The sequence below is a fragment of the Durio zibethinus genome, chromosome 12 (genome assembly GCF_047325235.1).
Source record: "Durio zibethinus cultivar Kanyao isolate XHJ-2024 chromosome 12, ASM4732523v1, whole genome shotgun sequence".
In the NCBI taxonomy this organism is placed as follows: domain Eukaryota; kingdom Viridiplantae; phylum Streptophyta; class Magnoliopsida; order Malvales; family Malvaceae; genus Durio; species Durio zibethinus.
Window position 1 is genome coordinate 18,958,118 of NC_143173.1, and position 72,089 is coordinate 19,030,206.

Sequence of the window (72,089 nt, forward strand, 5' to 3'; positions counted from 1 at the left end):
ATATTAGAGTTTACAAAATGAATTTCGTAAAATTCAAATTTCTCAAAAATGAATTTTTAAAAAACCTTAAAGGATTTTGAAAATACATTTTTGAGAAGCTTTTAAAGTTTTTAAAAATTTATTTTCATGAAACTTCGGTTTTTAAAATATAACATAAATCTCAAAAATTCAACCGTAAAAATATATCATAACTTTTGAAAATAAATTTTCAAAAATTATGTTGTATTCTCGTAAATGGATTTTTTAAAACATAAAAAATTCATATTTGATTGGGTATAAGAGAAAGAAAAATGATAGAGGAAGACGAAAGTAAGAGAAAGAAGAATGAAAAAGGAAGAAGCGGGAAGAAAAGGGAAAGAAGAAGAAGAGGGTAAGATAGTAATTTAGTAAAGAATAAATTTGATATTTATTATGTGGGCATTTTTTTTTTAAATTAATAGGGTGTGAAGAGAAATTTGGGTAGTGTTTTTAAAAATACTAAAAAAAAAAAGGTTCTTAGCTGCAATCTTTAGCAACAATTAGAGCTGGAAAAGCTCTTCCGAACTTGAAAAAGATGCAATAATCCATGTAAACTTGATTTTGATAAAATAAAAATCGATATGAATTGAAATGGTTAACTATCAAATAATTCAAAAAGTTGATTTAGAAATTATTACAATTTTTATTTAGTATAATTTTATTTTTTACAATATTAATTTGATTAAAATTAATGAATACAATACAAATTATTACTTTATTAGTAATTTTAAAATATAATAAAATCATAAATAAAATTGTCTTACTCTATTTTTTTTTTAATTATATAATTTTAGTTTATTACAGCAAATGGCAATAGATAAAAAAAGTGTAAAGAGTTTCTTTGCAGTATTGAAAGTCTTATGTTTTCTATGCATGAGCTGCAGAGTTTATCAACATCAAGCATTCAAGACTAACTAATAGTATATTTCTTTGCTGGATCTTTTCTTGATACAATTCACACACCGATGGAGTAACGAAGCAAATCTGGAGAACAACCAAAAATAACAATATGACCATCTAAGGCATTCAGATTCAAGTATTCAATTGTATATTATGAATCATAAAAAATATTTTTAGATATACTTATAACCATGCTCCTAATTCATTCAGCAAATTTTGCAATCAACATAAATTAAAATCAAGATAGAAAGATTTAAAATAATGGGCACTTATTTTTTTTCCACAAATTGATGCAGCAAGTTGCTATTGAAAGCATTGACAATCACTTCCAAGGCCTTTTTTCGCATAAAACTCCTTTATCAACAGAATAAAAAAAATACCATAAAATTTAATTACATTCAACTCTGAAATTTAATTATTTTTAAAATTTTGCAAATCTCAAAAGCCTAACAAAGTAATTAATTTCAACTAATTTAAATGTTGTTTCCTTCACAACAAATAATGTAACAATTCAAATGCATTATATTTTCATGGAAAAAAATCATTAAATAAACAAACAAATAATTAATTTTAACTTTTTTTTCAAATAAAATGTCAACATCAACAATTTCATAAAATAAACTACCGTTATTGAACTCAACTTTTTCATTATAAAAAAAATCAATATAAATAATAAAAAATTTTATATGTAGAGTTGCTACGATAATATAATTAAAATTTAAAAATTAATTTTTTTATTTAAAATCATGCAAAAAATATCCAAAATAAAAAATAAAACTTAAAATAATAAAAAAAAACACCAAACAATCAACCTTGGTTATCTAATTAAATTCATCAATTAAACTTGATTTAATGAAATTTATATCAAATTTCATGTAATTGGAAAATGTTTAATCTAACATTGCACGGAAGGAAAAGTTTGGTTCACGCTTTACTTCCACGATTATATTTGGTTTCTGACAAGAGCTAGTTTTTCATCATAGGCAATTTTTAATGAGCTTTGTAAGATGTTGTGTTCAACATAAAAGTCTGGAAAATTTTGATGATTAAATACAAAAATATAGTCATTCATAATTTTTTTTATTTAAATATGATTAATTATTTAATTAAATTTAATCTTTTTAAAGTCTTTTTAAACTTAATTAAAAGTTTCTTCAAAGAATAATTTTTAATTTACAAAATAAAATTAGATTCAAGAATCAATCACTCATAAAAAAATTTTTCAATACTATTATAATGTCTAAAAATTGATATCAATTAATTTTATATTATCAGGTATATCCTTAATTAAAATGGTCTCTTATTCCTTGATTTTTTGTATGATTGTTTTTTAAAAAATTTATATATCTTTCAAAATAATAATATTGATATAATTAATAAAATATTTATTGTTAGTGATATTTTAATAATAGTTTTTATTATTAAAATGTTAAAAATATTATACTAGCATTAAAAAATTTTAAAACCACTATTCATTATTAAAATATTATTTATATTAGTATTTAAAATAATATTTATAATTAAAATATTATTTCTATTAATATAAAATATTAAAAATAATAAATAATTAACTCACAAATTACTCTTATTTTATTTTATTTTTATTAAAAAATTATCAATCTACTTTATTATATTCCTCATTTTATAATTAAAATAATCAAAATTTAAATCCTATTTATTAAAATTAAAAATCCAACATCTTCTTATATTTCCTATTTTCTTTTCTTACAAGCAAAATCATACTTTTTTCCATTTACCTTTCCATTTTCTCACTTTTTAATCCCACGTAACAAAGCTTAAAAGTCAATCCAATTTTACCTTTTCCTTTGTTTTGGATCAAACCCATTGTGTTCTTAAACCTCTGATAGCTGATGAAAGGGGAGAAGTAAAAACCATTGAAAGAAAAAGAAGAGAGAAAATAACAAATAAAGAAATGCATTACTGGGTTCGAGCTTCTGCTTCTGATTTATCGGGAACTCTTCCCCAGCCTCGGAGGTAAAACTAAATCTATTTATTATTATTTTTTAAATTATTTTTCTCATAGAAGATTTGTCTGACTGATTCTTTCATGGTTCTCAGTGGTCACACCGCTGTTCCTATCGGAAAATCCAAAGTTGTCGTGTTTGGTGGCCTTCTCGACAAGAAATTCCTTAGTGACATAGCTGTTTATGACATTGGTACTTTGGGTTTTTTTTCTTTTCATCGTTAGTTTTTGTTGGGATTGTTCTTTGGTATTTGATGAAAGATTTTTCAATTTTGCTTCATGGTCGTCCTGGTTTTTCACTGTTTCATTTAATTGGATTGCAACTTTACTTTTGATTGTGGCATTGGAAAATGCTATGGTTAGCTCATATTAAAAATCTATAATCTAATTTGTGTGATTTCATGGTTTTTTTTTTTAACTGTGTGAAAGCAAAAGTACCTTTTTGCATTCAAGAACGTGTTGAAATAATTGATTTATGTCTAGTTTTTGGATTGCATAAAACTCCACATCAGCTGATGCAACTGTTCAGTGAATCGTGTAGATAGAAATTTACGTTGCCGTTTATAAAGCATGAAGTGATTGCCAAAGAGGGTGATTTTGGATGTTGTGAAGAAATTCAATGCCTACCTTTGTAAAGGTACAAGTGATAAAGCAACCTGAGCTAGGGTAAGATGGGTGGCTTGTGTGTGTTTAGATAAGGAGGTTTGGGTTTTAGAATGATTGAGGATTGGAGTAAAGTCTTTATTCTGAAGCACAGGCGGATTTTGTTCACTCAAGCTGGGTGTTTATGGTGGCTTGGGTCTAACCAATTAAAGCTAATTTAAATCTCTTTATGTTGAGGTCTTCAATCTATTAGGATGGGGGAGATGATAATGTGAGTTAGATTCCTTCAAGATTAGTGTATTCACTGTTGCTGCTACTGGGGAACTTTTGAGGGTAAAATGACACTGTGGATTGGTATAGCCCGCTTTTATCTTCCTATTCTATTCCTAACAGTCGTTTCTTTGGTGGCCTTTGGAGATTGGCAGGCTACCATGAGAGATTGCTTAAATGGGGGTTAATTGCCTTTGTATTTTTTACCATGTAGTTTGTAAGAGCAGGTATCATCGCTTTTGGGAATGTTGGTTCTCTAGACATTAATGGAAAAAGGTTTCTTGATCCCTGTAACAATGATTGGGCAATTGGTAATTTTGGAGTTTTAACTTAGATGAATGCTTACTCATGCCAGAGGAAATTGTTTGAGAGATTTATTTTTCAGATCAACTTGGATTGTATCATTTCACATGTCTGGATTGAGAGGAACAAGAGACACTATGCTTGTACAATAAGGACTGAGGGTGTTTGTAAGTTTTTGTCTAATGTAGCAAGTCTAGAGAGTATTCTGAGATTTTTAATAAGGGTTTGTGCTTTAATATGCTTGGCACTCTTTAAGAAATAATTATTGTATTGTTTTGACAGTTTTCAGTGTTGTTGTACTATGCTGTTTTGAATGACATAATAAATAAAACTTGTACATGTGGCCATTGTTTCCATAGATCTTAAAAGACTGTGTGCAAGTTCTGACTTCTACCTTCCTTTTTCTCCCATATATTGCTTTAGAGAACAAACTATGGTTTCAGCCAGAGTGTACCGGAAATGGATCAGATGGACAAGCTGGCCCCAGCCCACGAGCATTTCATGTTGCTGTTGCAATTGATTGTCATATGTTCATCTTTGGTGGGCGTTCTGGTACCAGAAGGTATTTAGGAATCACATGCCCATACAAATCTATTTATTTTATTACTTAAATCATATTTAGTCACATGCTATTGACTATCACAATAATATCCAGGTTAGGTGACTTTTGGGTCCTAGACACCGGTAAACTTCTGTTTCTGTTATCTTATGATGTAAGCTTCTATAACCTTGTTTTTCACCTGTTGGAATAATCGAATTTATATTCATTCCAGATATATGGCAATGGTCAGAGTTAACAAGTTTTGGTGACCTGCCTTCTCCACGGGATTTCTCTGCTGCTTCAGCTATTGGAAATCGAAAAATTGTTATGTGAGTATGGTATCTTGGATTCTCAATCATGCAGATGGTTTTAATTTGTGTAACATATTTTTCAAGCAGGAGTGAATTGAGTGCAGGTATGGTGGTTGGGATGGTAAAAAGTGGTTGTCAGATGTCTATGTCTTGGACACAAGTAACTTCTTTGCTCTGGGCTGCTTGTATCTTCTTCCCCTTCATTAAGTTTCTATGTCATACTTAATAAGATGACATTCTAAGTAACAAGAGGATGTCCTTGAACAGTATCACTTGAGTGGACGGAGCTGTCAGTTATTGGATCACTGCCACCACCTAGATGTGGCCACACAGCTACTATGGTTGAGAAACGGTTGCTTGTCTTCGGTGGCAGAGGTGAAGTGTTATAGAGTAGCTCCATTATAATTGGGTTTCCATCATTCCTCTAGTCGTTAATATTTTGACCATCTAGAGGATTACCATTATTTATAGAGTAATAATTGGAAATTTATTTTTTATGTTAGCATAAAGATGGCATTTTATGTCTTCCTGATTATATATATCTTTGATACTGATACTGTTTTACTAGGAGCATGCTTGTTTCAACAAACTGAATTGTTATCATATATGAAAAACAAAAAATAGCTGCATATGTTGCTGAAATTCATGTGGTGTGGTTGGCTGTCAAATTTCCACAAACCTCCTCCGTCTGGGGTGGCACTTGTGATGTACAAGTTCTTACCCCTATGTGGGGGAGCTATAAATATGCACGGTCATGATTTGCATGTTCATGGTCTTGATTTTGCCCTTGTTTAGTGCAGTGTCACATAATATTCATGTACCAATGGTACATGACTTTCAGGTTTAGCCTTATAAAGTTACAATTCTGAGATATTGTGGATATATTGTTAACAGTACATCAATCACATTTTGTATATTCATCTTGCTATTAACATGACATTTGGTGATTACTGAATTGAAATGATTTTACTTCTAAATTCCAATGAAACAAATTAAGTTCTTCCAATTTCGATATTATCGTTTTTATTTATTCTAACTAATCTAATTTGTTTGGATGGTGAATCATTTGTATCATGGTGCTTATGCCGTCAATCTTGTCTATCTTAAAATTCTAATTAAGTTCATACTTAAGTACATAGTAGTTGTTTTTCTTGAAATGCTTAGTGGTTTAATTGATAATTATAGAGTTCCATAACTGGCCTTCATTATAGTACATGAAAATTGTCTTGTTCAATTAATTAAGCTAACATGAGTCCTTTCTAAACTTTGACAGGTGGTGGTGGGCCAATCATGAGTGATTTATGGGCTTTGAAGGGCCTGATTGAAGAAGGTCTGTATTTGAATTTTCTTTTCCATCTTAGGTATGCAGATACACCTTAATTCTTTAACCAAGTAATCGGATTTAATCATTCCCTTACTGGTGCTTACCCCATTCTTGACTATTGTTTTCTAAAATGTAAAAATGTTTCCTACTTAATGGTATCTATATAGTTGCTGTCTCTATCCTTTGATAAGTTTTGTCTTTGAGTCCAACTTGAAAGATTTTTGCTTCACTATGAAAATGATTTTGTTAATTGTATAATATTTAATGGCGCAAATTACATGAATCTGAAATTGTTCTAAGCATACTTGCAGCTTTCCCTTCCATGTTGACGATAGCATGGATGATAGATTTTTCATATAATTGTTTTTTCCCTAAATAATTTTATGCTGGCAATCATACTTCATTTTTGCTTAATTTTACACAGACAAAGCAGGCAATGTATAGATTAAATTATTATCGCCAATGACAACCTATTTGTTAATTGTTAATTAGAAATTTTAATTTTGTTGCTTTTTTTTATTTGAGATATCCCACCCTCCTTTTATTATATTTTACTTTGACATTTATCTATCTTTGGTATATGCAAATATTGTGCCACTGTGGCTTCAGTTTGTCGCATTTAGAATAAATATTGTTTTTGCTTTTACATTGCCTTACTGAATTACTAAGTTGATTTATGTTACCTTTGTTGTGGAAGGAAGAGAATGAAACACCTGGATGGACCCAATTGAAGCTTCCAGGTCAAGCGCCTTCTCCACGTTGTGGACATACTGTCACATCTGGAGGGCACTATGTAATGTCATCTCTAAATCCCTCACTGATTTAGCTGTGTATCTTAACACTGCATAACTAAAAAGTGCAGAATATGCAAACTAGCTTTCTCATAAAAATTGTGGTGTTGCTAACTGTTGGATTAAGTCTTTTTGTTGGATTGAATAACATTATTAATAATATACCCCTCTGCCACTCTTATATAGTAATAAAATATATGAGAATAAATATTTACTAATTTTTTCCATAATTTATGACAAAATTATGTGCGTAAATATGACTACTTTAACTTTATATTTCTTGATGAGCATCAACCTGAAATATCTATCTTAATGTCCATATCTTGCATCAGAATTTAAATTATTTCTTAATTTTGCCGCAGGGAGGCCTTTTTAAAAGGTTGCTGAATCTTTATAACTGGCTGTAGATGATATCATTGGACCTCTACGTTGAGCAGTGTCTTATTAGATTGAATGTTGAGCATCAAAGTATCAACACACTAAAAATGGGTGGTTGAGATGAGAATGTCATGGTGGATGCGTGGGCCTACAAGTAAAAGTTTAATTAGAAATAAATACATAGGGAAAAGGTGTGAGTTGCACCATTGAGGACAAACTGAGAGAAATACGTTTATACGTTCAAGGTGATTTGGGTAGGTGAAGAAAAGATCTAGAAATGCTCCCATGAGAATATGTGATTTAATGGAGGATACCTATTTAAGAGAGGAATAGAAAGACCAAAGAGGAAATGAATGGAAACTATAAACTGACCTTTTACTGTGCTTACTGAGGGCGTAATATGTGATCCTTATGGTTGACCCAACATAGTGGGAAAAGATTTAGTTTGTTCTTATATATAATTTTGAGAATTCCTTTCTTAATATGAGCATTTTAACAAACGACTGTTTTGGAATCTTAATGCTCCACCAATGCCATCTTAGTGAATTTCCCTTTTAAAAAAGATTTTATAATTAAAATTGATTGTATCTGCGTGTCTCTTCAAAGTTTTTGGTGGACTGAGGCTTAAGAATTCAGTATCTTTGTTATTATTATTATTATTATTATTATTATTATTATTATTATTATTATTATTCAAGTTCCCTCTGTTTACATTGTGAATTATTTTTTCCCATTCATTGCAGCTCTTGTTATTTGGAGGACATGGAACTGGTGGTTGGTTGAGTCGTTATGATATTTATTATAATGACTGTATTGTTTTGGACAGATGTGAGTACTTTTTTGGTTTCCTGGAACTTGTTGCATGCATCTTAATCTTTTGTAGTTTTCCTCATTACTTCTAGCTTCTTCTAATCCATGTGCTTTGACAAATTGATGGCTAGAGTTAAGTACTTCATGGATTTTTGTTATCATGGTTTTAGGTGGTTTTGTTTCTTGCACCTCTAAACATATACCAAACTCTTCCAGCAGGGAAGACAGAAAGAAGGAACTCTATAGGTATATGCATTAAAATGAAGAATAGTTCTTGATGTATCTAGATAGAACATTGTCGAAGCTCATTGCCTCTCAAGTCTCCACAATGATGCAAGCTACTGTTGAAATTCCAGATGATAGTTAGATACAAAGTTTGACCAAATAACAATGGACTTGAATCAGTGAATGGTTAAAGATTTTGGGTTTGATGTATTGAATTTGGATTCCAGAATGTTTATGCTTCATATCTATGCTTCCCATAACTTAAGTGTACAGAACATGACTTATAGCCTTGCATCCTTCATTAGAACAATGTGTATCTAATCTTATTTTAGTGTATTATTTACCACTGCATCAGTTGCTTCAGTTTCATCTTTTTTTGATTTTTTGCTGTACAATTGCCTCTACTGTTTAACTCGTTTTTGTTTTACAAAATTTTAAGCCCCATCCTTCCTCATGCCTAGTTATTTCTGTACTTTATTTGAATCTCACTATTGGTTTAATTGCCCTAAAACTAGTGTCTGCACAGTGGAAGCGCCTACCCGTTGGAAATGAATCCCCTGCTGCTCGAGCATACCATTCACTGACTCATATAGGTTCTCGATATCTGTTATTTGGTGGCTTTGATGGCAAATTAACTTATGGGGATATATGGTGGCTGGTTCCTGAAGGTACTAAATTCCCTCTCAACTAGCATAATTGTGTATCTTTGGCTATTCTAAAGTGATGGGAAGTGTTTATAACCTGATTCCTCTGAGTGGAACTGACTGGGAGGAAAGCAATGAGATATTTAGAACATGGGCTTCCATATACTGCAAGAAATTGCCCTTAATTTCTTCAGCACATGCATTTTGTTTTCTCTTTAAATCACATCTTGAATTTCATACGTAATTTTAAATGTTTAAAATGCTTTTAGTTTTGTCTCCTTATAGAGGACCCAATTGCAAAGCGGTTTATCCAGTCCCCTCCAAAAAATCTTCCTGATAATAAGAGAATGGCAGCCGAAAATGTTAACGTCCAGTCAGTTTTCAAGGTATTGATGCATATTCATCTGGCAATGCTCCACTCATTTTTTTTTTTTATAACTTTTTTGTTTAAATTTACCCAGTTGGACTTGATCTCTTGGCCTTTTCCTCAACTTGTTGAAGATTCAGTTGTAAAAATCTTATCTTTGAAGGTCATGCTAAACTTTTATCTTGTTCCACATATATAATAGCATGAGTGGGATGCACAATTAAGCCATCTTTTGTAAAATTTAAATATTCATTGTTAAATAAAATTGATCTTGTAGAATGATGTAGTTGCTTTTGGGAGAAACCATTGTAGGAATCTCCATGGAGTATTGCTGGTACATTTTTTTAGGTTTGAAACTTTTATAGAAATTTATTGGTGATATAATGGATTAATGAAAGTTCAGAGCTTGATATTTCATTTTAAAATTGAGTTGACATTTTCAAAGTACATGGATTTGTTCATTGTCCATTGTAAACGTAGTTTGATTTGAAGCTGATGTTTCCGATACCTTTAGGGTAATTTCCCATTGATGTTGCTCCAACCACCTCTAGTTTGGCACTATCTGATGATTTCCACATCTTCCACAGGAAAGCGAAAGAGAAAACAGTGCCATCACAGAATTGCAAAGAAGGCTAGGAATTTCAGTTTTACTCTCTGGTCCTGGGCTTCAGATTATAGATGAGTCTGAAGACAAAGAATTCATTGAACTAGGATCAAGGTTGATTGGTGAAAGAGTTTCTAATAATGAACAGGATTTGCTCATTCAGGTATCTTTGAATATTTGATTGTTTTCTCATTGGGTATTTTCTGTCAGTAATATTTCTTATGGTGGAATAACAGACTATTGAGATGCTCCGTGATCATTGGCGGAAATCTGCACCAAGCTCAATACCGCTGAAGGAGCTTGGACCTTTGCTTCGTGATTATCAACGGCTGATTACACGTCACCATCTGTAAGACTTTAAGTTAGCATAATTATATGTTCAGGGGGTCTTAAATAAGAGATTGCTATAGTTTCTAAAGAAAAGCAATTCCTTTTCTTATTTTTCCAAGTCCTGGTTTAATTTTCAACTCAGTTTGTTTGAAGATTTTGGCTTTTTTTTTGTTTTTTTTTCTTACTACTATTTTTTTAATTTTTAATGTTTGGCATTCTCGAGTTTTATATAAAAATTATCAGCCTATTACACCACAGATATTCTGCATCTCATCTTGGGGATATTATCAAGTAATAGGTGTTCATGCAGAATATGATTTCAAATCATAGACAATAACACAAAGGTTAGGTATTGTTTTTCAGTTAGTGGAGAATAAAATGAAAATTTGATGATAATTATGAAACTGAAAAACTGATAGAAAGGTAATAAAAACCTATTATTCTCTAATGATATGTCAAATGAGAAAGAAGAGTAGATGGATTAGGGGTTGGGAGGCTAAAGACGGGTAGAGTGATGAAGATTTGTTTGGAGAAGATGTTAAACTAGGCTGGAATGGTGAAACGAGTGGAATTTTGAAGTTGTGAAGAGAATAGAGTAAATAGCCGAGATTAAGGTTCTTGTCACCGTGATGATTCCATGATGTAGATGACTTTGGTGTTCTTTTTCTTGGAATTTATATGTTATAAATATCCAATTTAAATAAATCAACATCAGTAGAGATTGAATCTCTATAACAAGTAGAGGCTTGGTCTAGATCGAATTTAAGTCAATCAACATTATTATAGGGTTAAACTGAATAAAGATCTAGAATAAACTCCTTCCCAAACCTATATTAGATGGTGGTAGTGTAGATACGAAGATTTTTCGTAATATTTCTTTGGTTTTATGTCATAAATGACCCTTAAACTATAGTGAAATGTTTAATTTGGTATATGAACTTTAAAAATCTATAATGTGATACTTGAACTATGAATTGTTAACTAATGTGGTACTCACCCCTAACTTAGCTAACTTAAAATGATGACATGTAGTAGACAAACAACCCTCCAAGTATCATATTAATTAACAGATTCATAGCTCAGGTATTACATTATAGATTTTTAAACCACATTATAGGTTTTTAAAGTTTAAGTACCATATTAAACATTTCACTAGAGTTTAAGATCCACTCATGACATTAACCCTATGTCTTTACTTCTTCTATGGTCATTCTCTAGATAAAAGATTATTTTTATTTCTCTGCATTGCTATTATGGGGGACTTTTGTTACATGAATAAAGACAATTGTTAAAACTCCTCAAAGGTATATGTAGTGGATCCAACCAAGCCTATATCAGGAAAAAAAAAGGGTGATATGGAATTGAATTTGCTTGTATTTGCAACTGCATTTAGGAAGAGATAATGTCAATGAAAACAAAAAATGTTGTACATTTATTCAACTGAAAATTATTTCCCCAAGGGGAGACCCCTGTGGTTAAGAATTTGAAACTCCAATCTAGAGGTCTCAGGTGCAATTCATGGGATGAGTGCAGGATATCTCCCATTATGTAGCCCAAGAACCATGTGTACCAAAAAACTTAGTCTGAAAATTACCATCTTATGCTAGTAATAAGCCTTGTCTACAATAAACATTGATATGAAGTAATAGTTATCATATTTTTCTTAATCCTGTGTACTCCAAACATAATGAAGGATAAGAACCATCAATCTTTTTGTCAAATTTTCTAAACTAAACTTCTTCTGTTCTGTTCTCTTGTGTGTCAAATGCACCCATATATATATTTTTTTAATTATATGCAAGTCAAATTCTGTTTGAACCTATTAAATTGTTTGACAGAAATGTATAATGTTTTTCCGGAAGTTTCAGTTAATATACAAAATTATTGTATGCAAATCTCAAATAGGTAAATGTAAACTTAAGAACTATAATACATATTTTAGTTGTTTAACAGATATTGGTGAGAGGTATTACTCAAATATTTTTAATGTAAATAAATTTTCTAAATGCAAGTCCTTTTCTTGGTGGTTTTCTGATTGTTCACATGGCAGAGCAAATAGTGGATCTGATTTTCAGTCCATGGAGTCATGGTTATCAGGAAAAGAAGCTTACAAGTTTTATCACTTGAAAAATGTTTCTCAGGTATGATTCACATAGATGTAGATCCAGTAAAGTATTTCTCGTTTATGGCTGCTTTTGCACTCTTTTGTGCACAATAAAGGAAATGAAAAATTGTCTTTCAAGCAATTGTTGTCGAAGAAAATAAACATTATTCTCCTGCTTAAAGTTTATCATTTTACATGCAATTATTACAAATTGAAATTTAGAGTTACAAGATATTTGGTTTAAAATATGTGAATGGCTGATTGATCAAAAACATGGTATTACTTTTTGCATTTTATTAGCCTAACCTTGAACATGGTCCTATTGGTCGAGGTTGACTTGTTTGTATATCGTGCCAAGTCAGTATTTGGCTGTTCTTTCTAAAATTTTCTGTAGGGCAATCTAATGATGGTTTGGTCACTTACTCATGTTAAAAAGGAGCTAGCTTCACTTAATTGCACTTATATCATATGTGTTCGTCATGCTATAACCCATATGTATTTATTGCATCACACACTGGCATTCCTTTCAATTTTTGTTCTCTTATTTTCAGCTACGAATGGATGATATTCCAAAACTGCTAGCAGAATACAAAAAGATTCTACCTGAGCAGAGCACCTCTGGCCAAATAACAGGACTAGAAGAACACCCTTTGTGATTTTTGTGAGAAATGGAATTAAAAGTTCGGTATGATGCTTTTCTTTTTCTCTTTCATCACTAGAAAAATTTCAGGGTTTTGTTATGCCTGTTACTGGCTTTTAGCCTTATCAGTTTTTCATGCAAAGCTAGTTCAAATAATATGCTTATCCGTTCTGAAGACCTAGAAAACCTTTATATATATCTATACACTACAGACCATGCTTGTTGGTTTTGTCTGTAAGCTGTTAACTATGTGTAATATTGTGTCATTTACAACCTATTACAGTTATAGATTTTTGTTAGAGTGAGTTGTACTTGAATTCTTGTGATGAATGCACTTCTTCCTCTTCCTTCAAACTTTATATCTAGCATGGAATTTCATGGTATACCGTAGGCCTCAATCTTGATACCACTGGAACCGCCTGATGTATCTGTAATGGTGAAATTATATGGCAACCGATGAATTAGGGTTTCAAGTACTGAGATCCTTGACTTTCAGTCTGGTGAAATTGCTTAATTTTATGTTTCAATCTGAGGTTGTTTAATTTTGTGTTAATGTGGCAATATAAACATGCACAGTAATCATAAGCCTTTCTGCAAATAATATTTGAGATGTTCAAAAATGAAAATGCCTGTATTAATTTGGTCATGTCATTGCCACTTTACTCAAATAAGGGAATGACCATTTGACTATAGTTATATCAGGACAATAGTGTTTAGAAGGTGAAGTGCTGATAATTGTGTCTAATCCAGGAGCCTAATGCAGTATGTTCAAAACTTACTGAGCTGCCTTGATTATTTGCCATAAACCAAGAGTTCTGGTTCCCGTTGAACTTATGGACTTAATAGTTTTAGCATTAGACTTTGACAATTTGTGCATACTATTCGTTTTTATTTCATAATAAATACGTGTTAAATATGAAAATTATTGTGTGAAAATGTTAAACATGAAAATTATTGAACTCATATGTAGTTTTATTGAAGTTTTAACTTGTATTGCTTTCACGTTTTTATCGATTTTTATCGATTTCATATTGTATTACTCTAATCAATAGTTAGAGGAAAACTAATTCATAGGAAGCAAACTTTAGGTGAGAATATGCTATTAAGATGTTTATGTTCTATATACTTCGACCTTAAAAAATAAAGAGGAAACAAAAAAAAAAATTCTTATATCATTACAACAATACTGTCGCCAAATAATTATTCAGAGAACAGAATGTGCAGTGTTCTAAGCTAAAGATGAAAAGCCAGTATACAATTTGGACATGATTCTTTAAAGACCAGGAGAGTTTGAAATGTAGAGCAAAGAGGTAAAATAACTTAAAAATCCATGAAAATAAATGTTCAATTGCACGAGCTTAACCATAATTATCAGAATCAGACTGGAAATGAACCGTTATAAACATAAACGCCTAATATAGCCTCAGGATATGGATATTACTGTATTGATTCTATGTTCTTACTGATCTCCCCCAGCTTTTTCATTCTGGTTTCTCACTCAGTCAGCATCTGTTGAGAAAACATAGGCAAAAATATTATAAAAAACAAAAGTTAAGGTAAAGAAAAACGAAATATTTGAATTTAAAGCTTAATTCAATTGATTTATATAAATATTTTTAAAAGATAACATTTAATAAATTTAATATTCAAATATCAATATTTGCAATCCAATTCTCTTATTTCTAAACTAAGAATTTATTTGTATAAACAAAGAAATATTTGAAGGGGAAATATGAATGCTTGTCACCTCCATTAAAGTCGTAACCAGCTGTGTCTTTCCTAGTTTTTTTCATTGAAAGCTTCCATATCTTCTTTAAATACCAAGCAGATATACCCAAAATTAAGTAATGCGTTTGAATCTACATGTTTTTTAGTTGTAGTATTAAAAAGACAGCTCTAGATTTGGTATAAAAGAAGAAAAGAAGGCAAATGAAACAACCTTCTTTTGGCAGCTCAGTCCAAGAGGCTTTAGCTTCTTGTTAGCCATGTCAATCTTCTTTCTTGCCATACCAACTTCCTCAAAGGATCATACAGCACTTCAAGTTCCTATCAAAACATTCGGACACCAAATGAAAATAAGACAATTTTTTTTACATTTTCAAAACTTTCTTGAATGATCAGGTGTTGGCTTCTTCTTCTTCTTTTTTTTTTTTTTTTTCCTGTTGTGGAACATACTTCCCAAATCATTGACAAACGTCTTGTTTCCTCTTCAGCACGGCCAAGCTGGAGCTCAATTTTCTCTTTGACTCGCATTTTTTTCCTTCCAATCTCTTCTTCCCTAGCTTGAATTGCGAAGATCTCCAATCATAAAATTTTTTAATATAATATTTAAATTATAAATTTATTAATTAATATGATACTTATTTTTAATAAAATTAACTCTAAATTATAATATGTGATGGACAAATAATTTTTTAAATATTATATTAAAAATATTTATAATTCAAATATCATATTAAATATTTTATTATAATTTAAAGATAATTTATGATATTTTCTCTTTTAACATTTATTTTGTACATGTGATTATGGTTTATATTGTGGAATGTAATGATTTTTCATTCCATAAATTTCAGATCTCTCATCTCAATAATATCTTAAAAAAACAATAAAATAAAATTTTTATTTTTTTTTTATTTTCTTTTGAAAATATCTTTTTTTAATTAAAATAAAAGAGTAAAAACGAAAAGAAGGTAATGAGTTTCGATTGCTTTACAAAAGGCAACCAATTGTATGTCAACTAATAGATCCAATATCCTCTTTTAATATATTATACACAACAAGTATATAGAACTTTAATTTTTTTTTACCAGCGACGGATAGGAAAGAAATTATTTTTTCTCTCAACTTTTTCATTTTCTAATCATGCACAGAAATATATATTTTTCGTTACATTCACTTTTTTCTTTTTAATTTTTTATCTTTTTATTTTTTTATCCATTTAACCAAAAAAAAAATTTAAGTAGATGAAAGTCAAATTGATTCGAATTATTTTAAACAAACATGATATAAAAAATAAGAGATGTAAATAAAAATTTTACGAGTTTAGCTGAATAAGATAAAATTTGTTGTAATTAAAAAACAAAGTAAAAACAATTTTGTTAATCTAACAAACTACCAAATTATTATTTTAAATGAGGCTATCACACAATCATACAAATTTTATTTATTCCAAATAAGTTTCATAGGCATTCTTTGAGCCACAGTCACACTTACACAAAATCACAGTCAGGCTTCTTCATTTGGTAAATCAAAATAAACTTTCAAAAAGTGAAAAGTTTTTTTTTAAGATAATTTAAAAAAAAAAAGTTCATTTTCCATTGTTTGGATTGTTTTAGAGAAAATAAGGTAGTATTTAGTTTTAGAAAATATAATTATTTTTTATTTTTATTTTTTTGAAAAATAAAAAATAAAAATGAAAATGAATTGAAATATGAAAACAAAAAAAAAAGATATTTTCAATTATGAAAATAAAGGGTATTCATTACTTTTTTTTTCTTAATTTTTTGTAAGTTATCATATTTAAACACTTTTTAATATTATTAATTAATATATATTATATTTATAATTAGATGCCATTAATAACAATATCATTAAATATTTTATTTATTTTTTTATTTTTACATTTCTAAAAAATAATTTTTATTTTCATTTATCAAATAAATTTTTAGAAAACAAAAAACAAAAAATAAAAATAAAAAGTAAAACAAAAAACATTTTCTTAAACCTATCAAGCATAACTTTTTCCTTCTTCCCTCACTACCGCAGCCAACATGAAAGGGTGGACCAGGCCAGCATTTCTTCTTCCCTATCCACCACAAACAACATCAAGCGATAGTCTAACAAGACGACTCCATCAAAGACGATAAGAACGTGAAGCAAATCAAGGAATGATCTGCTCTCAACTTATCCTTACAAGAAATCTGTCTTGTCAATTGGGTATGCTTTGAATTTTTTGAATTTCTTGTTTCTATAAAAACCCAAATGAAAATTTTGGTTCTTTCCAAAACAGAAAAAAACCTGCAAGACTAGTAGTTATTACTACTCTTTATTAATTATTACTATGTCTGTATTAAAGTTTGTTGATGTAAATATACGATTTATTGACCACATATAATTTCTGAATTAGATAAATAATAGTAGTAAGAGTTATAAATGATGGCACGTAAAAGAGGAAGATAACATGACATGGCGTACGCAGTAGCATGTGATAGGGGCTGGCTGTGCTAGGGAAGTCTTTACTGAACAGTTTCCAGGTATTCTTTTCACTCTGACAAAACTTCCCACAGTCTTGCCTTCAAAATTATCTGGCTGCATCACAGCTTCTTTACTAAGCTCCTCCTTAAGTACACAAGTTTGATATTTTCAGCAACTATAGAAGCATAACAACTCTTAGGTACTTTATCCATTCTCAATGTTCTCTGTCTCTTGCATTCTGCCATTATACGTTCATGTTCATTCATTGAACAACTTCCACTATCATTCTCATTTTCATCCGAAATTGATTGTTTAAAAGTATCAGCAAAATGAGCTTCCAAATTTACTTTATGTTGTTCTTCTGCACCAGTTTCTTCTGGAAAACAGAAAACAGCTTTTCATCATAAAGAACCATCTTCTTCTTCTTTTCCTCACCAAAAAGGTTTTTCTCTAAAATCTATCTGAGATTGTTATATATACTTCACATTTGTGATAATTTTTCAGTTGCATCTATACCAACAAATTTCAGAAAATCAATGAGAGGTTTTAAACCCCATCCAACATATTTTCTAACCTGAGACTTCTTTCTTTTGCGAAATGAATTATCTGTTGGATCAAAATCTGTATCACTATCAGCATCTGAAAGTGTGACCACAACATCTTTATCCTAAATCTTGTCAGACTCTAAGCCAACTATTAAGCATTTATCTCTATGTCTTTAAACATGAACTCTTCTGTATCTGCATCTCCAAAATCTAGCTGCTGTCCTGTGTTCATTTTTTGTTTTGATTGCTTCAATTTTCTTGCTGTGCTGTATTGATTCTTGGTCATTTGAAGCTTGATGAGGATGGTTCATGCTTGCTACTAGATCGAAACATGCCTATTAGGCATCATTGGACTTGAATCAATCATTTTATCCTTTCATTTTAATTTAAATTGAAGTTCATTGGCTATTCATTGCAAGCTTTGTCCTCTTTTAAATTCAAGTTTAACATTCAATTTAAAAGAAAATTGTTTTTTTTTTTTTTTTGGTTTGGGTAATAAATGCAGGAATATATAGTATAATTGGATTACGAATAACTGGAAGCGTTTAACACTCGTTTGCTGAGTTGCATTCAATGCATTTGTTAGTTTGTTATGCAGAAAAACTAAGAAATAAAACTGTGTAAAAAACTGAGTAAAACTAAATATATATTAAAAAACTACTCATAAAGAATTATACAAGCACCTTAGATTTATATACAACTAACTAGTAGGTAAATTAGGAAACTAAATCTTCCTAAAACTGATCTTATAATTGAGGGATTGTCTATCTTAATTTTTTGTCCTTAATTATAGGAATACAAACACTTAATTATAGAAATACAAATATAAATATATAGATTACAAGATTACAATCAGCTGTAAAGAAGTATTTTCCCATGTGTTATTATTTTTTCATAGGAATTTCAAAATCTGGCTGCTACTCTACTGCTACTATTGTTTGTGGGCATTTGAATGAGAGAATTCCATGGATTTGTTTTTCACAGTCTGATCTGACCTGTTGATCGATGGAATGCGTTTATGATTTGCCTTTTATGGTGCTATAAAGTTAGTTGCATTTATTCAATTGCATTTATTTGACATCATAGACTGATTTTGGCCTTTCTTAGTGTCAATAACTGGATAGGATTCTGGTATTATAGTTATAATAAATGATGCTCTTTAGAATTTTCTCTCTGCAAAGTATTTTAACCTATTTTTCATTCATTTAATAAGGAATTTATAAATATTTAAGATGCTTGTAGTTTGGGTTATGAAACTGTAGTGTAGCATATGATTGCTTGTTTGATGTTTTTTAAGATTGAGTCTTTGTTTTACACTTGTTGGTGAGGTATATATAAACTAAATCCCAAGTTTATATATATGATGTCTCTGTTTACAACTGGAGTAATTGGGCATGACAACAAGATTACAAGACATGGAATTCATAGACTATACTGACTTTATAGCATTGATGTGAAGTGTGCTCTGTTTATGGAAGGAGAAAATACCATTTTCTTGACACAACCAATTCGTAGCAACGCATTACAGGGGCTCGTGTATGATTATATTCTCTTTGAAGCTCCATCTTCTAACAATTCCACCAAGAAACATTGATCCTGTTTCCCAAATCAAAATAAAATGTCTGATACATCAGTATATTAAGTTGTATATTTAAATAACTAAAGAGGTCTTCTATGTTTACATTTACAGCTACTAGGTTGACATAAACAAAGGTTAAAAAAATTAGTTGTATGAAAAGAAGGCAAAATGTTACATTAATGTATGGTAGTGTATTTTAATTACTTGGATTTGTAGATTGTTTCCCTGGTATTCTCAGCATCATCAGCTGCTTCAACTTGCATTTTCTGAGCTTGTGGCTGCTGTTGCTTCCTTTTCATTTCTTGCTTTCAGCTTTTTTGCCTGCCTCAAAAAACAAGTTAATTCAAAAGGTTTAATTTCACCAAGGTTGCAAGAAAGGGTGGTTCAATATGGCTTTTAGTTTATATATACTTGACCAACTAAGGTGGTTTTGACATCGTATAATATTTCGATATAGCCCAAACAAAATAGGGCTTGTCATTGTCATTTTACACTTGTTGCACAAACACTCTTATGTTTTAGTCATTTTTTTGTGATGCCCTTTCAATTTTGTCCACACGAAATCTATTTTGCTTTACTCATCCATTGCACTTTATATCTTAATCATACTTAAATATGCATTGTGAAATTGTTGTTTGTGGAATTTCCTTAAGTCTTTTATGTAGTTACATGGATTAGTATTTTGTGTGATATGTCAAAATACAGGATGTTATTTGTTGACTTATTTGTTATTTTTTAGTGAATGAATTTTCTGATTTAGTTTTGTTATGAAGCTATCTAAACAGTCCCTACTTCTACCTTTGATTTGCAATAGTGAATAAAAAAAGGTCTCTCTTTGGCTTGAACCACTTGAAGATTGTCAAAAACAAAAACAAGAGCATGAATATATACTGAATAAACCTTGATCCCTTTTATGTGCATGTTTAGGGAATAGGAATATTTCAATATATAATATTTAGGGCACATTATATATGTAGTTATACTAATTTGATTAAATCGTGCTTAGTTCAGATTGAATTATTATGAATGTTTCACATGCTTTGTCACTAGACTTTTTGTTACCTAATTTCAAAAGGTAATTTTGTTTGGTGTTCAAATTCTTTAGAAACATATGATTAACATGGATAAAAGTTGTATGATTGAGTCTAAGTATTCTAACAAGTATGTTGCTGGAGTTTCATCTTTCATGGAATTTGTATGTACCAATATAGGAGAACAATGTAAAATTCGTTGTCCTTGTAAAGTTTGCTTAAATGTATTTACTAGATGTCAAGATGAGGTTAAAGATCATTTGCTTTTGAAAGGTATATCAAAGAGCTACACCAAGTGGATTTATCATGGTGAGCAATTTGATTTCACAATGCCAAATTTTGGAAATCAAGCTATTGGGAGTACTAGTTCCTACGTAAGAACAATTGTTAATGATGAACCTTTGAATAATAGTATGTATGATCCTTAAAAGATGTATTTCCTAGAGTGGATGAAGATGATCATAGTTTTAATTCTAATTTGGCTGAGGAAGAAACTGAAAAATTCAGCAAACTTTTGAATGAGGCACAATGTGGACTATTACCATAATACACCAACATGTCTAGGTTAGAATTTATTGTAAAATTATTGCACATAAAGTTTTACTGTCAAATGAGCAACAAGGCAATAAATACAATATTGGGACTGTTGAGGGAGGCTTTTCCTACTAGTACAATTCCTTCATCGTATTATGAGGCAACAAGAACTTTGAGAGACCTAAGACTTAATTATGTGCCAATTCATGAATGTAAATATGATTGTGCTCTATTTTGGGGGGAGTTTAAAGATAAACAAAGTTGTCCTACATGTGGGACGTCATGGTAGAAGGTTGTTGACAAGTAAATTTCTTGGAAAGTCTTGCTTTATTTTCCACTGAAACCATGACTCCAAAGATTGTTTATGTCAAAGAAAACAACAGAGGATATGCATTGGCATGAGGAGGTGTGTTGAGGATGATGCATTGAAAGATCTAGCAAATAGGGATGCTAGGAAAGAATTTAACAAGGAGAATGGTTAGTTTGCACATGATGCATGAAATGTTAGACTTGGCCTAGCAACTGATGGCTTTAACTTTTTTGGCTCATAAGCTCTACCTATAGCATGTGTCCTATTGTGGTTATGCCATATAATCTTCCACCTTGGTAATGTATGAAGCAGCTTTTCATGATGATGTCATTACTTATTCCTGGACGAAATTTACCAGGAAAAGATATTTGATATACTAAAGATATTGATATATACTTGAGATCATTGATATATGTGGGAAAATAGTTTGAGGACTTATGATGCTTACAAGAAAGAATATTTTCAAATGCATGTTGCAGTTCTATGGATTATAAATAACTTTTCGGCTTATGGGGATTTGTTAGGTTGGAGTACAAAATGATATTTGGCATGTCCAATTTGTAATGATGATGCTTCTTTATGAAATAAAATCTGTTATATGTATCACCATTGTTATTTGCTTGATGACCATGTTTGGTGAAAAAGTAAAATGTTTGATGGTAAGACAGAAAATAGGTCAAATCTTAAGGAGTTATCCGAGAGTGAGTAGTTGGAACAATTAGAGGTTGTGAAAGATATCAATTTTGGAAAGCATCCAAACAAAAGAAAAAGAAAGCGAACCCTTGAAGAATTGAATTGGATTAAAAATAGCATATTCTTTGAATTGCCTTATTGGTGAACACTGAAGCTACAACATAATCTTGATGTGAAGCACATTGAGAAAAATATTTATGATAATGTTTTAGCAACACTATTGAATATTGACAGAAAGACAAAGGGTATATAAATGCAAGGTTAGATTTACAAGATATGAAAATAAAAAAAGAACTACACTTGAAAAAACTCTCAGATGGTTCTTACTTGATGTCTCATGCATGCTACACTTTATCAAAAGATAAAAAGAAGACATTTTGTGACTTTTTGAAATCAATGAAGTTTCCAGATGGATATGCTTCGGACTTCTCATGATGTGCTAATGTAAGTGATGGTAAGATTTCATAATTGAAGAGTCACGATTGCCATATTTTTTTACAAAGACTACTTTTGATTGCTACAAGGAATTTTGTACCAAAATGTCAAGCAGTAGATGATCTTGACAATTTCTCTTTAAGATTATGCTCTAAGTTATTGAAGAAGAAGGATGTGGAAGAGTTACAAGTAGATGTTATCCTCATTTTGTGTAAGTTAGAAAAAAAATTTTCTCTAGCATTTTTTGATATGATAGTGCATTTGGCTGTGCACTTGCCACACAAGATCATGCTTGGAGGACCTGTTCATTATTGGTTGATGTATTCTATTGAAATGTAGAAAAACTTTTACAAATTTAATTTTCAAAGTGTTTAAAGAGGTAATAAAATCTAATAAAGTTTCATTTGTTTACTAATAAGGTTCTTAGGTAAATTCAAGATGTATGCATGAAATAAAGCTCGTCCAGAAAGAGGTATAGCAGAGGCATATACTTCTAGTGAATGCTTAAAATTTTGTTCTATGTATTTGTTTGGGATTGAGACAAAATTTAATCAAAAAGAGAGAAACTATGATAGGGGCAATTAAGTGCATAAGAAAAGGCTAGTTGTTTTTTCAAGAACTATTCGCCCTTTTAAAGCATCAAGATATGATGTCTTATCACAACAAGAGTTTGAAATGATTAAATGGTATGTATTGAACAATTGTGATGAAATCATACCATATTTGGAGTAAGTCTATTGTCTTTAATAATGAATTATTTGAGTAAGTTAAACTTTTAGTTTAGTTAAGCTAACTTCCATTTCAATTATTTTTATTATGTTCTAGAAAACATAAAACAAAGCTGGAAATGCAAAATAGTTTATCTATCGAAGAAAACCATAAAGTGTAATTTTCCTTATGGTTTAAAAGACACGTAAGTAAATGATATTTATTGAATAACAATAAACATTGTAAAATTATTTTAATAATATTTATGTTGACTTGTTTTTCTTAAATGATAGGTTACATGGTTGCGAGATCAATGTTCTAAAGAAATTTCTAATGAATTACTTTCATTAGCTTATGATCCTGATAGATGTGTTTGAAAGTTTACATGTTATATTGTTAATGGGGTGAGGTATCACATGAAATAGTGTGTTTCCATTTGAAAAGTCAAAATAGTGGTGTGATGGTTGAACGCAATCATGAAGATGAGCAAATTGACTTTTATGGTGTTTTTACTAATATAATTTAGTTAGATTACATAAAAGATTGTCAAGTTGTTTTGTTTAGTTGTGAGTGGTTTGACCTTGATAGTAAAAGAAAAAGAATTCATAAAGATGGTCATTTAGTAAGTATCAATGTTAATAAATGTTGGTATGAGAATGACCTGTTTATTTTATCAATTCAAGCAAAGCAATTGTTTTACTTGGATGATAACAAGTTAGGGAAATATTGGAGGATAGTGCAAAAGTTTCATCATTGGCACTTGTATGATGTTCCAAAGATGTAGCATGTTGAAGGTGGTGAAATGTTTGATGTGGATGAAGATCAAATAGATCAAGAGAATGAAATGTTTGACAGCGATAAGATTATGCAAATTGATGAAAATAAAGGACCATTGGATAGGGATGATATTGCTCCTAATATCATTGTGTCTGATTTAATGGAAAAACAAATGAAATACTTAATGATGTGTCCATGAAAGAATCTGATAAAGATGGTGAAAAAGGGCTTGAAGATTGTAGTGCAGAGGGAGAATTTTATTATGATGAATATGATAGTGATATAGATCCTATTTTGTAAGTATTTATGTTATTTCCTATATTATGATAAATACTTCTTTGATATAGTTTTTTTTTTTCTAACATTAATAGTTCTTTTATATATTGCTTGTTATTTTATCTTGGTGACTACTTTTTTATATCATGTTTGCCAACTTTTTTTTTTACATCTTTGACCTATAAGTATTATTGTTACAACCAATTTAAGGTAATTGGCATATTAAATATTGTTTTCTATTTCTTTTTAACTTTTTTATACTAAATAAAGGATGATTGTTTACACTTTCTTTGCCTATACTTTAGGATGGCACCCAAAAAAAAGGTAGGAGAAGGATCATTGGACAGTGAGTTCATTCAACTAATGCCATAGCTATGCATTGTCCTTCCCTGGAGCCACCACATCAAGTCCAATCAGCTAATGACTCACTGGAATCACTACAGCAAATCCAACCAGCTAATAACTCACTGGAATCACCACAGCAAGTCCAGTAAGCTCATTAGTCAATGGAATCACCACAAGAAGCTAATGAAGATTCACTCCTTGAAAATTCTGGTGTGAAATCATAAATTTTTGTTTATACTAGAAAAAAGTTATAAACTATTTTGAGATGAATTGTTTAGAGTTAAAAGTATTTGAATTTTACTAATTGAAATCTCTAGTTGTATAAATCATGATCTGGTTTGAGGCTTTGAAATTAAGAATGATTTATGAGTCTTGTAAGGATTCCAATTCATTGTGCCTTTCCTCCTTCTAATACTTGATGGTTTGAATCCTTGAGATTTCCTAGGACACCAATGATTCTGTTTCCAAAAATGTTTGAATCCTTGTATCCTTGATGGTGTGTGAGTAATGGACCTTAAAAATGTATATATTTTTTTAATACCATCAACCTAGGACGCCAATGATTCTGTTTCCACTAGTTGCTTACATTGTGTTGAGAGATTTCTAGCTTTATTGTGGAAATTGCAACATACTTGTATTGCTTCTGTTACATTAAGAAATTCTTTGAAAGTTATGCTATGTTGTGACCTGAGAGAAAGATGAAGTACAATGAGAGATAAAAGCTTTGAATGGTTATTGATTGATCATTGATCAATGAATTGTCTTTCATTTTTGACAGTCTTGCACTGAATAAACAGTAAAAATTAAAGATTCACACTGATTATGAATAGGCCATTGCATGCAACTTAGGACTGAAGTTCACTCTGTTGCTGTTGAGATAGCTGGAGTTTATACGAGGATGAAGATGTTAATTTCTTATAATTCTTTCTTTTTCTTTCAATGCTAGAAGTTTATAGCACCACAAGGCACTGTTGATTATACTAGTAATAAGTATACAATATGAAGTCTAACATGCATGGCCACAATGTTATCCATTAAAACCTGATGACATATGAGTTATATTCTTTTTTTTTCCAACCTACCAAAAAGAAAAAGGGGAAAATTCTGTTTCCTCAAATAAACATAGTACTTATTTTTTTTTATTGGTATTGTTTGGTCTTAAATTCTTTTGTGAACTTTTTCAGTTTTTCCTTTCTAACCAAAAAAAAAAAAAAACTATTTTGTTCTTCATTTTGATACATGTAAAACTACAAGAGTTTCTTGTTTTTCTTTTGCTTGAGTTTGCTGATTGACAAAATTCTGAAGTCAAAAGACTTGGGGTTGGTAACCTTGTATTGGTAATTTCGTTTTGCTTGCATTGGTTTATAGTCTTTTAATTGTAAGTCAAAAGAAATAGTTATCTTCTCATGTTGTTATATTTGTCTATTGTAAGCTGAATGACTAAATTCTAGGCAGTTGTTCATTCTGGCTTATGTACTTTTTTGAGGATCACCCAAGTTCTATCAATGTGTCAGAATACATAAGTGCCATCAACATTTTAGTTATTAAATGTTGTTGAAGTTTTACATATAGGCACTTTTTGTTGGTAGAAATAATCTAATGGTTGAGATAGAATAGTACTCATTGTTTTAAATGGCATTGTAGCATTATTTTTCTTTCTAAAAGAACCTATTGAGAAACTCAATTGGTACTTCAGAAAATAGCTGTTTATGGCATGGACTACGAGAATATTGGTCATACGATTGCCTTTTGAGAGCCAAATTATGTGAAATTACCGTGAAAATTGCATCACAATATATAAATTTGAGAGGATTTTGAAAAGAGTGGAGCAAACACTTCTGACCTTTCAACGTTCTGTCGAAACTCAATTTCATTCATAAACTTAATTTCAGTTGCCATTATTGCAATTAGGGGTGTTGTCGAGTCCAGCACTAGACTTAAACTCCTTGATTTCAAAACTCGAGGATCGATTGGAGATCAATTAATCTTAGTTTCTTATATTTGAGTTTGGCTCATAATTCACCAAAGCAACTTGAGCTTAGTTTGATAAGATTGATTGGGTCTGATAAAATTATAAATATAAACATTGAACAATATTTTTTTATTATTTATTATATACTACCCTCCAAGAGCCACTAGCACTTGATTACAGAATGAACATGATTTTCTGAAATCTGTTTCTATAAAGTATAACTTGCTTGAAGTGCTGCAAGATCAAAAAATCATTTCAAGAATATATATATATATATATATATATATATATATTGCTGGGAGGTCAAATGAATTTTGCAAGCGAAATAAATAGTTTTCATACTTGTTTGGCTATGTCTATTGGATAGCTTTGAAATAAGTAGTTTTCATACAAGTGAATAAAACCACCTTCCCCACCCTTTTCTAATTACAGTTTTGCTATTTCACCTGGTAAAAAGTTCCTTTACTATCTTCTTCTGCTTGTTCTTTTTTATTCTATTGTTTTTTATAAAGTTCCTATTTATACAAACAAAATTATAAAGTTCCTTTCTTTTCTTCTTCTGTTAGATTAATATATTACTTTTATAGATGTAGCTTTTATCTCCTCTTTAAAGGGTATGATGCCCAATTCGAGGGATGGGATTTGAAAAATTCATCAAAGGAAAAAACAAGTTAGTAATTGACATACTAACAACTACGGGTAAATCTGTTTGTGAAGTTCAATCAACTAAATTATTTTATGAAATTAAAGTTATTACTTGATAATTCATTCTAATTCCAATAAAATGAAATGTTTTAAATGATACAAACAAGTTGCATGCCTTTAAAATTTTTAATATAAGTGCAAAATATTACTAGAAAACTTACTATTAGTTAATTTTGAATTTATGTTTGTTGAAAATATCAATTAAGTCATTTTTTGTTTTAGACAAAGTTTGGGATTAAATTGGATGATAACTATGTTAAGATATTTATCTTGTCAAATTTATCGAAATTGTCAAGAAATCAACAATATAGGCTCCACTTGCACTTTAAAAAGTTTTTAAATATTGAACTGACACGTCAAAATAATCTACCGAAGTATAACTTGACCAAGAAAATTGGAAAGAGCTTTGTGATTTGTTTAGTGATCCTAAATATCAAATTATTTTCTTATTCACATTTTAATTTCATATTTGTTTAGTGACCTTGAATATTGTATATTTTTAATGATTTACAACATCAATATATTTATATTATTTCATTCTTTTTGAAATTAAGAAAAGATATGAGACAAATGTAAAAGTTAAAAAAAAGTCAAGTTAACTTATAATCAAGGATCAAGGGCCTTTATGGCTAGTTGTTATTCCATGGTAAATTTTTAAGTTATAAAAATTGTTAAACCCTATTACTTTCTATTTGAATATTTTTTCTGGTCCCAACACTTTTATCATATGTATAATTTTGTAGCACAAGGATGATGAAAGACCTAATATGATGGAATATTTTTAAGGTGACTCACTATTTAGAGAATAAATGATGATTAACACCTGAAACTCAAGCAACCTATGTAAGAAATTTAAAAAAAAAGTTATAATTTTGTTGTTGTAGTATGATTCTTTGAGTTAATCCACATTTCTGTTAAATGCTAGGAGAAAATGGTAGAATTATAATGAGTTCCTACTAAAGAAAGAACAAAACCTAAAACAATTGATGCTATAGTGGATGAATGCTTGGTACTAGGTCGGAATACATCAAAGGACTTGGATACAGGCCTAAACCTATTATTAAAACCTCATCTGTAAATGCTGCAAACTTAGAAAAAAGTCTTAAAAAGATACAAGAAGAACTTCAACAAAATAAATCAATTTTTGAGTTTTTTCAAGCTTAAATTAAAGCTATGACAAATGCTTTTCCCCAATTTTCAGGTATATACTTGAATATATCTTTGTCTATCTGTTTATAATTTGTTAATTACTGTTGACTTTTTTTTTTTTTTTTGCAACAATTCTTTCTAGCTATGCTAGTCATTAAATATTAGAGGTTTGTAAACATGCTAACCATTCAAGTAAGCTATTCTTCTATTAGTAATATTTTCAAATGTAGGCATTAGTATAAGTGATATAGCTGGTGCTGCCTTTTGGTATATTGATTTCGTTGAGGCTGTGATGTTGAAAGTATTATATATCTAGGCTTTGTTTGATATCTAATTCAAAAGTGAGAATTGGTACTTTTTTTTTATCATTCGATTTTTAAAAATCAATTGATTTTTATTTATTTAATGAGTCTTTATACAATGTACTTGTCAATTTCTTGACGAGGTCAATTTTTTAATATAGGATAGAGTCTCATTTAAAAATTTGATATGCATAAAATGTATTAGTTTGTTTTATATATATATATATAATTTTGTTATGTGTATTGTGGTTTATTTTGATATTTGCTATTAATTATTTATTACAACTTTAGCAAAATTTCAATGACTACATATTTCATAATTTTGATACTCTTTGTTTTTTAAATATTAATATTTCTATATAATTTTAGGGTAGACTTTAGAGAATGTACTACATTTAAAAATCAATTCAAATATTTGGTGAATTTGCAAAAATACTACATTGGATTATTTTACAAAAATAACTGTGATGATTTTGTTTTATATATAGGATTTAATAATATTAATTATGCCATATATAATTGAAAAATCTAATGTCACAAAAAAAGCATAAAGTGATGTTTGATTTTATTGCCATATTTGACTTTATCTTATAATCATTTGTGACATTAATTGTGTCACTAATATTATGACGATTTATCTTTTATCACTAATATATCAGATTTTATCATTTATTTTGTAATGATTATAGCCTTTAATGATTTTTTCTCATAAACAGCAGATGAAAACTAACGTCACAAAAAATAAAGTATAACGTGACGTTTGATTTTATTGTCATGTTTAACATTATCTTACAATCATTGGTGATGATAATTATGTCACTAATACTGTGATGATAATTGTGTCAAGGATACTGTAATGTTTTAATTGTCGTCACTAATATATCTAATTTTGTTATTTATTTTGTAACAGTTACAGCCTTTAATGACTCTTTTTTAATATAAATAATTGATGAAAACTAATGTTACAAAAAAAAGTATAAGGTGACGTATGATTTTATTGTTACAGTATATTTATAATAGGTGACGATATTTTGATATCATCACATTAAATCTTTAGTGACGGTGTAAACGTGATGAACGTTGTGACATTTAATTTTTTGTCATGAAATATATATGGTAATGAAAAACAAATATTTGGTGACATTATTCTATGTTTCATTTTTTGTTTTGTAATTATTTCTATAATTTGTTCATATATTTTTCAAAAAATGTAATATAAAAACTAACACACCTTTCCCCCAAAGATATGGATTATGATAGGTAACGATTAGTGGATCAAAGGTGAACATTAGACATGAAATGTCAGAACATCAACAATGATGCTTGAACTCAACCAAGCCAGATTTTATCTCTTCAATTTATTAAAATTCTTAAAACTTTTGGCAAAAAATCCTAGGAATAATTGACCCACTACTTTTACAAGGATCATAAACAGAGAGCATACTTAGAAATAACCACATGCAACAAACATAAAGCAAAGTATAGCAAAAAAGAGGGTTTATTTTTGGCAATCTTTTTTTTTTTTTCAAGTTAAAAGGATTAAAGGAAATTTCAAGGTTTTTTTAAGAATTTGTTTTAGTGTTTGTTATAGCATAAAAGATAGTTTTTTAAGATCACAACTTTTAAACTTAGATCTAGTGCTTTTGGTCTTTGATTTAAAACATTTGATTTGATAATGAGGTAATGGAGGAAAAAAACAACTCTTTAGGGAGTTTTTGTAAGGTTTTCGAAAATGGTAGACAGTGTCGAGTAATGGTTTATGATAATGCCAATTGTTGATTTCTAAAGTTGTGCAGTTTTTAGGCTTTTAGTTTAAATTTTTTTATGATCTTTGAAGATTTCGGTTGTTGGATTCTCGATAGATAATTGAAAATTGGGTTTTATTTAAAGTTTTCATCGAAGTAGTAGAGAGAAGGAAAAGAGAAAACAGGGAAGAGATGGGGGAAAGAGGATAATGAAAGGAAAATAAGGCTCTATTTGGTTTAAGAAAATATTTTTATTTCTTTATTTTTTAGAAAATAGTTTTTATTTTCTATTTTTTGTTTTTTAAAAAATTTATTTGGTAAACGAAAATAAAAACTATTCTCTAAAAATACGAAAATAAAAAAATAAATAAAATATTCAATAATATTACTATTAATGACATCTCATTATAAATATAATATATATTTATTAATTAATGACATTAAAAAATGTTTTAAATATGATAACTTGCAAAACATAAGAAAAAAAGTAACATAAATATCTTGTTTTCATAATTGAAAACATGTTTTTATTATTATATTTCTACCCATTTTCTTTTTTGTTTTCTAAAAATATATTTTCATTTTTAATTACCAAACATATTTTCATTCATGTTTTTCAATTTTTCAAGAAAACGAAAACAAAAAATAATTATGTTTTCTGAAATCAAACACCACCTAAGATTTTTATGTTTTTATAAAAACTTGAAACGATGCAAATTTGGAACATCCAAGTCTGCTACAACTTTCGCTTTGACCATATGCTAGCTCGGTAACACTTCCACCCGCATGCATTAAAAAGGTTTTTTTCTTCTTTGTTTTTTTTGTATTTAATTTTTTTACATTTATTTTTATTTCATTTACTTATTTATTTATTTTTATGAGTATTTAATTTTTTAAAAAATTATTAAGACATATTTAAATTATTTCAATAACATAAAAAATTAAAAATTAAAACACATAGATTAGCTAAAAATTATTTATAAATTTAATTTTTTTTATGATTATTTGTACCATATAAATTTAATAAATTTTTTAAAATAAAATTAATATGATGACATTCTAAAAATCATGAATAAGTGAGTTTTTAAAAAATTTTTAGAGAGATTTTTTTTTAATTTTTTCTGAATGATGAATAATTTAGATAAAATTTTAATAGTACTAAGTGATATTTATTTTCAAATAGCAATCAAGATAAAAACAAAATAAAAGCGAGAAACTAAGAATAAAAAATAAAAAATTAGAAATTAGACAGTTCTTTTTATTTCATAAAAAAATAAAATAAATCTTATGATACAATTTTAAGAAATCACCTATGGATGATTTTTTAAAAAAATTATAGGTTAAAAAATATTTTAAAATTTTGCCAGAATTGTGGGGAATTTACATTAATTTTTCATATAACAATAGAAAACAGAAAATAGAAAAATGAAAATTAAAAAAAGTAAGAAAAGAAAAAAGATTGGATAATTAATTAAAAACTAAAAATTAATTTTTTCATAAAATATTTTATAAGTTTGATTACATAACCTCTTTAATAAAACAAATAGATTTCTTAAATATTCTTTAAATGATAAAATTTTTTAAAAATTTTATCAAAATATTAAAAAAAATCTAAAACTTTTTTAATATTTAAAATAAGAAAATTTAATTAAAAAATTTTAAGATAATATCTTCGGATGAATGTTGTGGGATATTTATATCCTCTGCATCCGTACCTATATTTTTAATTCTAAGACTAAAAATATAGATTAAAATATACTTTTTTAAATAATTTTAATCGAAATATTTTTAAAAATTTTAATTAAATAATTAATCACACCTAATCAAATTATCATAATTACTATTGTTATTTTTTTTTTATAATTATCTGACTTGCGTACCTTTCATGGAAAAAAAAAGATCCTTTCGGGGGAACAAAATAGTTGGGAGGTACTGAGAAGATCCCTACTGAACTTGGCTGTAGACGTTATTTATTTTTGTTTAATAGTATATAATTGGTTCAGATAACTAAAAGATATTTAATATTGACAAAAAAGGAAAAAAATTAATGGGTAGGTAGCAAATAATATATACTATTAAAGAGTTGGAAGAGTCGCGCCTACCGTCTTTGAAGATCCAATGGAAGATGTTTATTTTCTTTAATGATTTAATATTTTAGTTGCTGCCCTATTTCTGTGTCTATTGACCTCTACTAATGCGGTGGGGCCTCTTCCAAAAACGAAGTCAGAGGGATTATTATATATTATATATTATATATATCGTTTCCTCACCGATGCCCCACTTTTATAATATAAACAGTATATGACTTGGCCAGATCTAGTTCATGATCTGTACCCTTGTTTTATATATATATATATATATATATCACTCAGCATCGCAACATTGCATAATTAGGTTTGAACAATTAAGCAAAATGTCAGTGGAAAAGGTTCTTTGCATGAATGCAGCAGATCATGAAATTAGCTATGCCAATAATTCTGTCCTACAAGTCTCTTCTCTTTCCATCTTTCATCAGTTTTTGTTTTTGTTTTTTTTTCAATATTTTCCATTATATTATGCATCAAGCTAACCGATTGTTCTTATGTTAAATCTTTTAGAAAGCAGTAATATCAAAGGCAAGGCCAATCCTTGAAGAAGCCATCACAGATTTGTTCAGCAAAACTCTTCCAACAAGTATCAAGGTGGCAGACTTGGGTTGCTCTTCAGGTCCAAATACCTTCCAGATTATATCTCAAGTTATTGACATCATCCATGAGATATGCCATCAAGAACAATTGAAGTTGCCTGAGTTTCAAGTGCTTCTAAATGATCTCCCAGGGAATGACTTCAACACTGTGTTTAGCTCAGTTCCTGGTTTCTACGAGAGACTTAAGAAAGAGAAGGGAGAGATGCTGCAGGATCTGTGTTTTATAGCAGGCGTGCCAGGTTCTTTCTATCAGAGACTGTTTCCAAGCACGAGCCTGCACTTTGTACACTCTTCATATGGGCTTCATTGGCTCTCAAAGGTCGGTCACCACCATCTCTTTTTTCTTTCAATGATTAATCAACAAAAACATTTTGACTAAAGGGCATAAAAAGCCCATAAAACATAATTAAAAAATCATTTACGTTTTTTTTTTAAATGAAAATAATCAATCTCTCCAATATTTTTTAATATTCAATCAAACTCTTATTTGGATAAAAATTTAACGTTGTTAATTTTTTTGACAACTAAAATAAAATTTTATGTGATATTAATAAAATAAATAAAAATTTGTCACATAATACAATTAAAATAAGTGAAAATAAAATAAAATAAAATAATTTTTTTCTTTTTTTCTTTTACTTCTCTATTTTCTCTTCCCCTCTCTACTTCTCTAAGATCATTTTAATGTTTAATTAATTATAATTTAAAAATTAATTGATTCAATTTTGTCAAGTAATTAGATTTTATCCAATTAAAAATTCAATTGAATCAAAATAAAAAATAAAAAATTGATTAATTATAATAAAATTTTAAATAATTAATAAATTTTTATTCTAAGACTTTTTTAACTTTTTTGTTAAAAATTTTATTTTAATTATCAATTGAAAAAATTGTGATCTCTGAATTTTTTGATTACGCAATCATTAAAGACTTACAGCTAACTGTTGTACTGTCCACATCATGTAACATTTGTTACATGGTATTAAAGGTTATTTGACGTACCATGTGTCATTATAAATTTTATAAAACATATAAATTTTAAATATTAAAAAAGATAAATTACGAGTTCAGCTACTTTAAGAAATTTTATTTTGGTCATCTGATTTTAGAAAATCATATTTTGACCATCAATTTTTGTGAAATTTGTTAATAATTTGATTTTCAATGTCAATATATTGATGTGGAGGTTGCATTAAAATTTTTTATTATCAAATGTGTGAAATTAATATAATATATTGGAATCTTTTATATCTACATCATAATATTTTATGATGATATTCAAATAAGTCTTTTAATCTTTTATTTTATATAATTAAGGTTATAAATAGGGGTTTAATCGATCGAGTTCGAGTCAATACAGTATTAAGCTCGAGCTCGAATCGAAATTCGATGCTCAAAACTCAGTTCAAACTTGATTAAATTTTATTTTTTTAATTTGAGTTCGACTCGAGATAAAAATTGAATTATTAGAGTTCACTTGATCAAACTCGATTAACATGTAAAAATAAGTTCAATTTTTATATTTGATAAAAGCTCGATTATTTGTGCTCGAACTTGAGCTCAAGTTCAAGATATTTTATTAATTAAAATAATAAAAATATATTTAAATATAAAAGCTCGATTAGACTCATGAGCTACTCGAATCGGATATAAAAATATTCAAATTTGGTTTGATCGATGAATCTAACTATTTGAGCTCGAGCTCGAGCTCGACTCGATAATAATCAAACTAAATTCGAATTTTATTTAAATCGAACTTGAGTAGTTTGCGAGTATTAATATAGCATTTACACCCATAGTTATGAACTTTTATTTTATTATAATTAAAAAATTGACATTATTAAAATTTTCATATTTTGTTAAAATTTTCTTGGGTGACTAATGTAATTTATAAAAATACTTGAATTTATTTAAATGAGTTGGATGACAAATACACGAAGGAATATTATTTTAATAAATGTGAAAATTAGATTTATTCACCCATTTTCAATTTTAATGGATATAATTATAATAAAATAAAATTTCTAGTTTTAATTACATACAATAAAAAAAATCAAAGGCCTATTTCTATTTTTTCAAAAGTCTAATTTTTTTTTAATTTTTTATAAAGTTTGAGAGTTTATTTTGAGTATTATCACGAGATATTTTAATATAGATGACAAAAATAATAAAATAATATATTATTTCATTTTTCAAAAATATTGGTGACCACAAATTATCGCAATGCGACATCGATAGTGAAAAATTGATGATGAAAATCAAAATATTGATAAATTTCACAAATATTGGTGATTAAACTGTAAAATTTTAAAGTTAGATGATCAAAATAAAACTCTTGAGTGACAAAATGTATAATACCTTTTTTCAACATCCATTTTTTTTTTTTTAAAATATAATACCATGTGATGTATCAAATAATATGATAATATCATGTAACGATCATTAACTTTTAATAGCTGAGTGAAAAAAAAATTTAAAATTTAAAAATATTGGTGATCAATCCATAACTTTTTATAATTGGATGATATATGGAAGAAAAAAATTGTGAAAACTTTAATGACTAAAATTTAATTTATAGTACTCTATTTTCAATTAGTATAGTATGTATTTGCAAAACTCTAGTTATCTGTTTTATCTTATTGCTATTATTATTATTATTATTATTATTATTATTATTAGTAAGAACCCACTTTATCTCTTCTAAATTTTGACCAATTTTGTTTAGGTCCCACAAGGAATAGAGAACAATAAGGGGAACATCTACATGGCAAGCTCAAGTCCTCCTAATGTTTTCAAAGCTTATGCAGAGCAATTCCAAAAAGACTTCTCAAATTTTCTAAGGTTGCGTTCCAAAGAAATAATGCCTACGGGGCGTATGGTGCTCACCTTTATGGCTCGGAACAATCCAATTTTCTCAAACGAAGATTATGGTTATTGGGAGCTCCTAGCTAAATCCTTTCTTGACTTGGTTGCAGAGGTTCTTTTCTTTTCCTTACAATCTCCCTTTAAATATAAGAGCATATAGCCGACAATTATTTTTATTATAATTTTATAATTATCAAAATAAAATAAAGGTTTAATGTTATAAGGAGTTCAAAAATTATAGTGGAATTATAATATTTAATATGATAATTCTATTATAAATTTATTAATTAATGTAATATTTAAAAGATTGCTTGTCTATCACTTGTCATTATTTAAAGTTAATTATTTAAAAGTAATCACGTTAACATTGAATATCGTATTAATTAATAAATTTATAATTCATATATATTATATTAAAAAATTTTAAAATTAAATACTACAATGAATATTTAACTCCAGTATAAAGATTACATATGCCATTAATTCTACAATAAATTATGAATAATGTAAAGATTTAACATTTATAAACATGAATTCCATATAATATTACAGTGATCGTGCATAAATCATGATTGTAATTGGACATGTACTTCCCATAAATTTAAGTATTGTATCACGAGAATAGGAGGTTTCTAGAATAAAAATAAATCCATAAATATTAAAATCATTCAATCTGTGATTATATTCTTAAAATTAGCATCCATCACTATTAATAAAATACATTTTTAATGTTAAAAATAATTTAAATAAAAAAATTCTCCCGCAACGATGCGGGTGCAAAATACTAGTTCTATATATATATATATATATATATATATAAACGATGTTTACAAATTTCATTAGTAGATATAATTGATTATCATGTGCCAAATTAATAATTTTATAATAGTAATTTGATAATTCAATGTTTACTAACAAATAGCTAAATCCGCTTGTAAATTTTCATTTCTACTGCCAATATACGAGATAATTAAAAAAAAATTTTTAAAGTGTATATATATATATATATGTACATATGTATATATATATATATTCATCTTACTAATAATTTTTAAAGCTCTAAATTAAAATACAAATATGTTTCGATTATAAATTCTGAAGACATATAAGATAGTCATAATTGAATTTAAAGTTTAATTTAATTGATTTATACTATTACTTTTAAAAGCTGACATTTGGTAGATTTGGAGTTAGAATCTCAATACCTACAATTTCTTTTTTTATTCTTAAATTATAATATCTTTTATAAAAAAAAAATGTAATTTGAATTGCAAATTCTAAAAAAATTTTTAATGATTTTTGTGTATATATATATATATATATATTATAATTGCAGGGACTTGTAAAAGAGGAAGATGTGAATTCGTTCAACCTTCCTTTCTATACACCATGTGAGGAAGAAGTAGTTGAGATTGTCGAGAGGGAAGGATCATTTGATATCAACGAGCTACAAGTTTTCAAAGTGGACTCCACTCCTCCTAGAGATGGAGATGACATGATGCATGACAAAGACTTTGGGTTGAACAACATTTACATCCAAAGTGGGAAAAATGTTGCAAATATTCTAAGAGCTGTTACAGAACACATTTTTTGCAGTCATTTTGGAGATACAATAATCGACAAGTTATTCATAAGGTTTGCAACACATATAGCTAATGGTCTAAGTAATACAAAGAAGGGTGAGAGGAAGGGGGAGAGAGTTAACATTGTCATTTCATTGACAAAGAAGTAGTTAAATGAATTAAAAATTAGAGGATATCATTATTGTATTTGGGAAGATGAACAATTTGAGACCGTTGATTTGAGTTTAGCTTGCTATATAAAATGTAATAATAAATTACACACATTATGTACAAATTAGCTAAGAATACCTATATAATGAAAAAATATTAGAAGATAAAATTTCAAATTTATTGGTGTCGAGCTATTTTGACAAGGCAAGAATTTGAAATCATAAGGTGGGTGGTTGGTTAATAACAAAGGTCAGAGATTTCTCTGACATTTGTGTTCTAACGCTCAAGTCAATATTCGAAAAGAAAGAAAAATAGAGAAAACTTAGAAATAAAGGTAAGGAATTGAATGAATAGTACCTAAAAGAGAGGAGTTATTTATATTTATAGGGTGAAAGTGTTTGGCCTAGATGGCTTGAGCTCTAAGTAGCGGAGCCAAGGCTAATGTTACTAGTTAAACCTAATATGATAGTCAATGACTCAATTGGGGAGTGACAACGTGATCAGAAATATGACTTTTATCGATGAAATTTTTTATTTGTAAAAGTTAATTTTTTGTCAGTAATATTTTTACCAATAAAATTATTGATAAAAAAATTTTCATTGGTAGTAAACATGTCGATAATGCATTTTTGTTGGTAAAATTGAATTTTCATTAATAATTACCGACGAAATTTGAAATCAAATCCCTGTTGTTCGACTATTTAGGATAATTCACTTATAAAGTAGTGTTTAGTATCATTTGCAAGATTATCATAGTAATTTAATCACCAATATGATCTTATCACTCATAATTTAAAATCTCTTTGTTATGATAAAAATAAGTAATTCTTAATAATTAAAGATTATTATATTTGTTATTACTAAAAATTAGACATTATTTTGTTTGAAGTACCAAAATAACTAAATGCACATTATAATAACTACATAAGTTAATGATTTCAATGTTATTTAAATAAAATAATTTGTATATAAAATATTATTCATAATAAATATAATTGAATTATTAAATTAAAAATATATTTATTGATATTAAACTAGTTTTTATAGTATAAATTATGTAAAAAGATATTTGAATTAGAAAATTAAACTAATATATTAAAATGAAAAGATTATATTATAAATAAATTTTAAAAATTAAAAAAATCAAGCAAAATATTTGTGAACTTATTATAATAAATATTAGTTTAAAAATATAAAAATTATAATATCAAATAATAAAAATTAATTTTAAGAAGTAAGTTTTTAATTAATATATTAAATGGATAATATTAAATATTATTAATTTTACATATCATTTCCCTCAATGATAAAATTTCTTACCCTTTTAGATGAAAATTATATTAACCTCCAATACAATAAATTAATTACTTTCAATAATTCAAGATTATCATCATGTGCGATCATTAAATAATTATCAAACATTGTGATTTATTCATGTACATAAATCATCATAATTTTTTGAGTGATCATTTTATATCAAACATTACTTAAGAATTAAGGCTTCAGAAATAATGACTTAGCTCTTTATTTTAGCGTTTTAATTGTTAAATTAAACCATAAATGTTATATGATAAAAATTAAAAGGGGATAAAAGACTTGGAATCGTTTACTAAGTAAATTAAAAACAAATAGTCTGCCTATCTATCTAATAGCTAGAAAACTTAAATAAAAATAATTCTCCCCTCCCGAGAAAAACACTATCGTTCACCTCAATAAAGAAAAATCTCCTCTCCCTCCATTGGCAACAGCAAAGTTTTTGCTCTGTGAAAAGTGTGGATTCTACTCGAACTTTGAAGCAATTTTTCATCTCATGTTTAGAAGTTTGACCGAAACCTGAAAGTTCATGAAACTTCAGGACAAGAAGATCCTAGAGTCACTTGGCTTTGAACTTGAAAAGGCAAAAGGCCAGTAAATAGGTTTGATCAAATTACGATTAATTTCGAAATTTAATCAATTAATTTTTTTATTATCTTAAATTCGTATCAAAACTCACACAGGCATTTTCGTGCTATTTTGGTATCTAAAAATCATGTTTAAACATGCTGATATCATTGAATGTGTCTTTGATTTTTAATAATTTTGTTTTTGTACGCTTTATGGCATGTTAATGGTAGATATAGAAAAGTATGTAATTAGATTATAATTTTTTTGTGGTATAATGCTACATATGCCTATTGATATCTGAAATTTTTGAGCTTCATATGATGCATGTCAAGGAGAAAAATGAAACACTAGTTATTTGACCTAAAACTTTTATTGATTTTTCTCATTGTCTCGTATGATTTTTGATGCAATCTTTATATATATTAGAATCCTTCTATTGTAGGCTTTCCAGAGGTATATTATATGCATTATTTTGATTTGTAGATTGACAGAATTTTTGCATTTCAAAATTAAGGATTAAACTGAAAATAATGAAAACTAGAGGTTGAAGATAAAGTGAGACTAGGAACCCAATCCACTCCTGCGCTAGAGCGTGACCAAAATTTCGGTGTTTGATTCGTACTCTGACCACTTCATTAGACTCAACTCACCCAAACAAAATAATGGCTTCAAGATCTCACCAAATTGAATACGGGGAAGGAAGCACGTGGCTTGCACACGCCACCGTGGGATTTTCTAAAAGTATAATTATTTTTTGCTAGAAAATTGTATCTGACTCGCAGCCAAGAAGCGCGTGTTGGCGCGTGTATGGTCTCAAGAGGTGGAATTTTAACACCTTGCCACTACATAAATCTAGAACTCCAAATTTTATTTTTTTGTATTTTTTTGTATTTTTCAGAATTTGGTAATCAATGTAAATATTTTTATAAACAATATAACTTGAAAAATGAAAATCCAAATATCAGGAGCTTACTCGTGCACATGGGCAATTCCGTGGTCGGGATCTGCAGTTTAGAAACTTCCGTAACTTTTTTTTTATCCTAATTTATGCCGTTAATAAATTTCTAATAATTATAAAAGATGTTTTAATTTAATTTCTACATTTTTTAGTAAACAGAATTTATTATGGCAGCATGAATGGCGTTTCAATGACTTTAAATATTTTATATAATATGCTTTGGCATGTTTTAATTATTATCATCATTAAATTTCTATTAATTGTATATGCCAAGCATGATTTATTTTTGGATTATAAAGCATGCTATTTGTTTGAAATATGCAATTTAGTAACAAGCCAAAAAAAATGCTATATTAAATTGGAGGTTTTGATTGCGTAGATGTTAAATATGATTTTACAACTAAAACTAAAATTTTGCGCATCAATTATTTTAACTAATGAGAAAGAGTACTTGTATGTGGTAGATGTTTGAAAGCATAGTGATTCTTTGATCTTGCAACTTGTGAATTATTTTCATTATTTAATTTGAATTTGTGTGGCAAAATATTATCTTGTGGTGAAATTACTAATTACCTTGCACATTTTGCTATTATAGTTGAATATGGTTGCAAAGAACGTTATTGCTAATCTAAACAAAAGATAGAAATTGGATGGCGAAAACAATGACATTTGGTGCCATAAGATGATTAAAGGGTTTTGGAGAACCTCGAACAGATCATGTAAGAGCCAAAAATTGGTAATACTGCTTAACACTGCAAAGATCTTTAATCCTATCAAATCAGCACAATAAAGATCATTATGTGTACTTTACTATGTTAAGTAGCATGCACAATGAATTGATAGGCGAGTTTGAGTAGTATTATACAACCAATGAGATGTGGAAAGCCTAAAATACAAATATGATCTCTTAGACTAAGTTGTTTGAATTGAACATGAAGTCCAATGCCTATAAGAAAAAGGCACATCATTTGATGAAACAAGCTATGAGGATGACGTCTACGTTGATCCGTTAACTTAAGGCTCTGGATCATCCTGACTGATGAGCAGCAGGTTCAACTGTTATTTCCTCTTTTCCCAACACTTGGGAGCACATGAAGGTAAAAATGACATATAATGATACAGCCAGAACCTTTAATGACATATTGTCATTTATAGTTATGAGGATAAGCGCATGAAAGCTGCTAGCCCTGTCGGTGTTGCAAATGTTATTGAGGTTAGTTTGCACAAGGCATTTAGGTATAAGTGTAAAAAGGGTGGAAAACCTTCTAGGAAGGACACTGAAGATGGATCTACGCCAAACAAGGCAAAGAGTGCCAGGTGCCATAAAGGTAAGAATGATGGTAAGAAAGACAAAACGAAGTTAACTTGTTATAATTATGGAAAATTGGGACACTTCACTGGTGAATGCACTAAACTGAAGAAGGTATTTTTCAACTTTATGTTTTATTTTGATTGCTTTGTGGCTAGGCAAAATTTATATGCTCATCATTTTTCTATGTTGGTTGTGGATTCATAAGCAACAAACCACTTAACTCAGACAAGAGTTGGATTCGTAAAGTTTCACTAAATTTTGATAAGACAGAAATATCAAGACATAAAATCTCATTATAATTTTTTTGCAAAACTCTATTTATATTCCAAGGATTTTATTATATATGCATCAATAACAATTACATGTATATATATATATTATGATAAAATAATTAAAATTTTTATAAGAAATCAAATACCATAATATTTTCATCAAAACTGATTTGTCTTATAGGGCACGTACCAACAAAATTCTTAACCCACACTATGACATAAATAAATGAATCATGCTGGACACAATCTATTATTATAATAATTATGTCAGTGTCAAGCATAACCCATAAATGCTTGGCCCATTTGAAATCTTTACTCTACTTTATTGACAAGGCTAAGCCTCGGGCTTCATTCATTTTATTTTCAGAATTGCCAAATTTACAAAATGAAAGTTAATATATATATATTTATTTATCAAAGCTAGAAAATGGCACTTGTTAAAACCACTATAATTTAAAAAAAAAGTATAATATTATATAACTAGAGTTGTAAAAGTTAATTTGAACTAAAAGACTTGTGCAAGTGTAATTTATTGAAACTTGATCAAGTGTAACTTATTGAAACTTGATCTAATTCAATCTAATTTGATTAGAAAAATATTAACAATCCAAATCAATACTTATAGGATGTGAATTTAGGCTAATCTAAATGTGAATGGCTTAAAAGATCAATTCAAAATATCCAAAATTAAGTTGATATTATTTTAAATCAACAATTTGATTCAAAAGTAATTTAAAAAATATTTAAATTCAAAATGATTCAAACTTGAAATAATTTGAATGTAAAATGATTGAATTCAAAATAATCAAAAAAAAAATTTTGTCACGAAATGATCCAACTTGAAGTGACCCTACTAAAACTGATTTGACCACCTAGATATCAATATAACTAATATCCGTACACTATAATTTTTTTTGTACAAGAGAAATAAGTTTTTTATTTTTAATTTTTAATGTTAATTTTTATCGAACAGCATTATCATAGTAACTATCTACAAAATTTAGTTAATCATTTATATATATATAAAATTTTAAAACAAATAAAGATATTTTTGGTGACAATGTTAATTTTTTTTCTTTTATGAAAACTTTTCTTATGGCTGAAGTATAAAAAAGCTAAAATAAGGAAGGTATAACAAAACAAAAGAAAATTATGATGATGCATTTAAGAACGATAACAGTAATGATTATAGCTTTATCATAATAACAGCAGTGAAAACACTACATTAAAAATATTCATGCTTATGATAACATAATAATTATACAAAATTTTATGGCAATTAAAAAATCTTGATAAGTTCATAAGAAATAACTTAAAAAAGAGAAATATATGAGATTAATTAAAGAAAAGAAATGAAACAAAGACAGCAGAAAAGTTTACGTGACTGTCTGTCCAAAATTATAAAAAAAAAAAATTTCTTCCACCGATTATTTAAATAAAAATTTGTAAAATAAAATCGGAGGTTTACAAATAAGTGCAATTGACTTATAATTATTATTGTTTGCACATTTTAGATTATATTTATCTTAAAAGGAAATATATTTTTTAAATTGGTAATAAGAATTTAAAAGTACCATTTTAACCTTGAATTATTTTCGGACTTATATTTTTTGCCAAAAGCAAAAGAGAGGGAGGTTGGTAATTTCGACTATGGTCAAGTGAGACCCCGCATCCCATGTGTCCGACAATCAAGGGTGTTTAAAATTTGATTTTAATCCAATTAATTAATTTACTTGATTTAATTCAATTCATCAATTGAGGATTAAATTAATTTCGATTGCTTATCAAAATTAATTTTTAAAAAAATTTTAATTTTTTTATTAATTTGATTTAAAAGTGAAATCAATTGAATTAATTAAAATTTTAAACAAAATATAATAAAACTCAAATATAAAACTAAAAACATATGAAATAAAAGTATTTTATTTTAGAAATTATAAGATTTTTTAATTTAATAATTTAATATTTAAAGATTTATGGAATGATTTTTTTATTTTTTTAAATTTAAAAATTTAAAAGTTTAAAGTATAATTTAATTAAAATATATTTATTATTAACTTAATAAAAATTAATGGAACTGATCAAATTTAATATAATTGATAAATTTTCAAAAATAACAATTTTAATTTAATTAACAGAAAATAAAATAAAACAATTTAATTTAATTAATTTGATTTTAAATAATTCTAGTCAAAATTAATGGAATAGATCCAATTACTGACAACTTCCAAATCTTGTTGAGGCATTGGATTTGATAATGATTTGAAGACTTCAAAATTGTGGAATCTGGCTATATTTTCAAACTGGATCCAAGCAACAATGACAAAAACGACATAATAGTTAAGAAATCTGCTTCAGGTTGGATATCATCAAATTAGATCATACTTAGGTCTTTAAGCTCAAAATTTTTCCATGAACAATTCGTTTTTTTCTATTTCTGCCTTTTTGATAGTGTCTGAAAGTTGAAAATTCATCTTAATGAGAGGGTAAAAATAACACTTTCCTATTTGTATTAACAATTTAAAAAGTTTTATTTCTTATACAATAAATATAATTTGATGTGAACAGTGCTCAATAATAATTATGGGTCCATTGCACTCATTTATAATTCTACCAAGAAAAATAAAGTAAAAGTCGTCCAATTCCGTTGTGCCTTCTTCAATGCAGTTTGTTTTTTTAACGTATTTTTCACTCTCGTTTCTTTGTTTCGCTTTCTGAATCGAAACCTTGTTTTTGTCACTCATCATCGTATTCTAATTCTTTCTGGTTCTTTTTTGTCAAAATTTTCCCTTTTAATTAAAGAAGCTGGCTTTTTGGGATATTTGGAGTGTCGTTGATCAAAGTCTCCAGCTTCTAAAATGCAGAATTCTGATCAGGAAAGGCAAGATCAAAGGTAAATATAGTCTGGGTATTTCTTCCTTTCTGATTTTTTATGCTCTCACTTAGTTTTTTGTGTTGTTAAGTAGTTTTAGCTCATGAGTTGTTTTTCTTTTTCCTTTTTTTTGGCATGGTATAAACTTTCTCTTCTTTTTTTTTTTTAGATTGCTTTTGAGTTTTTTAGATGAGTATTATGTTGCATGTTTCTTTGTTTTGGTTTATGGAGGAGTGAGCTTCAGTCAAGAAGCCAAAATTTGAGACTTTTCTGGCATGCTTGTATTGATTGGTGCAATGTGAACCCTGGTTTAAACTAATAAACATTCATCTCTAGATAAATTGGAGAGTTATCTGTTGGAATTGGATTGATCAGGAACTGAAAGGACAGTCATTGGGTACATCATTATTTCTTGATTGGGTTGGGGATGCTTCTCTTTACAAAATTTACGAGCAAAACAACATAAGAAAGCATGAGAACTGCTTTGGGTGATCCAAATTCTACTTTTGAAGCTATGGTGACTGCTAATGGAGCTAATTTTAGAGGTTTTAGATGCAGATTTAATTTTAGTTGGTGACAAAGTTTCCCAATATCTAGGGTATTATTTCAAATGTACCTAAAACACGGTTAGTTTCCATTATTTTTACTTGTTTAGTTTCCCAGTGAAGTTTTCTCTTGCATGCTAGTTCCCTTTCTCCGGAGGAAGCTTCTTGATGCATTGGAAGTACTTGTTTCTGTGCCTTTATAGCAAGTCTTCCTGCTTCCTATGTACATTTTTTTTATAAGTAAATTCATTTATTCGTTAGGAGAAACTGAAATTTTGATGTAAATATAGATTTTCTGTCTGTGTGTTAGCTTTAGTAATTGTTCATACTTTGTGGATGAATTGAAGGAACCTTGGTTTTTGTAGTTTGAACTTTGTACATAACTTTCTATGTATTACTGATGCTTGCATGGTGTGTGTGAATGTGAGAGAGAAAGAGTGAGAGGGGACGGGGACATGTTGATCCAGTGTAAAGTTATACTAAATAAAGTCTGAAGTTTGTTGTTTGATTTTTGGGTGATTATTTAGCCCTTGTTTTGTCAGGAAAACTTGCAACGTGGAGGATTCCACAATGACCATTGAATTCCTTCGAGCACGTTTACTGTCTGAACGATCTGTCTCCAAAAGTGCAAGACAGAGAGCTGATGAACTGGCAAGAAGGGTATGTTTTCATATTTTACATAGGAGGCCTTTTGAGATTTGCTGGTTCTTGTTTTTCTTCTCTCTCTCTTGTGCTGATACTTATGGACTCTTTGTTTAATGCTTTATAATGTTGGTTTTCTATATGAATTAGGTAGCTGAACTGGAGGAACAACTAAAAATTGTATTTGTCCAAAGGAGGAGGGCTGAAAAGGCAACAGCAGATGTTCTTGCCATTTTGGAGAATCATGGAGTAAGTGATATATCTGAGGACCTTGATTCAAGCTCTGATCAGGATGCACCTTTTGAATCCAACATGGATAATGGTTCTACTAAAGAAGAGGAGAGCTTTGTCAATTCAAAAGTGAGAAGAAAAAAGTCAGAGGAACTCTCAGGTTCTGACCTTGAATTTTCACCAGTATCTGTTAGAAGCTTGTCCTGGAAAGGCCGCAAGAGTGCTTCTCAGTCTCCTGAAAAGTATAAAGATTCCCTTGTGAGAAGGTGCAATAGTTTTGCGTTGAAGGGTTTTTCGTACCCAAAACACCGCCAGGTTAAATCATGCAGGCAGACAAGACGTAGGGAATCAAGGCTAGTACATGATACTGTTGCTTTTATTCTATCACAACATTGCAACCTGCCCTTTTTTAAGAATAAAAATGGAAAGACAGAAAATAATATATTGAGCTTTAGTAAATTTGTCAATGAGTCCTATAGTTTTGCATGATAAACCCTGTATGACAAGCACTGCTTTCTGATGCAAGGAATGGGTAACATTAGGATTGCAAATTATAAAAAAAAAAAAAAAATGATTTGACACAGAAAAGGATGGGTGTAGTGAGAATAGATCTAAGACTGGACCGTTACAATGGGTAAAAAAAATGAAGAAACAAAAACAAAGGAAAAACAAAGGAGATGAGGACAATGCATTTTTACTTTGATACTATTTGTATGGTTTAATTTGTGGTGGAAACTATAGAACTGAAAGATCAAACTAAATAATGTTATTAGAAGGATCATTCTTCTAATTTCCATTTACATAAAGGATTTCACTTGAGAATTTTCTTCTTCTGGGTACATGTTAACTTCTTTCATGTTCAACATGGATTTCCACACTAGTATTCGTGAGTAAAAACAAAAAATTTATCAATGCTTTCTTTATTTATCAGATCTGTAGCTGAGATGCTTTAATTAGAACTGAAAGACTAACATGAAATAATGTTATAATGAGGATCATTCTTCTCAGTTTCAGTTAAAAAATGACTTCACTTGAGAATATTCTTCATCTTGGTACATGTTAACTTCTTGCATGCTCAACATGGATTTCCTCACACGTATGTACTCTCATTAGTCAAGTAACAAAAAATTTATCTATGCTTGCTTTATTTATTAGATTAGTAGGAGAGGAGCTTAAATCAGACAATATCAAGGTTGATCCACGAGTAAATGGATTTGTAAGCTCTTCAGAAGTTAATATCAATCACTTTGAAAGTGAGCCTGATATCTTGCCAATGCATTCTGAAGTGTGTGAGAATAAAAGCTTAATGGACAATCTACATTCAGATGCCTTAAAAGATGAAAGAAATGTAACTGGTTATGATCTTGGTTTTCATGGGTATGAAGGAGAGAAAGACATGCAAAAGGCACTAGAACATCAAGCACAACTTAATGGCCATTATGAGGAAATGGAAAGGGCCCAAAGAGAATGGGAAGAGAAGTTCAGAGAAAATAACAATGGTACACCGGTATGCATCAGCAAAACCTATTTGATACAAATGGTTTAAGTTCTTTTGCTTTCTTAGCTGTGATATCATGCTAAACTGTGTCATTCATTTTTATGTTTATTTGAAACAAGAAGTAAATTCCTTGGTAGACAATTTGAGTTCAAGGTTACTGTGTTGGACATATTAAAATTTCTTGAGTAATGGAATTAAATTTTCTACTGGATTAGGAAGGCATTTAGTGTAAAAAATTGCTTTTTTTTTTTTTTTCTTTTCCTACCAGTTGAATACTATGGATTTATTTATCATCCTTGGTTTTGTAATTACTGGATGCTTGTCATCTCTCACATACTGGAATATGAAGTTGCATACGTCTCATATAATGGCATATGATTTTGGTCTTGTAAAACGCCTACCTAGATACTGGTGCTGGTTCATCAGGGCTTCTGCAGTACTTTTGATGAGCTTTGTATTATTTAATTTTTTTTGGAGGATACGAGCTTTCTAATTAGTTTTAACTCTAATTCAAATAAAATAGTAATGGCATCTTGACATCTGGACTGTACAGGGTGCTGAAAAGTAAAATGTTTGGTCACTAATGCTATAAAGAGCAGTTGAAAAGAGTTTTAATGCTTTTAAGGCATAATTAATGTGGTATTAATTATGATTTTTGAGGAAAAGTATTTTAGGAATCGATAAAGGAAAGCTTGTTTTCTGTTGATATAGGCTGGAAATCAGAAAAATTTAAAGATAGAGCAAAGGTTAAATAAAACCTAAGCAATATCATATTATGTTCAAAAGAATTTCCTTAAATGTAAAGACAAATGAAAAAAAGAAATGGGGCCTAACAAAAACTGTAGGTCACCAGTTTTGCTATTTCAAGTGGTTAGATTCGAGCTGCAGTACATTCATTCATTCATATATATAAATATATATATATATATATATATATATATATATATATTGTAGGTGTAAAAGCTTTAACTTCTATTGAATTGGGAAGATGTGTGAGTGGAGTTGTCCTCTTTCTTTTTTTTTTTTTGGGGAGTGGGGAGGGGGTGCTAGGGTGGGGGTTGGGTGGATTTGATTTGGTTTGGCTAACCTCCACTGCAGTTGTTTGGTAGTTAGCAAATGCTGTATCTCTTTTGGACTGAATTATCCTTTATTTCCTTTTGAGATGAGAAAACTCTCTCTCAGATGCAAATAAGGTTGCTGAACATGGTAGCTGACAATAATTCTGCATATATCACTGTCTACAATCAGCCTAAGGTTGAAGTTAGAATCAATTATTAAAAAGGGTAACATGCAAATCTTTCTCTATATTTTTTAACTGGATTTGATGAAATCCAAATTAAAAGAATTTTGACATGTGGTTCTAAAGATGGGATCCTTGTTGACTGTCCTATCATCTTGTGTCCCCTAGGAAATTCCTCTGTTATCCACATTTATTTGAGGATTAAGGCCACTTACTGCAATGAAACTACTGACATTTGCTAACGTCCCCAAAACATGTTGGTGGTTAGCAGCACAAGAAACATTTTATGCATCGGATAATGACTCCAAATCAGGAAACTAACTGAATTTGGACTGGAGATTTCATTCCAGGCAAATCTGAATTTATGAAATAATCTTAATTCTAAATACTTTGGAGGATATTGTTAAAGTTAGCAGGCAAGGTAAATGCTTAAATAAACATCATTACACAACATGATAGTAACTGGAAGCATTGCAAGTAATTAAGCTTTTAGGGTTTTCCATCCTTTTTCTCTTCCCTTATTGTCTGGATCACTCTCTATCTTTATGTATGTGTGCGTGTGTGCATGTATGGGTACCTTTCTGTGCTACTTTTATTCATGTGATCTGCCTGTCTAAAACTACCCCGCTTTACTCTCCTTTAAGAAAATATGTTGGTAAGTTACATAAAATACTTCAGTAACTTGAGAAATTAAGGAATGTTGATTGATAGACATAGCTAGGAAGTGTGAACTAAAAGTGCCACTATAGGTGCTCAGTTTTGGCTAATATGGAATTATCAATTTACCCTTGTTCCTAAGTGTGCCTGGAAAGTAAATTTTGTAGTATCTAAGTTTTATGTTATTTATACAATTAAATTGGTGGGCTTAATTCCTATACTAATAGCAATGTACATGGTTTAATTTGAGGGGGATGCTTTGTAGAGTTTGCCGAAATGAGCTTGGATATGATGCGAGTAAAGATTCTTCCCTTAATTTTTCTACAAGTGTCTCCCTTCTGTGATATTCTACACACAGCACTATGTCCACCTTTTTGTAACAATGTAAGTTCTGGTAGCCAATTACCTTGTGTGATGAAGTTAGAAGCTGACAAGGATACCAATAAGGGGTTAAAGGAAACTGACAGTAGTAATGCAGAGGAGTTGAGAATGAAGTTATCTAGTGCAAGCTGCCAAGCCAAAGATTAGTCGGTTATAGGAATAGTAGTTATGTATTGTGGGTTATAATTCACGAATTAAAAACTGTCATGTACATGCACATTTTGGGGGTTGTGAAGAAAAAACCTAATTTCCTTGCTCTTATATCTCTTTTCTGGTCTTAATCTTCTTCTTTTCTGGTCTATTTCTTTCTTCTCTTATTTAGATTAACTCTTGATTAATTCAATAGCATCATTCTATTACACCTTGGAATGCATTTTAGTCTTCAATACTACACAGTGCTAGCATGAATCTATATTGGATGCATTAACTACATCTAATGGCCTATATATAGGGGATGCTACCTCCATTTTAAAGGTTTGGGGGGTGGGTGTGCTGGGAATAGACTTTATGTGTAGAATTCTCTGTCCCACCCACCTCTTACTTTCTGCTTTCAATTCCAACTACCTGCTTCCTATTTCCCAATCTTCTTACTCCCTGCTTCCAATACTTCATGGTCTGGCGCAGCCTTCTCTCTACTCACTCTATTATGTACTTTGAGTGTTGACGATCTGTCAGTCAAATACCAAAAGCATATGAACTCGATAACTGAAACCTACTCAAAATAAAACCCACAGGGTTGCTCAGCATCCTATGTCCTGCATGACTTACTTCTGAAAATGTAAAGAACATCAGTAAGTTAAGCCAGCAGAATCATGAGATAAATAGATATCAGGAAATAAGGTTTTGATTGTTCTGGTCTTTCTTTTTTGTCTACAACTTGTTGTCTTTATCAGTCTTTTTCTCCTGTTATGTATTTGTGGATATCCTTTTTTGGTAGTTTTGTTGCTGAGTTTGAGTTGTAGTCACAAAAAAGAACAAATTGGATCTTCATGTCTTGCAGACCAAGTAATATCTTCCATATTTAAAGTTCTCTTTTGGAAAAGAAATGTCTATGATATTGGATTTGTTTATGGTGGAAAAATTCCATACATCAAAAGAATATTTTCCAAAATTCTATTTTTAGCATCTGAAGCTAGTTTATCTTGGTGCCTCATGTTGTCTTAAGTGTATGGTATAATAACAAGTTTCTCTGGTAATTTTAAATTAGATTTAGACATCTATGTCAGTTTTAAGTTGTCTTTTGCATTTTTGGCACTCTTTCCAAGTTTTATTATGACTCCAAAAAAATGGGATGTAGCAGGGAAATATTTGCAATATAAGTCAAACTGTTGAAGAGTCCCAGGAAATTTCTGTGTCCTTTTTATAAAGCATGGCAATTATACCTTCACAATTGTTTGTTTTGTTATTGTCTTTGCCTGTCTATGATAAATTCAATGGCTCTACTCTTTTGCACTTTTGACTCTAATCTCATCCATTTGGTTTCGTTTTGTCAACCAGCTGAGAATGGGAAGGGGTGGGCAAGGTTAATATGGTTCAAATGAGTAGAAAATGCCTTTGGATATACTGCTTCCTTTTATTGAGCTTCACTATCTAAGACTTGTTGCTTCTTGCAGATGGTGATGGAATTCCTTATAAAGTTCTATAAAATAAATTTTGAAGAAAACGAAGAATGTTTCCAAATTGAACAAATGATAGGATTCTAGGAAAGGAACATGTAGATGCACATACATATATCCAGTTGGAAGAGGGCACGACTCTTATTCCTTAGTTTTACCCTTCGTACTTACGCAATTTTCAAGTATGCCATGAGGCATGCTTATCTAGTCGGGGGTTCTCATGTCCTACTCTATTCCATAGGAAGGAAAGAAAGGGGAAAAGAGAAAAAGTTTTAATCTAATGGTTGAGTTACCAAATAGCACATGCTATGAATCTCAATCTTTGGATTAAAAGAATTTTCCATCCTCCCTACCAAACGTGGCAAGTCTTTGCGTCTTGAGTCTACTCTCTTTCATGGATTCTATGAGACATCAGATATTGCCCAAAACAATGAGATATTAAACTCTTTCTACAGCATTGTTATCCAGAAAAGGCCACTTAGCTTTTGCATGGCGATAAAAGGCATTGACGTCATTTTCATTGTTGGGGTTGCTATATGCACAGTTGCTTATCTTTGTCTTTTAATGTTTTACCAATTGCTATAAACAATAGGTATCCTTGAGTTTATTTTATGCTATCAAGACAGTTTATTGAATGTTGTGGCACTTGTGTAAAATCTTGCTTGTGAATGCTGACATTATGGTGTTTTGCTCATAAATTATTTAGGATTCATGTGATCCTGGGAACCTCTCAGATGTCACTGAGGAAAGAGATGAGATCAAGACACAAGCTCAATATGTATCTGGGACAGCTAGCTCACAAGTCCAAGTGGCAGAGGGAGAACACATTTGCTTCTCTGGAGAATTACCCAAAATGCACTCCAATGATCTTGTGCCACCTTCACAGGGTGATATGAATCAGTTAGAGGATCGGAGGTTTAGCAGCTCCCTTTCTCCTGAATCTCTAAATCCTAAATGTCAAAAGTTTATAATTCCCATGGCAAAGGAAAATCATTATCAGGAGAGTCTGCAGAGCAACCATTCCTCATTAGATAGCTTCCATCAATTTGCACATACTCATGGTTCACCTGGGAACCAAGCAGTGCTACTCTTTTCATCTGATATGGGCAGTAGTTCACATAGAGAGCCTCCCGGAAACAGAAATGAGCTGCATGCATTGGTGCCACATGAAATGTCTAGCAGGTTTTCTGGTGTGCTGGATGCACTTAAACAAGCTAGGCTGTCATTACAACAGAAAATGAATACATTGCCACTGATAGAAGGTGCATCTGGAGGAAAAGCTATTAACCCTCCTGTTTCTGGAAGGAAAGTTGGGCATAAGGTAGAGATTCCTGTTGGATGCCCTGGACTCTTCAGGGTACCAACTGACTTTTCAGTAGAGCCCTCTAAAGTGAACTTTCTGGGTTCAGATTTGCAGTTGAGTTTGGCAAACTATTCCCCTGATGCAGGAGTTGCACCTACTGCTAGCAACCATCTTCTAAGCACCTCTTATATGAACATCAAGTCAAGTAGTTCTAGTAATTATCAGCCACTCGCTAGTGATCGGTTTTTCAGTAGCCCATACATGGATACTAGATCCAGTTTTCCTACAGTCCCAACTGCAAATTCATCTGGTTTTATAAATGCTGATCAAATTCTCACTGGCCGATATGCAGAGACGGGGTCAAGAATATCCAGTCAGAAACCTTGTTTTGATAACTTGGAACATGGCCTACCCTCATCCAGTCTGCAGAGTTATCCCACATTCCCCTCCTATCCTGACCTAGTGCCACAGATACCCACTAAAGATGGATTTCCTGCCTTCCGTACAACCAGATCAGTTGGGGTACGTCCTGATCAGTTTTCTTTTTATGATAACCATTTTAGACCAGACACCCATACATTGTAGCACAACTACGTACTTACATTGCATCTTATTGAAGAAAAGATGCTTGTTTCACATTAAGATGTTGGCCTTGTGATATCTTTTGGAAGGCCAATTCTGTATCACTATCTCTTCATGTTCTCGATAGTAGTTAAGGGAGATAGAGTTTGCAAAGAGATGCAACTGTATTCATATACGTATTATGTCATTAATACTCTTGTTTAAATAAATACTATTGTACTAATAAACTTGTATATTGCTCTGATCAGATTCGTTTCTCCCTTTGTGGGATGCAAGTAGAAATCACTCAAACCAAATTTTTTATTTTTTTGTACGAAAAAGGTTGCAATTTAAGAATAGGATAAAAGGCTTTTATACGTCGGATTTAAATTATAAATTTATTAAATATCGTCTCTTCTAAAAGATAGGAAAAAATGTTATTAAATGTTAAAGTTTGAATTTTAGAGAAAAAACTACACGCGTTAAATTTTAAACTAGATTGGAATGACAAAATTCATAATAAAACATTGTCCCATGAGCTGAAGGAACGCTGAAATCCAAATAGTAGAGGCCAGTTCAGTGTTGTTTTCTGGCAGAACAAGGTTCATTGGTACCTCCATTAGTTCTAAATAAGCTTGGACCATGGCTTTAAAGCCGTAAGCTTCTCTGGTTCTAGAATCAAGACCTGGTTTAAAATCAGGTCATAGCCGGGCTGCCACCTCTCGGGTGTTCAAACCTGTTGACCGCGAGCAGTTTTAAACCATAAGAAAGTGCCATGTTTCACGCAACGCACGTAGTTGGTCTCCACCTCGAGCTTTTCGGGTTAACATCCGGGTATTTGAAACCCTTTATTTTTGCGGTTGGAATACTGATTCTATAAACAGGACCTGGCTCCCTGAACTTTTCTTGTACGTTTCATGGTTCTTGAACCAAGTCATTTAATTTACTTACCAAACTTAGGCGTTACTGTACATATATATAATATTTTATTGGCTGAAGTATAAAAAAATTATTTTTTTAAATTAAAATTAAATAATCATCTAAATCTCTACCATTTTATTATAATTAATTAAAATTTTAAACATCTATTTTGTTTAATTGATCTTTTGTTAAATAAAAATTGATTAATTATCATCGTCAATTTTTTTTCACTCAGAAGGTCAATTATATAAAAAAAAAAAATTTAAAAACTTAATTAGAAAAAAGTAAATGTTTTAGGGCTCAATTAATTATAATAAAATAATAAGATTTGAATGATTTTTTTAATGCTTTAGGTATAATTATTTAATTTTAATTTAAAAGTCTTTTCTATATTTTAGACTTTTTTATTTTATTTAATGAATAATATTTTGATCAAAGATATATACAAAGGGAAGTCTACAATTACAATATCCTAAACCGAATCAATGAAACTCCTTTTTATATTAGTATTTTATAGGCGGCTTAATTTGGAGTCAGCATTGAGGCAATCCAAGTTGACAGGCGATTCATCTGCAGATGGAGAAGCAAAAGTCCAATACTAAGAACCCTTGAATTATTTCTAGAGACCAAGACATGGGGGTATGCAATAGATATGGTAATTTATGAATTTATATTTATTTATTTTTTATTTAATGCATGTAAAATATAAAAATTATTATATTATAATTTATATTGACACATTACATATAAAATATATTTTTATTTTTATCAAATTCAAATATATATATGATATTTATTAAAATTTTAAATTATATTATTTTTATTTTTTTATTCATATTAATTTTTTTATTATATCGATATATTATGTTTAAAATTATGAAATCTACAAACTTCTCACTTGCCCGCAAGTTGGATTCACCCTTAAAAATCCTTTGCTTGAAAGGAAAGCGAAAGTTCTACAAGAATTTTCTTATAGTTTAGGTCAAAAGAGTTTCCCATTGGCCCTTGTTGTTGCTATATATCATTAAAACCAAATTGTTTTGATTTAATCCAAACAAATATATGTGTGCAATGACTTGGCTGTTAATCCATAGGCAGAAGCAGTAGAATTAAACATTTTCTTGACATATATATATATATATATGGAAGAGTCAATACTAAAAAACGTGTTGCTCAATTAAAATGACCAAGTTATTAGCTTAAAACTTCATAGTTCCATCCTTGATTGCTCAGCAAGCATTCTTGTTTTCTTCTCTATATATCTATATAAACGCCTGCACCCAACCAGGCAGAAGTTGAAAACAACACCATCATGCATTTTGTATATTCAAAACTTCAAAACTCGAAAGGCATATATATTATATACACTTAAACTCCATTTTTTTTATTATTAGAAGTTGTTAGAATTTGAATCTTAATCATCAGAATTAAGATTCCAATATTAATATAATAAATCACACGACTATCGGCAAACTCCATATATTTTTTTCCTAGGAAAAAATCATGGCAACCATGGATCGTCATCAGGAGATGCGGCGGCCTGAAGGTTATCCATCAGATGAGCAAGACCTACCTGATATGAGCTCAATTGTATCAGACATGGGTAGATCTCCATTTTTTTGGAGAGATGATGATGATTTGTCACTCCTGGAAAGTGGTCTTTACAGAAGAAGTTACAGTGACATGGGTGACAATCATCATAGAATCGAGGAATGGGCGAAAAGATTGGGGACGTCATTTGACCCAAGATTGTTGGTTCTGCTAGAATTTTTCAGGGAATTCTATGTCAGAAGACAGGAGTTGCTAAAGAAAATATTTCCACGGCTTCAAAATGAGTTTATTGAGTTGTTCAAGAAATTTGGCAGGGTGTTGGCTCAAGTCAAATCGAATCAAGTGAAGGTTAAAACCATGCAGAGGAGTCTGAGCTTGGGCTCACCGACCACGCCATCTAAGAAGGGGGATGAATCACCTCTGCGGCTCGATAGATTTAGGATACGGACCGTTAATATTGGAGATGTTCAAGGTGGCCAGGGTGGTCAAGGTGGCCAAGGTAGTCAGAGTGTTGACAAGCCTGCTGGCTCCAAATAATATTTGATTAAACCGGAACAAAAAATAAGAACTTGTTCACATTGTATTATTTTATTTTTTTTTAAACATTATCCTAAAATTAATGACGATATATACAGTTTTTATTGAATTAATTTGTAATTGCGAAGTTAACTGATGTTTGGATTAATTCGTTTAAGATTCTTGCTGACACTTAAAAGTTACATACTTGAACAAGTTCATGCACACACTACGAGACTAATACCAATGTTGGTCTGTCACAATTTTTATCATTTACCGTCACAAATTTTGTGACGGATAATACCCATTACAAATGTTATAAAATTCTGTCACAATTTTCGTTGGATTTTGTTGTCAAATTCCATCACAAAATTTGAAAATATGTTTCAATTTTTTGTCATAATATTTTGTTCCCTGTTCAGTCATTTACATTCCGTCACAAAATATAAATTCTATTACTAACTTTTTTCATACTTTTTCTGTCATAATTATAGTATATTATGATCATATGATAAAAATCCATTACAATTATATTAAAAATCTATCACAAATTCCATCACAATACTCATCATAATTTTCATCACAGTAAAAAAATTAAAACAAAATACATCAAATAAAATAAATATGATTCTTTATTTTATTGATAAATAATTAATAAATTGTATCATAACATTTTACAAAATTTTACTTCATATGATGCATAATTTAGAAAGTTTTACATGAACTAGTACAATCATTAAGAAAAAAATTAAAATATTCTAAAATTTAATATTTTGCTAAATTAATAGCAAATACACACATCATATCTATTACTAATAATATTAGCTATCTCCAATACTATATTACATTGACATATCACCAATATCCAAAAAAAAAAAGAGGATAATTTTGGAATTAAAATTATACCTATCAGTCCTAATCAGAGTTTTTAATGCCATTAAAGCCCATTTGTTAATATTTAATGCTACCTATTTATGCATGAAGACCATATGTACCACCTGTTGCTAAAGCAAGGGAGACCAATATGAAGTGATTTAAACCTTTTGATAGATTCAAAAATATCAAGCCTTGAAAGTTTGAAATTCATTAAAAAGATTAATTATGAAATTTTTTTTTTTTTATTCTAAAATTACCTTCAAGAATCTTGAGCCCATCACAGTTGACCTTAATATTTATTAAAATACTACATTTGAATACTAAAAAGAATATCAAACTAGTTTGATTTTTAGAAAAATAATGATTTTTAAAAAAATTTACATTTCATTTGTGAACCTAAATAAAAGAGTATACATATTTGTTGTTCCTTTCAAATCATGAACCCTTTTTAAATAAACCAAAGCCTTAATGTGCTAAATCATTCAATCCATTTGAAAAGAAAATTGTCGCATCTTTCATTTCTAATAGAGAACAATTTTCAAGGGACTCCAAAGTCACTTTTGCTTGGATATTTCATTATTTTTTATCATAGAATTTAATTATGTAGGGTAATTTTTTTGACATTGAAAAATTTTGAGTGACTAGTTACGCACATTTGTAATTAGGATTTGTCTTTTGGAAATTTTTATGATGCAAACATCAAGCTTGAACTAGTCACATAAATGTGGCATGTTGGATTTGAAGATGGAAATAAAAGGAAAGATAAATTAATAGTGAAAATGAAAGAAAAGTTAAGGAATCTTATCTAAAAAGCAATGAAGCTGAAATTGGTAAAAAAAAAAAGATAAATGTAGGTGAAAGAATAAGAAAAGGGTAACTTAAGATCTTTTTAGGAAGAAGTTGAACACTTAATTTGATGGGTACTAAGGAAAAAGTAGACTGAAAAGAAAAAATTTTGAAAAAGGGGATTTATAGCATTTGCATCTTTCAACGCACATTTGCATCATTGTATTTGTGGGAAAACACTTATTTACAGCTGGTTGTAATCTTGTAATCTGTATATTTATATTTGTATCTCTAGAATTAAGTCTTTGTATCCCTAGAATTAAGGAAGATTTAGTTTCCTAGTTTAACCCCTAGTTAGTTGTATATAAACCTAAGATTTTTGTATAATTCAGTATAAGTAGATTTTCAATATACATTCAGTTTCCACATGGTATCAGAGCTTTAGGCTTTTTTTGGAAAAAAAAATTTTTAACCTTCATTGTTGACTTTTTTAGGCCTTCATTGCTGAACCCTTTTAAAGAAAGATATCACTATCACCCAATTTGAGGAAATGTTAACTGAAAAAATCACTGGAGTACTACAGATGTCTCAGAAACAAGGAGAGTTCAACAAGGAAGAGATTGAAAAGCTGAGAAACTTATTGAAAATCTTTGAAAAACCTCCTATGGTATGTTCTTTGGGTAAAGTTTTTAGTTCAGGTAAAGCTTTCGGTTCTCATGGATTAAATGTCTCGGCTAAGCCTATTACGAGTTCTTGGGTCATTGACACAGGAGCCATAGACCACATGACACATTCCCCACAAAAGTTTAGTACATATAACCTGTGTCCTAGTAATAAGAAAATTGTTGTTGCTGATGGTTCACTTACCACAGTGGCAGGATTAAGAGATGTTCAAGTTAATCCCTCGTTTGTTTTTAAAAATGTTCTTCATGTTCTTGGATTGTCTGCTAATCTGATATCTATACAAAAACTTACCAGAGATATGAATTGCAAAGAAACTTTTTATCCCTCTTATTATGAATTTCAGGACCAGAGTTCAGAGAAGATGATTGGACTTGCTAAGGAGAAGGATGGACTATACTATCTTGAGACATCAAATAACACAAGTAGTATAAAAAATAGTTTATCTTTGTCATTTTTTTCTGAAAAATCTTTCAATAAAGATAAAATCTGACTTTATCATTTTCGTCTTGGACATCTTTCTTTTGGAACCTTGAGAAACATGTTTCCTTCTTTGTTCAAAGAATTAAATGTTAAAGATTTTCATTGTGATATTTACGAATTTGTAAAACATAGACGTGTGTCTTTTCCAATCAGTAATAAAAGAAGTTCTACTCTCTTTTACTTGATTCATAGTGACATTTGAGGTCTCTCTACAATTCTTAATATTTTTAGTGCGAGATGGTTTGTTTCATTCATAGATGATTGTACTAGGGTCTCTTGGGTTTTTTTACTTAAATCTAAATCAGATGTGAATAGTATGTTTTTAAGCTTTCAAAACATGATCCAAAATCAATTTGGAGTGAGAATCAAGAGATTTAGGTCTGATAATGCAAAAGACTACTTCAACCAGAGTCTATCTACCTATTTCCAAAAAGAGAAGATTATCCATGAGTCATCTTGTGTTAATACTCCACAGCAGAATGGAGTGACAGAGAGAAAAAACAGTCATTTATTAGCCACAATCCGAGCCTTTCTTTTTCAAGAAAATGTACCTAAATCTTATTGGGGGAAAGCTGTTCTCACTGCCACACACATTATAAATAGGTTACCTTCAAGAGTTTTGGGATTTAAAACTCCTATGAAACTACTCTCACAATTTTATCCCAATCTCAATGCCACAAACAATCTCACACCTAAGATATTTGGTTGTACATCATTTGTTCATGTTCACAGTCATAACAGGGGAAAGTTGGATCAAAGAGCAATTAAGTGTATTTTTGTGAGGTATTTTTCAACTCAAAAAGGATATAAGTGCTATCATCCTCCTACCAAAAAATTTTATGTGTCTGCAGATGTCACTTTTGAAAAAAATAAATCATTTTTTACTCAACCTTATCTTCAGGGGAAGACTTCATTCATGGAAGATAAGGATAAAGACTTCTTTTTGCTTGATTTGTCCCCTTCTTCAACATTTACACCCATTAATTCTTCTGAGTCGAAACTTGTTTCTGTTGAGCCTAAGTCAAACACTGAATTTAAGTTTGAATCCATTCTAAATACGGAAGATGTGACAAAGGATAATATTGTTCTTGATTCTATGAAGGAATTACAGGTGTACTCAAGAAGAAAAGTTCCAGATCCTGAACCAGTACCAGTCCAAGAACCTGATCCTAACTCTGGAAATGAGGTAACTATAATTTTTGACTCTGTTTCTCAAAATGAGCATGAATCTCCTAAAACTATAACTAGTGATTATGATTTACCTATTGCCATTAGGAAAGGAACCAGAGAATGTACCAAGCATCCACTATACCTAATATCTAATTTTGTGTCATTTGAAAAATTCTCACCATCCCATAAAAATTTTCTTGTGAGCCTAAACATTATTTCTGTTCCAACTACATTATCTAAGGCATTATCTAATAAGAAATGGAGGTAAGCCATGAAAATAGAAATGGAGGCCTTAAAGAAAAATCAGACATGGGAACTGGTAGAGTTGTCTAAAGAAAAAAATTCAGTAAGGTGTAAATGGGTTTTCACTGTAAAATACAAGACAGATGGTACTGTTGAAAGGTATAAAATTAGGTTAGTGGTTAAGGGCTACACTCAAACCTATGGAGTGGATTACAAGGAAACCTTTGCTCTAGTTGCCAAGATGAATACAATTAGGATTTTGTTATCATTGGCTGTAAATTACAATTGGTAGCTTCAACAATTTGATGTAAAGAATGCTTTTTTACATGGTGATTTGGAAAAAGAAATATATATGAAGATTCTACCAAGATTTGGAGGTCATCTAGAAGCAAACAAAGTATGCAGGCTAAAAAAGGCTTTATATGGCCTTAAACAGTCTCCTAGAGCTTGGTTCGAGAGATTTGCCAAAGTGATGATAACAATGAGATATAAATAAAGTCAAAGAGATCACACATTGTTTATCAAGCACTCTAATTTAGGAAGAGTCACAGTTTTATTAGTGTATGTTGATGATATAATTGTAACTGAAGATGATGAAAAAGAGAGAGAATCTCTAAAACAGTGTTTGGCTAGAGAATTTGAAATAAAAGAGCTAGAGAGATTGAAGTACTTCCTAAAAATTGAAGTAGCTCACTCACGGCATGGTATTTTTATCTCACAACAGAAATATGTGATGGATCTTCTGAAGAAAACTGGAAAGCTTGCATGTAAACCTATAAATACCCCTATAGATCTTAATCATAAAATTGGAGAAGCTAATGAAGATGCTGCTGTAAATAGAGAGATGTACCAAAGATTAGTTGGAATACTCATTTATCCCTCACATACTAGATCTGATATAGCATATGCTGTGAGTGTGATAAGTCAATTTATGCATAGTCCTAAAAAAGTGCACCTACAGGCTGTCTACCGTATATTACGCTATTTGAAGGCCAATCTTGGAAAAGGTATCTTATTCAAAAAAAATTCGAGGTTAGTTCTAAAAGCATATACAGATGCTGATTATGCAGGTTCAGTAACTGATAGAAGATCCACCTCAGGCTACTGTACTTTTTTAGGTGATAATCTTGTGACTTGAAGGAATAAAAAACAGAATGTGATGGTAAGATCAAGTGCTGAAGCAGAGTTCAAAGCAATGGCTCAAGGAACTTGTGAACCACTATGGTTAAAGATTATCTTAGAAGACTTGAAGATCAAGTGGGATGGACCAATGAGACTCTACTATGATAACAAGTCTGCAATAAGCATTGCACACAATCCTATACAACATGACAGAACAAAACACATTGAAGTAGACCGGTATTTCATAAAAGAAAAACTAGACAGTGGGTTGATTTGTACACCTTATGTATCAACCAAGGGTCAACTTGCAGATGTGTTGACTAAACGTTTCAGCAGTGCAACATTTCAAGGAATTATTTCCAAGCTGGGAATGGAAAACACCTATTCACCAACTTGAAGGGGAATGTGAGAAAACACTTATTTACAGCTTGTTGTAATCTTATAATCTGTATATTTATATTTGTATATCTAGAATTAAGTATTTATATCCCTAGAATTAAGAAAGATTTAGTTTCTTAGTTTAACCCCTAGTTAGTTGTATATAAACCTAAGATTCTTGTATAATTCAATATAAGTAGATTTTCAATATACATTCAGTTTTCACAGTATTGATATTTGCATCCATGTTGGGGCATATGTATTATGAAAATTTTTGCATTTTCATGAACATTGGCATTTTTTAAAATGAAAATTTATAATTGCATGGAGCATTTGCACTAATAATTGGCATTTGCATATTCTGTTAAGCATATTTGCATTATGAAATTTCATCATTGGTAACATATTTTACTTTTGCATCTTTATAGGGGGCATTTGCATCATAAAAATGATAGTTGCATATTTGTGGCATTTGCATAGAAATATTTGCATTTGTACCTTTAGTTATAATTACATTTGTGAGTTTTGAAAACATTAAAAAAAGAGAAGGAGAAAGTTTAAGTATTTCTAAGTTTGAAAATTAAAAAAGAATAACGAAATTGATAAGAATAAAAATGAGTAAAATAAAAAATAAAGCTTTTGGTGACAATAATTGTATAGATATCTAATTTTATCCAGTATAATTTCACATCATCGGTCAGGGCTTTTTTTTTTTTGCACATGGTCCAAGACCTTTGTTTTTTAGGCCTATTACATGATCCATTTTATAAAACTACAAAATAGAGCTCAAAATTTGAAATTTAAAATGACTCACTTCCTGGCCTAATTAAGAGTTGAAGCTGACTATCAAATTTGGCCTAAAACAAAAAGGCCTAAAATCAAAGAATGAGGCTTGAAATTGATAAACAAGGAAAGCCCAATTAAAGGCACATTTGCAACCTAAAAAAAAGCCCAATTGCAAGCTTTATTAATAGCCTAATTATGACCCATTTAAAGTCCAATGAATAGCCCATTTTAAAGACCCATTTATAAGCCCAAACAAGACCCAAATGCAGCCTATTTTTAGGCCCAATTACAAGAAAAATGAGCCCAAATTGATCATTAAGGATGGCCCAAAACATGACTCTTTTGGAAAGCAATACAAAACAAAAGCAAAAAAAAAAAAAAAAAAAACCTAAAGCCCAAAGCCCAAAGCCTAAAGTAATAAAAAAGAAAATAGAGATGGCCCAAGTATTTGAAATCCCATGTGAAAAGGTGCATGAAGGCATAAAAAGACTCAACATAAAAAGATCCCATCTTTTTTCATGTGAAGCCTACATGCACCAAAGAACAACCAATTACAAATAAGCCAATTTGCCACAAAAAAGATAAGTTGATAACACCTACAGTAGACAAAAACAATAAAGTTAGTGGCTGGCCAAATTAGTTGTAGAGTAATGGGAAGAGAAAAAACAAATCATAAAACTTGTAGAGTAAGGCTTGCTAGCATTATAAATGAGGGGCTAAAAGAAAGAGAGAGTCTTCTAAGTTTTTTGGAGAGGAAGCAAGCTAAAAAAAACAAAACAAAAAAAAGGTCTAATAGTCAAGAAAAGTTATAAAAGGAGGCTGTTAAAAAAATAAAACATTTAAAAAAAGAAAAAGGGCTTAAAGTTGCAAAAAGCAAAAAAAAAAAAAAGCTAAAAAAATAAAGTTTAAGAAAGGGAAACTAAGAAAGAAAATAAAATAAGAGAAAAATACAAAAAAGAAAGGCTTTTGGGGCAACAACAAAAAAACAAAAAAAAAACATTTGTTTTAAAAAAAAAAAGTGAAGAAAGGCTTTTGGGCAATAGGAAAAAAGTGAAAGAATTAAGAAAAAGCTAAAAAAAGAACAAGAAGAGAGTTGAAAGAGCAACAAGGTTCGAGAGAGGCATATGAGAGAATCAGTAAGGAAGAAAAATGAAAGCTTCATCGAAAACGAAACCATTTGTTAAAACAAGTAAAACTTTCACCTTTCTTAACTAGTTTATTTAACTTCAAAGCTTTCATACTTCCATAAAAGATTTAAATAATAAAGCAAATTTTTATTTTTTTATTTTTTTCATATCTATTTCACCTACATCTTCATGAAAGAATGAAAGGGTTAAAAGACATAAGCTTTTAAAAATAAAATGAAAAAACCAATGAAAACTAATAAAGAAAAACGTAAAAACAAAGAAAGAGGGTCTTAAAGCTTGTTTCATTCAATTTTTTTTGTTGTTTTCTCTGTAAATGGATTGGTTAGAGAAGCCAAAAGCTCCATTTTATGTTTTTTTTTCTTACGTAGGGTCAGTATCTATGAGCCTAAAGCTATAACTTTTTTTACATTTATTGTTTTACTTTTTTTTTAAACCTAAAGCTTCAAATGGTTGCTATTTTTTTGTTGGTTTTTTTACGTAGGTTACTGCATAGAAGCTTGAAGCTTTCAGGGTTCTGGTTGTGTTAGTTGATGTCAAATGAAAAAGGTTTCTAGGCTTAAGGTTGTGTCTTATTCTCCTTTCATGGAATTTTACAAACCACTTACTTTTAAACATTATTTCAAAAAAAAAAAAAGTTGGGACTTAGGTTGAGTCTCATTTTGGTTTCTGCAAAAAAAAAAAAAAAACAGTGGCTCCATCTTTCCCTACTTGTCTCCATGTGAAATATGGGAGATTGTTCTGGATGTCCTAGTTGCAGTAAACGAAAAAAGGTTTTATAGTTTAAATTTGCCTTAGTTCTTTTTTTTTTTTTCGGTTCACTTTTCTTTAGAAACCAAAGGACCTTTCAAGAGTTTATAAAATAATGGAATATGGTTTTTTTCTAGTCAGGTTCGTTGCTTCCATGTTTGTTATTCTATTCTTTACAAAACTTGTTGACAAAGATTCAAAGTTTCATCCATTTTCACATTTGTTGGATTCTTTCTGCATATTTTCTATAGGTGGAAAGTTGAAGCTTCATTTTTTCATGGTTTATGGTTTCTTTCAGTTGCATGTAGACTCTTAAGTCCTTACATGTTCATGATTTTTTTGCATGGTAGGTGTTTGTAGTGGGGAAAAAGAATTCAAAGCTTTGCTTTTAGTTAGGAATCAACTGTCCATGTTTTCTATTATGGGCTTATAAACCTTGGCTATGGATGGTCCAGCAAATCTTTCAGGGCCCATGCACATTTCATTTGTGTTACTAAATCATAATTTTTAATTTCATATAGTTGTTAACCTTCTTGTTGATTGGATTTAATTTGATGAAATTTATTCTTTTATGTTTTAAATTACTTTAATGCACTTTATTTTTCATACACTTTAGATTCATACAAAGCAAAATAATAATATGAATGAAAATTTCAAGGATGAGATTTTTAAGGAAGTTCAAGTAACGATTCTTTAAAATCTTTAAGTGAAAATATTTTTCTAAAAATACTATCAAAGTAATAGAGTATTTAGGAAAATATTCAATACAAAAAAATTTTCATTTATTCATCTTCCTAAAAAATATTTATAACTAAATGGTGATATAAACAAAAAGGGGACATGATGAAAAGGAAAAATGACTATTTTTTGTAATGAAATTAATATAATGATACATGAATCTTATGATTAACTATTTTTATTTTTTAAAAAATTAATAATAAATAATAAAATAAAAAAAATTTAAAATTGGAATAAAAATAAAATAAAAACAAAAAAGGAGGAAATAAAATGAAAATCTCTGATGATGAGATTCTAAAGAAGTCCGAATAGAGATTCTTAAGAAATTCTTAGGTGAAATTTTTTAAAAAAAAATGCCTTCAAAATATTAGGGTATTTAGAAAATTTTTCAATAAAAAAGATTTTTTATTTTACTTTATTCCCTTAAAATGTTTAATCATAATGACAATAAAATAATTAGGTGATTAATAAAAAAATAAAATGAGTAATGAAAAAGATATAACATTAAGAAAATAAGTAATATGCATTTTAAAAAATAATAATAATATGTAATAAAAGATATAATAAAATAAAATAAAAACTTTCGTATGCATATTGCACCTTGTCATTTGCATTACATAATCTTGAAAGTAATACGAGTTTCTGATGATAGGATTCCAGAAAGTCCGAGTAGTAATTCCTGAGAATTTTCTAAGTAAGAATTTTTTTAAATATATTTTCAAAATATTAAAATATTTAGAATGTTTCTTAATACAAAAAACTTTCATTTACTTTTCATTACTAAAAACAAACTTTTATGTAATGTAGTAGTGTCACAAATTAATCCATGTGTATCATACCATAAAAGTAAATGAAATCTCCAAAGATAAAATCCTAAAGAAGTCTAAGTAGTGATTTTTTAGAAATCTCTAAGTGAAAAAATTCATCTAAAATGTCACCAATGTATTAGAGCATTTAGAATGATTTTTAATCAATTTTTTTTTGTTTTTTCTAAAAACTAAATAATAATAATAATAATAAAATAAATATAATAATAATAATAATAATAATAATAAGAAACTATTTTTTTTATAAAAAAATATTACTTGGATTTAAAGTATCATTTTATCATATGCATTTTAAATATTAATCTTGAAAATAAATATGAATCACTTTGAGAAATCCGAGTAGTAATTTTTAAAAGATCTTTAAGTGAGAAAGTTTTTTTTAATATTATCAAAGTATTGAAATATTTTTGAAAATTTTTCAATAAACAAGGTTCTTATTTATTTTTCAAACAAAGATACAAAAAATAGAAAAAATAACAAAAACTTTTTTGTCAAAATTAAAAGATAGTCATAGTTAATTGGTACCATTTTAAATAAGCGTGGTGAGGATACTAATCTTTCCCCATACGTAACCATACTACCAAGCTTGACTTTATTTTTCACAGACCTAAAAATTATCTTTTTAATAAATTTTAATAAATTTTAAGATTTTATTAAAAAAGTAAGTATTAATATGTGACCAATCACACCTAATAAAAAAAATTAATGGCAATTCCTTCTTCTTTTTTTTAAATTCATCTAGCGACCCCAAAACCATTATGACAATTGAAATTTCGTTTAAATCTCAATGGTGATATATGAGTATTCAAAAATCTAGATTTCATCCAAATTTCAGTAGTGATATCTGAGTGTTCAAAGTCCAAATTTTAAATCTCAGTGGAATTTTTGTCAAATTTCCTAGTGGTGATATCCAAGCATTATTGAAATCTTTTAGTGAAATTTTGTCCAAATCACTTGGTGGTGATATCCAAAGTCATTTGTATTTCTTTTATGGTAATATCAGAGTTTTTTTTGTGGCAGTATCTAAAGTATTCTATTTTTTTATGGTGATATCCGAAATCATTTGTATTTTTTTAGTGATGATATTCAAGTTTTTTTCGATAGCAATATCTAAAGTCATCTTGCATTTTCCTTAATGGTGATATCCAAAAAATTTTGATTGCAGTATTTCAAGTCATTTGCATTTTCTCTGTGGTGATATCCAAGTTTTTTTCGATAGCGATATCCGAAGTCGTTTACATTTTCTTAGTGGTGATATCAAGTTCTCTTTGGTGGTGGTATCCAAAGTCATTTATATTTTCTTGATGGCAATATCCGATGTCATTTGCATTTTTTTGTGTGACAATATTCATGTTCTTTTTGGTGGTGATGTTTGATCTTTTTTCTATGATGATATTTGAAATCATTGGCACTTTCTTGTTGGCGATATCCAAGTTTTTTCGATGGTGATATCTTAAATCTTTTCAAAATTCCTCAATGGTGACATTCAAGTTTAAAGATATCTTAAAAGTTGAACTTTTCTTCTTTTTTTTTTTTTGTGTGTAGAAGCAAATTTTCAAAAAAAAAAATTGTAAGATCTCTTAATATAATCTTTAAGACCTCTAGACAAAAATGAGAACAATTTGTAACTTTTCCGAGCATAATCCCTAAGACTTCTAGATAAAGATGAATATGATTTGTAAGTTATCCATGGAAAATCCCTCAGACCATTGCCAAAGATAAGAAAGATTTGTAATATTTTTTAGCATAATCATCAAAATCTTTGAACACAATTTGTAAGACTTCTAGATATAATTTTTAAGTTATCATGTTATATTTCTAAAATTTATAAAGTTTCTAACAAAAGTAGTTTTTAAATTTATTTTCATAAGTTATAGAACCTCTAATTAGAGGAAATTTTCAAATTATAAAAAAACAACAAAAAAAGAAGAAAAGAAGCAAAAAAAGAGATTTTTTAAATTTGTTTCTAAAAGTTGTGTAACCTCTAATGATAGGAGTTTTTTTTTTTTATTATTTTCAAAAGTTGTGAAACTTCTAATGAGAAGAGCTTTTCAAAAACTAAAAAAAAAATCCAAAAATCGAAAAAAATTAAAAAAATTAAAAAAATTAAAAACTTAAAAAATCCAAAAAAAGAGTTCAAAAAATCTCCCAAAAAATCAAAAATTGGAAAATAAAAAAAGTTAAAATTAAAAAGATCCAAAAAAAAAATTTTTTTTAATTGAAAAATCTTTAAATCACTGACTTTGGACAATATTGTTTTATCTACATCTTTGCCTTATATTTGATTTTCAATAATGTGGAAAGAGTGATAGCTATAGATATCAACTTTTATCTAGGATGATTCAAATTTGTTTAATTTTTATGTTTGATTTGAGCATTTTGATTTGAGACTATTTGAACACTTTAAATGAATTTATCTAATTAAGCTGGTTTAAACTTTATTTCAATTAATCATTTTTGGATTATTTTGTATGGATCAGATCCAATTAAATTTAATTTGAATCGATTCAAAATTTAATCATGTGTGCTTGAAAACCCAAAATCTAATGTAGAAAGTCCAAGTTCAATTTTTTAAGGCCATAGTCATTTTTTTTAAGATTAATTAAAACGAAATTTTTTTAAAAAAAGTAATAATAAAGATTGAACTGTCATGACGGCCAACTTTCTTTCCAACTTTCTCTTTTCATTAAAAAGTGCAATCATCTTTTCAGACAAGTTTCTTCTTGGGCTCCAAATAAAATAGAGGGATCGATTTTAAAACAGGGGGATTTCAATTCCTGTCTTCATCCCAAGCTAAGATCCTCCACAATCCAACATTCCCTTAACTTCACGACTCATCAGTTTACAGCCACCACAAAACCCCTTAACCGTCCTAAACCATCACCAAAATCACCAAACCATCTACTAACAGCCCCTATCATTGAAACCGGAACTAGTATCTATTTCCCTACCATCAACACACCATCATCATCATCATCATCACCATTATAACCACTCAACCATTGCCTGAAGCGATTGTCAAAACATCAAAAATCTCATTTGTTGACTCACCAAAAAATCACCACCAAAGGTACAAACAAAAAAACCATAAAATTTATGTGAATTTCTCAAATAAAAGATCGAATTTTTTTCTTCCACCTAAATATTAAAAAATTAAACATAAAAAAATAAAATATTTCTAATGCCAAAAATGACGTTTTCATCCTAAATAAAATCTATTTAGAAAAGAAACATAATAAAAATGGAATTTTTGAAAAAGACAAGACTAATGGCATGTATCATTTAATTTTTGTTTACATTATCTATTTAGTTATCTCATATTGTCACATATGCATCTTATGTATTAATAATAAGTGTGAAATAGTAAAATAACAATTTCAAAAAATTTTCCTTTAGAAAAAATATAGAATAATTTTTCTAATGAAAAAACACAATTTTGGAGCCTTACTAGATATTGGAGAGAATTCAAATAATTATTTTTATTAAGGAACGTCATTTTTATGTTTATCAAAAATTAATTGTGAGAATTTCTTTAATCGAAAATTGATTTTCTTAAATTTTGTCTAAATATTAGAGAATTAAAAGAAATTTTCCAACAATAAAAGATTCTCATCACTAATTTTTTTAAAAAATAATGATAAAAATAAAAAATTAAATTAAAGATTTATAAGATGAATAATTAAATTGGTAATTGTGTCTTTTAATTTATATTTGCATTATTCATTTGCTTCAAGTTGCATCACATGCATTTTATTATTGTTGTCAAAATTATATATTTAGTAAACGATGATTTTGAAAAATTGTTCTTTCTTTTAGAAATAAAATAAAATAATAACATAAATAAAATAATTCTTGAGACTTTGTCTAAATATTCAAAGGATTCTCAACAATTATTATTTATGAAAGAATATTATCTTTGATTTGAAGGATTATTATGAAAATTCTCTAGTGGAGAAATATTTTTTGAAATTTTACCTAGATATTAAGGAATTTAAAAATTTTTTTTAAATAAAAAATTTCATTTTATTCCTAAATAAAATGATTTTTAAAAAAATGGTGAAAAAGGCTTTGCGATAGTTAATGAAATCTAAGAAATTATCTTTAAAATATCAAAATTAAGATCATTTTTATCAATGCTAAATGATAAAATATGATTAATTGTTACTGTTTTTAAAATGAGTATTATGGGGATGTTAACATTTTCCTACGCATAAAAATTTTCTCGAATTCAACTTTATTTTTCATATATAAAAAATATCTTTTTAATAAGTTTTAATTAACTTCAAGATTTTATTAAAAAGATAAATATTTTAGGTAACAAATTAGACTTGATAAAAAATATTAATGGTAACTCCCTTGAGTTTTTAAAATTATCTAATGGTCGAGTTTTCAGACAAAATTATTATGACAATTTATCCATCAATAATAAGCTTTTGTTTTACCTTATTAGTTTATATATCCTACTTACATATTTTTTCATCCTCTGTTTCTAATATTGTGTTACCTGGACACTGCCATATAAGTATGAGTCATTTGCCATGCCAACTTCATTAAGCATTCATGAATCTATTGAATTTATGAAGTTAATTAATTGTGAATATATGTATTTCGTATTTTGTATCATTTAAAATTTGTATATATATTCGTATCTATTGTATTTTAATGTTAATAGATTTAATCATTTATTAATTTATGGTATCAATTAACCTAATTAACTATGGATGAATGTACTTAGGCTATTCATGAACTTAGATATTCATGAATTTATGATATTCATACACTTAATTAATTGTGGATAAATGTAATCATATTTTGTGTAATTTAAATTTTGAGTTAGATTTATATTTACTTTTTATTCATTATGAATCAAATCCAAATTGAATGAATATAACTATTAACAAACTTAATCATTCATAAATTTATGATATTCATGAATCCAATTAATTGTAGATGAATATACTTAGTGTTTAATGTAATTTAAGTTTAACATATTTATTAAATAGTATAAATATTCATGATCATCATATTAGTTTTTTTTTTTTTTTGTTATCACAAACAGAATAGGGAAAAAACCTATGATCGACTAGATTGGAATGAAAGGTTATATAATGCACATTTCATTCTTGAACACAAATTCTACAATATATATATATATATATATATATATATATATAATACAAACCTTTTCAGATGCAATTTAACCTTACTAATACAGAATTTTCTTCTTTTTAATGCAGTATGACAAATATAAAAGATTAAATATGTGCAAGCATAATCGACCTTATAATAGCAAGCTTAGTTATCAAATTACTAAAAGATTTATTCTTCTTTTGACAACAAACTTTAGTTTAGTTATTGAAGACAATATTATTTATACTATACAATTACATGAACTTTTCATTCCTATAAT

The 72,089-nt window shown here is 29.1% G+C and overlaps 4 protein-coding genes, 1 long non-coding RNA gene and 1 pseudogene across 11 annotated transcripts; 5 read left to right on the top strand and 1 right to left on the bottom strand.

Moving 5' to 3' along the window:
* Positions 1–2,688: 2,688 nt before the first annotated feature.
* Positions 2,689–13,501, top strand: LOC111296376 (Galactose oxidase/kelch repeat superfamily protein). 2 transcript variants are annotated; one of them, XM_022890657.2, is made up of 16 exons: positions 2,689–2,913; positions 2,998–3,095; positions 4,502–4,640; positions 4,734–4,762; positions 4,852–4,948; positions 5,035–5,090; positions 5,198–5,305; positions 6,204–6,260; positions 6,956–7,047; positions 8,167–8,251; positions 8,974–9,126; positions 9,388–9,488; positions 10,057–10,236; positions 10,310–10,422; positions 12,454–12,544; positions 13,059–13,501. In XM_022890657.2, exons 1-16 carry the CDS (start codon positions 2,852–2,854, stop codon positions 13,161–13,163), a joined length of 1,566 nt encoding a protein of 521 aa, XP_022746392.1. In that variant the 5' UTR covers positions 2,689–2,851; the 3' UTR covers positions 13,164–13,501. The 2 variants fall into 2 exon arrangements, with proteins under 2 accessions (XP_022746392.1, XP_089597092.1); XM_089740966.1 differs by lacking the exon at positions 4,734–4,762 and having other exon boundaries at positions 2,871–2,913.
* Positions 13,502–13,912: 411 nt separating this feature from the next.
* LOC111297717 (uncharacterized) lies at positions 13,913–16,389 on the bottom strand (annotated as a pseudogene).
* A 426-nt stretch (positions 16,390–16,815) lies between these two features.
* On the top strand, positions 16,816–24,964 carry LOC111296737 (uncharacterized). Its single transcript, XR_002690998.2, has 2 exons — positions 16,816–17,086; positions 24,538–24,964. It is a non-coding gene; the product is annotated as an uncharacterized LOC111296737 (long non-coding RNA).
* A 7,899-nt stretch (positions 24,965–32,863) lies between these two features.
* LOC111297718 (putative methyltransferase TCM_000331) lies at positions 32,864–37,733 on the top strand. Its single transcript, XM_022892357.2, has 4 exons — positions 32,864–32,938; positions 33,048–33,455; positions 35,862–36,113; positions 37,338–37,733. The coding sequence occupies exons 1-4, from the start codon at positions 32,864–32,866 to the stop codon at positions 37,731–37,733; spliced, it is 1,131 nt and encodes a 376-aa protein (XP_022748092.2).
* Positions 37,734–44,796: 7,063 nt separating this feature from the next.
* LOC111296486 (uncharacterized) lies at positions 44,797–53,969 on the top strand. 6 transcript variants are annotated; one of them, XM_022890817.2, is made up of 6 exons: positions 44,797–44,841; positions 44,963–45,053; positions 46,105–46,237; positions 46,370–46,803; positions 47,606–47,957; positions 52,549–53,969. In XM_022890817.2, the coding sequence occupies exons 2-6, from the start codon at positions 45,019–45,021 to the stop codon at positions 53,728–53,730; spliced, it is 2,136 nt and encodes a 711-aa protein (XP_022746552.1). In that variant the 5' UTR covers positions 44,797–44,841; positions 44,963–45,018; the 3' UTR covers positions 53,731–53,969. The 6 variants fall into 6 exon arrangements, with proteins under 6 accessions (XP_022746552.1, XP_089597094.1, XP_022746554.1 ...); XM_089740968.1 differs by having other exon boundaries at positions 46,120–46,237; XM_022890819.2 differs by having other exon boundaries at positions 44,966–45,053.
* A 1,932-nt stretch (positions 53,970–55,901) lies between these two features.
* On the top strand, positions 55,902–56,961 carry LOC111297719 (uncharacterized). The gene has a single exon (XM_022892358.2). It carries the CDS (start codon positions 56,131–56,133, stop codon positions 56,713–56,715), a length of 585 nt encoding a protein of 194 aa, XP_022748093.2. The 5' UTR covers positions 55,902–56,130; the 3' UTR covers positions 56,716–56,961.
* The last annotated feature ends 15,128 nt before the right edge of the window (positions 56,962–72,089 follow it).

What these genes read in the sequence shown, in the direction of transcription:
- LOC111296376 (XM_022890657.2), top strand. Translation starts at nt 2,852, where the DNA reads ATGCATTACTGGGTTCGAGCTTCTGCTTCTGATTTATCGGGAACTCTT. An exon ending in TCACATCTGGAGGGCACTAT is followed by an intron (nt 7,048 to 8,166) that starts GTAATGTCATCT and finishes CATTCATTGCAG; the next exon opens with CTCTTGTTATTTGGAGGACA. An exon ending in CTGTATTGTTTTGGACAGAT is followed by an intron (nt 8,252 to 8,973) that starts GTGAGTACTTTT and finishes CCCTAAAACTAG; the next exon opens with TGTCTGCACAGTGGAAGCGC.
- LOC111297718 (XM_022892357.2), top strand. Translation starts at nt 32,864, where the DNA reads ATGTCAGTGGAAAAGGTTCTTTGCATGAATGCAGCAGATCATGAAATT. An exon ending in CCAATAATTCTGTCCTACAA is followed by an intron (nt 32,939 to 33,047) that starts GTCTCTTCTCTT and finishes TAAATCTTTTAG; the next exon opens with AAAGCAGTAATATCAAAGGC. An exon ending in TTCTTGACTTGGTTGCAGAG is followed by an intron (nt 36,114 to 37,337) that starts GTTCTTTTCTTT and finishes TTATAATTGCAG; the next exon opens with GGACTTGTAAAAGAGGAAGA.
- LOC111296486 (XM_022890816.2), top strand. Translation starts at nt 45,019, where the DNA reads ATGCAGAATTCTGATCAGGAAAGGCAAGATCAAAG. An exon ending in CAGGAAAGGCAAGATCAAAG is followed by an intron (nt 45,054 to 46,104) that starts GTAAATATAGTC and finishes GTGATTATTTAG; the next exon opens with CCCTTGTTTTGTCAGGAAAA. An exon ending in ACAAGACGTAGGGAATCAAG is followed by an intron (nt 46,804 to 47,605) that starts GCTAGTACATGA and finishes TTTATTTATTAG; the next exon opens with ATTAGTAGGAGAGGAGCTTA.
- LOC111297719 (XM_022892358.2), top strand. Translation starts at nt 56,131, where the DNA reads ATGGCAACCATGGATCGTCATCAGGAGATGCGGCGGCCTGAAGGTTAT.